This window comes from Triticum aestivum, chromosome 4D, assembly GCF_018294505.1.
Source record: "Triticum aestivum cultivar Chinese Spring chromosome 4D, IWGSC CS RefSeq v2.1, whole genome shotgun sequence".
NCBI lineage: Eukaryota > Viridiplantae > Streptophyta > Magnoliopsida > Poales > Poaceae > Triticum > Triticum aestivum.
Window position 1 is genome coordinate 20841749 of NC_057805.1, and position 61732 is coordinate 20903480.

Below are 61732 nucleotides of genomic sequence, written 5' to 3' on the forward strand. Positions count from 1 at the left end.
AGTAGAGCGCGACTCGGAATCCGGTTTGAACCACTCTCTGAACGGCGTCGGCTCTGCTCACACCGCCGCCCCGAATGTTCATTCAGACCACAGTTCAATGAGATGTGCAGATGGAGGATACCTTTGCTTGGCCGCATGACCCTTCGGGCATGTATACAGCGAGATCCACCTACGACAAACTTAATCTGGGCACGATCAGATCACCTACTGCTGCTGCGATTTGGCATAGCTGAGCACCGCTAAAGTGCAAGATCTTTGCTTGGCTCGCCGTGCAACACCGGCTCTGGACATCTGATAGACGGACGCGACATGGGTTGTAGGACAACACCTCGCCTTGCTACACTTGCTTGCAGGAGGAGGATACAGTTGAGCACATAGTGGTGCAGTGCGTTTACGCTCGCCAGGTGTGGCACACGTGTTTTGACTCCCTACAAATCAATGTCCTTCCTCCCAATGACACAGACACACTTGTGGAGTGGTGGCTTAGGGCTCGCTCTGGTTTCCAAGGGAAGCACAAGCGAGGTTTTGACTTGGTCGTCATCGGCGCGGCTTGGATGCTGTGGAAGCAAAGGAACGCCAAGGTGTTCAACCGGCCGGAGCAAGTTAAAGACTATAGTGAGCTAGCTAGAGCCATCCTTGAGGAAATCCGCGAGTGGTATAATGCAGTGAAGGAAATATGCCCTAGAGGCAATAATAAAGTTATTATTTATTTCCTTATATCATGATAAATGTTTATTATTCATGCTAGAATTGTATTAACCGGAAACGTAATACTTGTGTGAATACATAGACAAACAGAGCGTCACTAGTATGCATCTACTTGACTAGCTCGTTGATCAAAGATGGTTATGTTTCCTAGCCGTAGACATGAGTTGTCATTTCATTAACGGGATCACATCATTAGGAGAATGATGTGATTGACTTGACCCATTCCGTTAGCTTAGAACTCGATCGTTTAGTATGTTGCTATTGCTTTCTTCATGACTTATACATGTTCCTATGACTATGAGATTATGCAACTCCCGTTTACCGGAGGAACACTTTGTGTGCTACCAAACGTCACAACGTAGCTGGGTGATTATAAAGGTGCTCTACAGGTGTCTCCGAAGGTACTTGTTGGGTTGGCGTATTTCAAGATTAGGATTTGTCACTCCGATTGTCGGAGAGGTATCTCTGAGCCCACTCGGTAATGCACATCACCTAAGCCTTGCAATCATTGCAACTAATGATTTAGTTGTGGGATGATGTATTACGGAACGAGTAAAGAGACTCGCCGGTAACGACATTGAACTAGGTATTGAGATACCGACGATCGAATCTCGGGCAAGTAACATACCGATGACAAAGGGAACAACGTATGTTGTTATACGGTCTGACCGATAAAGATATTCGTAGAATATGTGGGAGCCAATATGAGCATCTAGGTTCCGCTATTGGTTATTGACCGGAGACGTGTCTCGGTCATGTCTGCATAGTTCTCGAACCCGTAGGGTCCGCACGCTTAAAGTTTCGATGACGGTTATATTATGAGTTTTGATGTACCGAAGGTTGTTCGGAGTCGCGGATGTGATCACGGACATGACGAGGAGTCTCGAAATGGTCGAGACATGAAGATTGATATATTGGAAGCCTATATTTGGATATCGGAAGTGTTCCGGGTGAAATCGGGATTTTACCGGAGTACCGAGGGGTTACCGGAACCTCCCGGGGGCTCAATGGGCCATAGTGGGCCTTAGTGGAGAAGAGGAGAGGTGGCTAGGGCAGGGCCGCGCGCCCCTCACCCTCTAGTCCGAATAGGACAAGGAGAGGGGGGGGGCCCCCGTTTCCTTCCTCTCTCCCTCCTCTTTCCCCCCTTCTCGAAATCCAACAAGGAAGGGAGGGAGTCCTACTCCCGGTGGGAGTAGGACTCCTCTTGGCGCGCCTCCTCCTGGCCGGCCGCACCTCCCCCCTTGCTCCTTTATATACGGGGGCAGGGGGCACCCTAGAGACACAACAATTGATTTGATCTTTTAGCCGTGTGCGGTGCCCCCTCCATCATAGTCCACCTCGATAATACTGTAGCGGTGCTTAGGCGAAGCCCTGCGTCGGTAGAACATCATCATCGTCACCACACCGTCGTGCTCACGAAACTCTCCCTCAACACTCGGCTGGATCGGAGTTCGAGGGACGTCATCGGGCTGAACGTGTGCTGAACTCGGAGGTGCCGTGCGTTCGGTACTTGATCGGTCAGATCGTGAAGACGTACGACTACATCAACCGCGTTGTGCTAACGCTTCCACTTTCGGTCTACGAGGGTACGTGGACATCACTCTCCCCTCTCGTTGCTATGCATCACCATGATCTTGCGTGTGCGTAGGAATTTTTTTGAAATTACTACGTTCCCCAACAGTGGTATCCGAGCCTGGTTTTATGCGTAGATGTCATATGCACGAGTAGAACACAAGTGAATTGTGGGCGATATAAGTCATACTGCTTACCAGCATGTCATACTTTGGTTCGACGGTATTGTTGGATGAAGCGGCCCGGACCGACATTACGCGTACGCTTACGCAAGACTGGTTCTACCGACGTGCTTTGCATACAGGTGGCTGGCGGGTGTCAGTTTCTCCAACTTTAGTTGAACCGGGTGTGGCTACGCCCGGTCCTTGCGAAGGTTAAAACAACACCAACTTGACAAACTATCATTGTGGTTTCTATGCGTAGGTAAGAACGGTTCTTGCTAAGCCCGTAGCAGCCACGTAAAATTTGCAACAACAAAGTAGAGGATGTCTAACTTGTTTTTGCAGGGCATGTTGTGATGTGATATGGTCAAGACATGATGCTAAATTTTATTGTATGAGATGATCATGTTTTGTAACCGAGTTATCGGCAACTGGCAGGAGCCATATAGTTGTCGCTTTATTGTATGCAATGCAATCGCCCTGTAATGCTTTACTTTATCACTAAGCGGTAGCGATAGTCGTAGAAGCATAAGATTGGCGAGACGACAACGATGCTACGATGGAGACCAAGGTGTCGCGCCGGTGACGATGGTGATCATGACGGTGCTTCGGAGATGGAGATCACAAGCACAAGATGATGATGGCCATATCATATCACTTATATTGATTGTATGTGATGTTTATCTTTTATGCATCTTATCTTGCTTTGATTGACGGTAGCATTATAAGATGATCTCTCACTAAATTTCAAGATAAAAGTGTTCTCCCTGAGTATGCACTGTTGCCAAAGTTCGTCGTGCCCAGACACCACGTGATGATCGGGTGTGATAAGCTCTACATCCATCTACAACGGGTGCAAGCCAGTTTTGCACACGCAGAATACTCAGGTTAAACTTGACGAGTCTAGCATATGCAGATATGGCGAAAGGTCGAGCGTGAATCATATAGTAGATATGATCAACATAATGATGTTCACCATTGAAAGCTACTCCATTTCACGTGATGTTCGGTTATGGTTTAGTTGATTTGGATCACGTGATCACTTAGAGGATTAGAGGGATGTCTATCTAAGTGGGAGTTCTTAAGTAATATGATTAATTGAACTTAAATTTATCATGAACTTAGTACCTGATAGTATCTTGCTTGTCTATGTTGATTGTAGATAGATGGCCCGTGCTGTTGTTCCGTTGAATTTTAATGCGTTCCTTGAGAAAGCAAAGTTGAAAGATGATGGTAGCAATTACACGGACTGGGTCCGTAACTTGAGGATTATCCTCATTGTTGCACAGAAGAATTACGTCCTGGAAGCACCGCTAGGTGCCAAACCTGCTGCAGGAGCAACACCAGATGTTATGAACATCTGGCAGAGCAAAGCTGATGACTACTCGATAGTTCAGTGTGCCATGCTTTACGGCTTAGAACCGGGACTTCAACGACGTTTTGAACGTCATGGAGCATATGAGATGTTCCAGGAGTTGAAGTTAATATTTCAAGCAAATGCCCGGATTGAGAGATATGAAGTCTCCAATAAGTTCTACAGCTGCAAGATGGAGGAGAATAGTTCTGTCAGTGAGCATATACTCAAAATGTCTGGGTATAATAATCACTTGATTCAACTGGGAGTTAATCTTCCGGATGATAGCGTCATTGACAGAATTCTTCAATCACTGCCACCAAGCTACAAGAGCTTCGTGATGAACTATAATATGCAAGGGATGGATAAGACGATTCCCGAGCTCTTCGCAATGCTAAATGCTGCGGAGGTAGAAATCAAGAAGGAGCATCAAGTGTTGATGGTCAATAAGACCACCAGTTTCAAGAAAAAGGGCAAAGGGAAGAAGAAGGGGAACTTCAAGAAGAACAGCAAGCAAGTTGCTGCTCAAGAGAAGAAACCCAAGTCTGGACCTAAGCCTGAGACTGAGTGCTTCTACTGCAATCAGACTGGTCACTGGAAACGGAACTGCCCCAAGTATTTGGCGGATAAGAAGGATGGCAAGGTGAACAAAGGTATATGTGATATACATGTTATTGATGTGTACCTTACCAGAGCTCGCACTAGCACCTGGGTATTTGATACTGGTTCTGTTGCTAATATTTGCAACTCAAAACGGGGACTACAGATTAAGCGAACACTGGCCAAGGACGAGGTGATGATGCGCGTGGGAAACGGTTCCAAAGTCGATGTGATAGCCGTCGGCACGCTACCTCTACATCTACCTTCGGGATTACTATTAGAACTAAATAATTGTTATTTGGTGCCAGCGTTGAGCATGAACATTATATCTGGATCTTGTTTGATGCGACACGGTTATTCATTTAAATCAAAGAATAATGGTTGTTCTATTTATATGAGTAATATCTTTTATGGTCATGCACCCTTGAAGAGTGGTCTACTTTTGATGAATCTCGATAGTAGTGATACACATATTCATAATGTTGAAGCCAAAAGATGCAGAGTTGATAATGATAGTGCAACTTATTTGTGGCACTGCCGTTAAGGTCATATCGGTGTAAAGCGCATGAAGAAACTCCATAATGATGGACTTTTGGAACCACTTGATTATGAATCACTTGGTACTTGCGAACCGTGCCTCATGGGCAAGATGACTAAAACGCCGTTCTCCGGAACTATTTAGCGAGCAACAGATTTTTTGGAAATCATACATGCAGATGTATGTGGTCCGATGAATGTTGAGGCTCGCGGCGGGTATCGTTATTTTCTCACCTTCACAGATGATTTAAGCAGATATGGGTATATCTACTTAATGAAACATAAGTCTGAAACATTTGAAAAGTTCAAAGAGTTTCAGAGTGAAGTTAAAAATCATCGTAACAACAAAATAAAGTTTCTACGATCTGATCGTGGAGGAGAATATTTGAGTTACGAGTTTGGTCTACATTTGAAACAATGCGGAATAGTTTCGCAACTCACACCACCCGGAACACCACAACGTAATGGTGTGTCCGAACGTCGTAATCGTACTTTACTAGATATGGTGCAATCTATGATGTCTCTTACTAATTTACCGCTATCATTTTGGGGTTATGCTTTAGAGACGGCTGCATTCACGTTAAATAGGGCACCATCGAAATCCGTTGAGACGACGCCTTATGAACTGTGGTTTGGCAAGAAACCAAAGTTGTCGTTTCTTAAAGTTTGGGGCTGCGATGCTTATGTGAAAAAGCTTCAACCTGATAAGCTCGAACCCAAATCGGAGAAATGTGTCTTCATAGGATACCCAAAGGAGACTATTGGGTACACCTTCTATCACAGATCCGAAGGCAAGACATTCGTTGCTAAGAATGGATCCTTTCTAGAGAAGGAGTTTCTCTCGAAAGAAGTGAGTGGGAGGAAAGTAGAACTTGATGAGGTAACTGTACCTGCTCCCTTATTGGAAAGTAGTTCATCACAGAAACCGGTTCCTGTGACGCCTACACCAATTAGTGAGGAAGTTAATGATGATGATCATGGAACTTTAGATCAAGTTGTTACTGAACCTCGTAGGTCAACCAGAGTAAGATCCGCACCAGAGTGGTACGGTAATCCTGTTCTGGAGGTTATGTTACTAGACCATGACGAACCTACGAACTATGAAGAAGCGATGGTGAGCCCAGATTCCGCAAAATGGCTTGAGGCCATGAAATCTGAGATGGGATCCATGTATGAGAACAAAGTGTGGACTTTGGTTGACTTGCCCGATGATCGGCAAGCCATTGAGAATAAATGGATCTTCAAGAAGAAGACTGACGCTGACGGTAATGTTACTGTCTATAAAGCTCGACTTGTTGCAAAAGGTTTTCGACAAGTTCAAGGGATTGACTACGATGAGACTTTCTCACCCGTAGCGATGCTTAAGTCTGTCCGAATCATGTTAGCAATTGCCGCATTTTATGATTATGAAATTTGGCAAATGGATGTCAAAACTGCATTCCTGAATGGATTTCTGGAAGAAGAGTTGTATATGATGCAACCAGAAGGTTTTGTCGATCCAAAGGGAGCTAACAAAGTGTGCAAGCTCCAGCGATCCATTTATGGACTGGTGCAAGCCTCTCGGAGTTGGAATAAACGCTTTGATAGTGTGATCAAAGCATTTGGTTTTGTACAGACTTTTGGAGAAGCCTGTATTTACAAGAAAGTGAGTGGGAGCTCTGTAGCATTTCTGATATTATATGTGGATGACATATTGTTGATTGGAAATGATATAGAATTTCTGGATAGCATAAAGGGATACTTGAATAAGAGTTTTTCAATGAAAGACCTCGGTGAAGCTGCTTATATATTGGGCATCAAGATCTATAGAGATAGATCAAGACGCTTAATTGGACTTTCACAAAGCACATACCTTGACAAAGTTTTGAAGAAGTTCAAAATGGATCAAGCAAAGAAAGGGTTCTTGCCTGTGTTACAAGGTGTGAAGTTGAGTAAGACTCAATGCCCGACCACTGCAGAAGATAGAGAGAAATGAAAGATGTTCCCTATGCTTCAGCCATAGGCTCTATCATGTATGCAATGCTGTGTACCAGACCTGATGTGTGCCTTGCTATAAGTCTAGCAGGGAGGTACCAAAGTAATCCAGGAGTGGATCACTGGACAGCGGTCAAGAACATCCTGAAATACCTGAAAAGGACTAAGGATATGTTTCTCGTTTATGGAGGTGACAAAGAGCTAGTCGTAAATGGTTACGTCGATGCAAGCTTTGACACTGATCCGGACGATTCTAAATCGCAAACCGGATACGTGTTTACATTGAACGGTGGAGCTGTCAGTTGGTGCAGTTCTAAACAAAGCGTCGTGGCGGGATCTACGTGTGAAGCGGAGTACATAGCTGCTTCGGAAGCAGCAAATGAAGGAGTCTGGATAAAGGAGTTCATATCCGATCTAGGTGTCATACCTAGTGCATTGGGTCCAATGAAAATCTTTTGTGACAATACTGGTGCGATTGCCTTGGCGAAGGAATCCAGATTTCACAAGAGAACCAAGCACATCAAGAGACGCTTCAATTCCATCCGGGATCTAGTCCAGGTGGGAGACATAGAAATTTGCAAGATACATACGGATCTAAATGTTGCAGACCCATTGACTAAGCCTCTTCCACGAGCAAAACATGATCAGCACCAAGGCTCCATGGGTGTTAGAATCATTACTGTGTAATCTAGATTATTGACTCTAGTGCAAGTGGGAGACTGAAGGAAATATGCCCTAGAGGCAATAATAAAGTTATTATTTATTTCCTTATATCATAATAAAGTAATGTTTATTATTCATGCTAGAATCGTATTAACCGGAAACGTAATACTTGTGTGAATACATAGACAAATAGAGTGTCACTAGTATGCCTCTACTTGACTAGCTCGTTGATCAAAGATGGTTATGTTTCCTAGCCGTAGACATGAGTTGTCATTTGATTAACGGGATCACATCATTAGGAGAACGATGTGATTGACTTGACCCATTCCGATAGCTTAGCACTCGATCGTTTAGTATGTTGCTATTGCTTTCTTCATGACTTATACATGTTCCTATGACTATGAGATTATGCAACTCCCATTTACCGGAGGAACACTTTGTGTGCTACCAAACGTCACAACGTAACTGGGTGATTAGAAAGGTGCTCTACAGGTGTCTCCGAAGGTACTTGTTGGGTTGGCGTATTTCGAGATTAGGATTTGTCACTCCGATTGTCGGAGAGGTATCTCTGGGCCCACTCGGTAATGCACATCACCTAAGCCTTGCAAGCATTGCAACTAATGAGTTAGTTGCGGGATGATGTATTACGGAACGAGTAAAGAGACTTGCCGGTAACGAGATTGAACTAGGTATTGAGATACCGACGATCGAATCTCGGGCAAGTAACATACCGATGACAAAGGGAACAACGTATGTTGTTATGCGGTCTGACCGATAAAGATCTTCGTAGAATATGTGGGAGCCACTATGAGCATCCAGGTTCCGCTATTAGTTATTGACCGGAGACGTGTCTCGGTCATGTCTGTATAGTTCTCGAACCCGTAGGGTCCGCACGCTTAAAGTTTCGATGACGGTTATATTATGAGTTTATGAGTTTTGATGTACCGAAGGTTGTTCGGAGTCCCGTATGTGATCACAAACATGACGAGGAGTCTCGAAATGGTCGAGACATGAAGATTGATATATTGGAAGCCTATATTTGGATATCGGAAGTGTTCCGGGTGAAATCGGGATTTTACCGGAGTACCGAGGGGTTACCGGAACCCCCCGGGGGCTTAATGGGCCATAGTGGGCCTTAGTGGAGAAGAGGAGAGGCGGCTAGGGCAGGGCTGCGCGCCCCTCCCCCTCTAGTCCGAATAGGACAAGGAGAGGGGGGCGGCGCCCCCCTTTCCTTCCTCTCTCCCTCCTCTTTCCCCCTTCTCCTAATCTAACAAGGAAGGGAGGGAGTCCTACTCCCGGTGGGAGTAGGACTCCTCTTGGCGCGCCTCCTCCTGGCTGGCCGCACCTCCCCCCTTGCTCCTTTATATACGGGGGAGGGGGCACCCTAGAGACACAACAATTGATTTGATCTTTTAGCCGTGTGCGGTGCCCCCTCCACCATAGTCCACCTCGATAATACTGTAGCGGTGCTTAGGCGAAGCCCTGCGTCGGTAGAACATCATCATCGTCACCACGCCGCCGTGCTGACGAAACTCTCCCTCAACACTCGGCTGGATCGGAGTTCGAGGGACGTCATCGGGCTGAACATGTGCTGAACTCGGAGGTGCCGTACGTTAGGTACGTACGACTACATCAACCGCGTTGTGCTAACGCTTCTGCTTTCGGTCTACGAGAGGTACGTGGGCAACACTCTCCCCTCTCGTTGTTATGCATCACCATGATCTTGCGTGTGCGTAGGAATTTTTTTGAAATTACTACGTTGCCCAAGTGTGGGTGCGGGTGGATTAGACCGTTTTGTGAGAGATCACACTTGATTTTTTTATAGGTGTGAGTGGATGCTCGGGTGATGGATGTTTGCATCGATCGCATGAATCTAATACGGTACGCTGTCGGCGTACTCTCGAAAAAAGTTCGTTCAGAATCGCCTTCGTAGTTCACCCTCGGCCTCGCCCCAACCGACCCAGAACACCCGCGATCACCGGCGCGCACCGTCCCCGAGTCCGATCGAGCTTCGTCCAAAGGCATCGCATCCTATAGCCGAACCCTAACCCCAGCGGTCGCCATGGGCAGCGGAGAGGGTCCCGTCTCGCCGCGGTCCACCTCCAGGCGGCACCGCCGGTCGCATGGCGACGGCGCGGACGAGGCCTCCTCCCCGAAGCGCCAGAAGCGTTGCCATCACCGCCATCACCACCGCCACTACGGCCACGGCCACGGGGACAGGGGAGACCAGGAGGCGGGCTCGCGGTCACGGATGTCGGGGGCGAAGCCGGGGGAGGGCGAGGTAGAGGATGGTCAGATAGTAGACGATGCCGCCGCCGCCGCCTCCAGGGGACCAGATGCCGACTTCGGCAAGGCGGGGTCGGTGTTCGGCGGTCTGGCACCTGCTCCGGTCTGTTCCGAACCCCCGTCCTTTGCGTTCCCGTTCGGTATAGGTTATTTTCGTTACCCTTTTCCATTGATCCATAATTAGTTGCTGATTTATCGTGTGAATTTTGTTGGAGCTTGGTGTGATTTTTAAAAAAATGTTGTTGGCACACACAACATTATCTGGTACGATGGCAGAGGATTTGCAGATCAACAAAATAAAATCTGGTTTTAACTTGAGAAGGCAAGCGTCTTAGTTTTGTTAGCTGTTAAATGAAACTAAATATTACTACATGGCAATTCCATTAATTTATTCAAAGTTCTAGTGTTTACTCGGTTATTTGAAGCACATTTATTAACCACTGCCACAAAAAGCAGCAGCTGTTGTTTAGTTTCCTCTGTGATGATAGATCAAGGACAACTTACTCTGTTCTGCGCTTTGCTGCACAAAGAAAAAAGAATTAAAGAGTTTCCTATTTATTTATTTTTGAATTTTCACGCCCGGGGGGTGGGGGGAGCGTTTCCGCACCTGAACTATCATTAAAGTGGGCAATTTACTTTTTGTAATAATCAAAAACTGACATGAGCCTTTTCATATTTTCTTAGTTTTCTGATGAAGAAACTATTCTTTGTTACCTATTATATTCTAATAACTGACAAGATTGTTGGCATATTCTTGAGATGTAAGCTGTTTAACCGTAGATTTCACTTGATAAGTACAATAAACTGGGCCAAGCTTACTCACATAGAGCTGCAGGCTTTCCCACATAGCCTTGTGTTTCCTATTTTTCTGGTCATGCTTTTATTGTAGGAAAAGGCTTTTAGTCACCCTTGCTTTTCTACTTTTGGTTAATTGGTGAACTCACTTTGAAACTTACAACTGTAGGGATGTGATGACAAATTTGATGCAAACAAGAAGTGTAGAGAGGCTAACCACAGAAAGAGATCTGAGGAAATCAAGGAACAATCTTGCAAGTAAGGTTTCTCATATATGGTTAACTCATTCTCATGTTTTTATTCTTATTCCATTTTTTAATTAATGTTTTGTGATGGTTTCAGGGAGGAAGATCAAAGTGATTTCGAACACTTTGCAAAGCAAGAAGAAGATGATCTTAAAAAAACTAAGGAGGAAGCAAGAAAGAGGATGGATGCTATTCTGGAGAAGCACCGGCAACGCCAGTTTCAGAAGGAACACCAGGGGCCTGTGCCTTTCCATGATAGTACAGGTAACCTGTTTTTATTAAAAACAGAACCATATTTCTGTGTGACATATTTTTTTGTTATGTAAAAGTTACGTTTAAACATATTTTAGTAACTGAGCTTCGTCATTGGCAGAAGTAACATCACTGGATAGAGATGCTGCTACCACTGAAGTAAAAGATGCCAATTCAGTCACTGTAATTGTTAATGAAAAATCCTACACTCTGGGGATGACTCCTCCTATCCAGCCTAACATTTCAATAAACTTGGGGATATCTGGTGATCAATGGACGGCATGTGTTTCAGGTTTTCAAGAGGGCATTCCCAAGGTAATAATCCTTTTGATACAGTTGATTGTTCACTTACCATTTTCTCAGCTAGGGTTTTTACTTACATCTTTGAAATTTTACAGGGTGATAGATCTTCAGTTATACTTTGCGATGATATTTTTGGAGCATCTCCTATTAGAGTTCAGAAATTGGTATGTTTTCTAGTATTCTTCAACTGAACTATTATTTCCACTGAAATTTCTTACTTCAATGTTTTGCTATCTTCTTTTTGCTCAGAACAGTCTTGGTAATCCATTGGCAATTTTATCTTTTACTCTATTGGTAGGAAGCTCTCGGCAGTATATTATTTTGTGCTCACCTATTGATAGTTGTGTTGTGTAGGGTAATCTAGATGGTATGCATGTCAGGAAAAATTCACTTCACGACAATTGGGATGATGAGCATGGATATTACAGTAAGCTCTATCAATCTTTCCTTTCCCATTTCATATCTACTTCTAAGTTACTCCTTTATAATTCAAACTTTTTTTGTATTTTATACAGAGTACCACTTAGGTGAAGTGCTAGATGGTCATTACAGAATTACAGCAGGCTCTGGGAAGGGAGTTTTCTCAACAGTTGTCCAGGCAAAGGATCTAAAAGCCGGGAAAAATGATCCTGAAGAAGTAGCTATCAAAATTATCTGCAATGAAAAAGAAAGGTAAGCTGAGTTCATTACAACTTCTTCCCTTCTGAGGCCATATATTCAACAGGGAAAATAACATTTGACCCTGTAAATTGCATTTTGATTGTACAGGTACAAATCTGGTAAGAGGGAGGTTTCTGTACTGGAAAAATTGTCAAGTGCAGATCGTGAAGACAAACGACACTGTGTCCGGTTTATTTCTAGTTTCATGTATCGGGATCATCTCTGTTTAGTTCTTGAATCCCTTCATATGAATCTTCGTGAGGTTATAAAGAAATTTGGTCGTGATATAGGGCTGAAGCTTACTGCTGTAAGGACGTACTCCAAACAGCTTTTCATTGCATTGAAGCACCTAAAGGATTGCAGTATCCTCCATTGTGATATTAAACCAGATAATATACTGGTATGTCCGCTCTCCAAGTATCTTAATTATATTTGGTAGAGCTTATTTTAAGCTTTGAGAAAAGCCTAATAAATCATAAAAATAGTTAACCTTTGTGTTAATTGTATGCTGGAATCTACAAGTTTCTCTAACTGCCTCATTTTGTAGGTAAATGGGTCTAGAAACTTGTTGAAACTGTGTGATTTTGGTAGTGCTTTGCCTGCCGGAATAAATGTTATCACACCAGTTCTTGTGAGCCGCTTCTACCGGGCACCTGAGATAAGTGAGTTATTTACTTGACATGTACAATTATTTGATTAGATTTTCTTATATAAGTTCAAAAAATAATTACCTGCATGCCAACATAGTAATTTGTTATCCTCCTGCAGTTCTTGGATTGCCGTACGACCATTCATTGGATATGTGGTCCGTTGGCTGTTGCCTATATGAACTTTACACAGGAAAAATCTTATTTCCTGGTGGGACGAACAATGGCATGCTTTGGCTTCACATGGAATTGAAGGGTCCATTCCCTAAGAAGATGCTTCGAAAGGTGAGATATGATGCTGATTTCTTTTTTCATATGCTGTACTTATCTCTTATGCGTAGTATGGTAGTGTTTGAGTTCGTATTTCCTAGTCTTCTTCTCTCTTAACAGAATTAATGTTTCTAATTATACAGGGAGCCTTCACAACTCAACACTTTGACCAGGACCTTAATTTCCATGCCACTGATGAGAATCTGATGATGAAAAAGGTATGCTGATTATTTGTTTATACCTTGTTGAACTGACGATATACTCTGTTTTAGTGTGTTCTGTTAAAGAAAATTGAATCGGTGTCTTTATTCTGGCAGGCTGTGAATAAACTGTGTATGAACGTTAAACCAAAGGGTGTTGGCGCAAAAATATCAAGCTTCGCAGGCGAGGATCCGAAAATGTTGTCCAGTTTTAAAGATCTCCTGGAGAAAATATTTGTGCTAGATCCGCAAAAGAGGCTTACTGTGTCACAAGCACTTAGCCACCCATTTATTACTGGCAAGTGAAATAAAGACGATCAATACCTCTCAGTTGTAATATTGTTGAAAGCTGTAGCTTCTCTGAACTAAATTTTGGATTTAACCTGTCTAACCAACTGGCGGCTATGTAGCTTTAGGATCATATAGTACATACTGTTTTGAATCAGAATGATCGAATTGATTGATCGATGGTTACAGGCCCCCTTTTATATGTCCCGAAGAGACACGACGATCCCTCGAGGAGGCGTCGGTTCCAGGAGATCGAAGGGAGACGTCGGTTGCGGGACAAACCGCAACGATGGTTTGGGCAAGGGGAGATTTTCCCCTAATTACAAATTATAATTAATTCTAACACTCCCCCTAATCTACACTTGACCATGTAGAACCATCTTCACGATTATCCGGGAAGCTCTATCATGTCAAAAGATTCTCCTTCAAAAGTTCTTCATAAAATCTTTGATGAGATCCTGAAATATATACTCACAAAGAAAGATAGCATAATGTGATGTCATTAAAATGAGGATATCTCAAGAAGAGACTCCCCCTGGCACCTGCAAGTCCCTAAGTCTTCGCATACCAATTCCATGAACACATTTCTGGAATGTAGAATGTGGTAGAGACTTCGTAAATAAATCAGCAAGGTTGTCGCATGATTTGACTTGCAGAATGCTTATTTCCCCGCTTTTCTGAAGATTATGGGGGAAAAACCATTTAGGAGAAATATGCTTGGTGATATTACTCTTGATGTATCCTGTTTGCATCTGCGCAACACAGGCCGCATTATCTTCATAGATAATGGTAGGTGATTTTATCGAACCCATTCCACATGAGTGTTGTATGTGGTTTATCATTCTGCGAAGCCATACATATTCGCATGTTGCTTCAAATAATGAAATTATTTCAGAATGATTGGTAGATGTTGCCACCAGAGTCTATTTTGAAGAATTCCATGATATAGCAGTGCCACCATGTAGGAACACGAAGCCGGTCTGAGATCTGGCATTATGGGGATCAGACAAATAACCGGCATCTGCATATCCAATCATATCAGAGTCCTGATTTTTCTGGAACTGGAAAAATAGGCCAAGATCCTTTGTGCCTTGGAGATATCGAAAGATATTCTTCACTCCAGACCAATGACGTTTGGTGGGAGCTGCGCTATGTCTAGCAACTAGATTCACTGCAAATGCAATATCAGGTCTTGTGCAATTTGCAAGATACATAAGCGCTCCAACAACACTAAGGTATGGAACTTCAGGTCCTAACACCTCTTCTCCATCATCCCTTGGTCTGAACGGATCTTTCTCTATGTCTAGAGATCGAACCACCATGGGAGTTTTAGATGGATAGGATTTGTCCATATTGAATTTCTCCAATATTTTCTGGATATAGGCAGATTGGTGTACCATGATTCCTGAGGGAAGATGCTCAAGTTGAATACCTAAGCAAAATTTGGTTTTACCCAAATCCTTCATCTCAAATTCCATCTTTAGATGATTGCGTGCTTCATCATTGTCTGGTGTGCTGCCGATGATGTTGAGATCGTCAACATACACAGAAATGATGCAAAATCCTGTAGAGGACTTCTTGATGAAAACACTGTTGGGGAACGTAGCAGAAATTCAAAATTTTCTACGCATCACCAAGATCAATCTATGGAGTAATCTAGCAACGAGGGGAAGGGGAGTGCATCTACATACCATTGTAGATCGCGATGCGGAAGCGTTGCAAGAACGCGGATGAGGGAGTCGTACTCGTAGCGATTCAGATCGCGGTTGATTCCGATCTAAGCACCGAAGAACGGTGCCTCCGCATTCAACACACGTGCAGCCCGGTGACGTCTCCCACGCCTTGATCCAGCAAGGAGAGAGGGAGAGGTTGGGGAAGACTCCGTCCAGCAGCAGCACGACGGCATGGTGGTGATGGAGGAGGGTGGCAATCCCGCAGGGCTTCGCCAAGCACCGCGGGAGAGGAGGAAGAGGGAGAGGGGTAGGGCTGCGCCGAAAGAGAGACGTTCTCATGTGTCTTGGGCAGCCCAAACCTCAACTATATATAGGGGGGGAGGGGGCTGCGCCCCCTTTAGGGTTTCCACCCCCAAGAGGAGGCGGCCAGCCCTAGATCCCATCCAAGGCGGGCGGCCAAGGGGAGGAGAGGGGGGCGCCACTAGGATGGGCCTCAAGGCCCGTCTGGACCTAGGGTTTGCCCCCTCCCACTCTCCCATGCGCTTGGGCTTTGGTGGGGGGCGCACCAGCCCACCTGGGGCTGGTCCCCTCCCACACTTAGTCCACGCAGCCTTCTGGGGCTGGTGGCCCCACTTGGTGGACCCCCGGGACCCTCCCGGTGGTCCCGGTACATTACCGATTTCACCCGAAACTTTTCCGGTGACCAAAACAGGACTTCCCATATATAAATCTTTACCTCCGGACCATTCCGGAACTCCTCGTGACGTCCGGGATCTCATCCGGGACTCCGAACAACATTCGGTAACCACGTACATACTTTCCCTATAACCCTAGCGTCATCGAACCTTAAGCGTGTAGACCCTACGGGTTCGGGAACCATGCAGACATGACCGAGACGTTCTCCGATCAATAACCAACAGCGGGATCTGGATACCCATGTTGGCTCCCACATGTTCCACGATGATCTCATCGGATGAACCACGATGTCGGGGATTCAATCAATCCCGTATGCAATTCCCTTTGTCTAACGGTATGTTACTTGCCCGAGATTCGATCGTCGGTATCCCTATACCTTGTTCAATCTCGTTACCGGCAAGTCTCTTTACTCGTTCCGTAACTCACATCATCCCGTGATCAACTCCTTGGTCACATTGTGCACATAATGATGATGTCCTACCGAGTGGGCCCAGAGATACCTCTCCGTTTACACGGAGTGACAAATCCCAGTCTCGATTCGTGCCAACCCAACAGACACTTTCGGAGATACCTGTAGTGCACCTTTATAGCCACCCAGTTACGTTGTGACGTTTGGTACACCCAAAGCATTCCTACGGTATCCGGGAGTTGCACAATCTCATGGTCTAAGGAAATGATACTTGACATTAGAAAAGCTCTGAGCAAACGAACTACACGATCTTGTGCTAGGCTTAGGATTGGGTCTTGTCCATCACATCGTTCTCCTAATGATGTGATCCTGTTATCAACGACATCCAATGTCCATGGTCAGGAAACCGTAACCATCTATTGATCAACGAGCTAGTCAACTAGAGGCTTACTAGGGACATGGTGTTGTCTATGTATCCACACATGTATCTGAGTTTCCTATCAATACAATTCTAGCATGGATAATAAACGATTATCATGAACAAGGAAATATAACAATAACCTATTTATTATTGCCTCTAGGGCATATTTCCAACAAAGGGATACTTCATGAAACAGCAAGTCGTTTGCTGCTCTAGTGAAGAATCCCAAGGTTGAACCCAAACCCGAGACTAAGTGCTCCTGTAATGAGAGGAACGGTCACTGAAGCAGTACTACCCTAGATACTTGGTAGATGAGAAGGCAGACAAGGTCGACTGAAGTATATTGGATATACGTTATATGAATGTGTACTTTACTAGTACTCCTAGCAGCACCAGGGTATTAGATACCGGTTCGGTTGCTAAGTGTTAGTAACTCGAAATAAAAGCTGCGGAATAAACGGAGACTAGCTAAAGGTGAGATGACGATATGTGTTGGAAGTGTTTCCAAGGTTGATGTGATCAAAGCATCGCATGCTCCCTCTACTATCGAGATTTGGTGTTTGCGTTGAGCATGATTGGATTATGTTTATCGCAATACGGTTATTCATTTAAGGAGAATAATGGTTACTCTGTTTATTTGAATAATACCTTCAATGGTCTTGCACCTAAAATGAATCTCGATCGTAATGATACACATGTTCATGCCAAAAGATATAAGATAGTAATGATAGTTCCACATACTTGTGGCACTGCCATTTGAGTCATATTATTATAGAACGCATGAAGAAGCTCCATGTAGATGGACCTTTGGACTCAGTCGTTTTTGAAAGGATTGAGACATGCGAACCATGTCTATTGGTATATATGCATGAAGAAACTCCATGCAGATGGATCGTTTGGACTCACTTGATTTTGAATCACTTGAGACATGCAAATCATACCACATGGGCAAGATGACTGAAAGTCCTCGTTTTCAGTAAGATGGAACAAGAGAGCAACTTATTGGAAGTAATACATTTTGATGTATGCAGTCCAATGAGTGCTGAGGCATGCAGTGGATATCGTTATGTTCTTACTTCACAGATGATTTGAGTAGATGCTGAGTGTATTTACTTGATGAAACAAAAGTCTGAATTATTGAAAGGTTCAAGTAATTTCAGAGTGAAGTTGAAGATCGTCGTGACAAGAGGATAAAATGTCTGTGATATGATCATAGAGATGAGTATCTGAGTTACGAGTTTGGCACACAATTAAGACATTGTGGAAAGTGTTTCACAATTAATACCGCCTGGAACACCATAGTGTGATGGTGTGTCCGAACATCATAACTGCACCCTATTGGATATGGTGCATACCATGATGTCTCTTATCGAATTACCACTATCGTTTATGGGTTAGGCATTAGAGACAACCGCATTCACTTTAAAAGGGGCACCACGCAATTCCGTTGAGACGACACCGTTTAGAGAAACCTAAGTTGTCGTTTCTTAAAAGTTTGGGGCTGCGATGCTTATGTGAAAAAGTTTCAGGCTGATAAGCTCGAACCCAAAGCGGATAAATACATCTTCATAGAAAACCCAAAACAGTTGGGTATACCTCCTATTTCAGATCTGGAAGCAAAAGTAATTGCTTCTAGAAACGAGTCCTTTCTCGAGGAAAAGTTTCTCTCGAAAGAATTGAGTGGGAGGATGGTGGAGACTTGATAAGGTTATTGAACCGTCACTTCAACTAGTGTGTAGCAGGGCACAGGAAGTTGTTCCTGTGGCACCTACACCAATTGAAGTGGAAGCTTATGATAGTGATCATGAAACTTCGGATCAAGTCACTACCAAACCTCGTAGGACGACGAGGATGCGTACTACTTCAGAGTAGGTACGTGATCCTGTCTTGGAAGTCATGTTGTTGGACAACGATGAACCTATGAGCTATGGAGAAGCGATGGTGGGCCCATATTCCGACAAATGGTTAGAAGCCATGAAATCCGAGATAAATGGATCTTTAAGAAGAAGACGGACATGGACGGTAATGTTACCGTCTATGAAGCTCGACTTGTGGCAAAGAGTATTTCCACAAGTTCAAGGAGTTGACTACGATGAGATTTTCTCATCCGTAGCGATGCTTAAGTCCGTCGGAATCATGTTAGCATTAGCTGCATTTATGAAATCTGGCAGATGGATGTCAAAACAAGTTTCCTTACCAGTTTTCGTAAGGAAAGGTTGTATGTGATACAATCAGAAAGGTTTTGTCGATCCTAAGGATGCTAAAAGGTATGCTAGCTCCAGCGATCCTTCCATGGACTAGAGCAAGCATCTCGGAGTCAGAATATACGCTTTGATGGAGTGATCAAAGTTTTTGGGTTTATACAAAGTTTGTTAGAAACTTGTATTTACAATAAAGTGAGTGGGAGCGCTACAACATTTCTGATAAGTATATGTGAATGACATATTGTTGATCCGAAATGATGTAAAATTTCTGGAAAGCATAAAGGGTTGTTTGAAAGGAGTTTTTCAAAGGAAGACCTGGATAAAGCTGCTTACATATTGGGCATCAAGATCTATAGAGATAGATCAAGACGCCTGATGATACTTTCAAAGAACGCACACCTTGACATGATTTTGAAAGAGTTCAAAATAGATCAGCAAAGAAGGAGTTCTTGGCTGTGTTACAAGGTGTGAGTATTGAGTAAGACTCAAGACCTGACCACAGCAGAAGAGAGAGAAAGGACGAAGGTCGTCCCCTATGCTTTAGACGTAGGCTCTACAGTATGCTATGCTGTGTACCGCACATGAAGTGTGCCTTGCCATGAGTTGGTCAAGGGGTACAATAGTGATCCGGGAATGGATCACATGACAGCGGTCGAACTTATCCTTAGTATCTAGTGGACTAAGGAATTTTCTCGATTATGGAGGTGAAAAGGAGTTCGTCGTAAAGGGTTACGTCGATGCGAACTTTGACACTAATCCGGATGACTCTGAGTAGTAAACCGGATTCGTATAGTAGAGCAATTATTTGAAATGGCTCCAAATAGCGCGTGGTAGCATCCACAAGATGACATAGATATTCGTAAAGCACACACGGATCTGAAAGGTTCAGACCCGTTGACTAATAACCTCTCTCACAAGCATAACATGATCAAACCAGAACTCATTGAGTGTTAATCACATAGTGATGTGAACTAGATTGTTGACTCTAGTAAACTCTTTGGATGTTGGTCACATGGTGATGTGACCTGTGAGTGTTAATCACATGGTGATGTGAACTAGATTATTGACTCTAGTGCAAGTGGGAGACTGTTGGAAATATGCCCTAGAGGCAATAATAAATAGGTTATTATTATATTTCCTTGTTCATGATAATCGTTTATTATCCATGCTAGAATTGTATTGATAGGAAACTCAGATACATGTGTGGATACATAGACAACACCATGTCCCTAGTAAGCCTCTAGTTGACTAGCTCGTTGATCAATAGATGGTTACGGTTTCCTGACCATGGACATTGGATGTCGTTGATAACGGGATCACATCATTAGGAGAATGATGTGATGGACAAGACCCAATCCTAAGCCTAGCACAAGATCGTGTAGTTCGTTTGCTCAGAGCTTTTCTAATGTCAAGTATCATTTCCTTAGACCATGAGATTGTGCAACTCCCGGATACCGTAGGAATGCTTTGGGTGTACCAAACGTCACAACGTAACTGGGTGGCTATAAAGGTGCACTACAGGTATCTCCGAAAGTGTCTGTTGGGTTGGCACGAATCGAGACTGGGATTTGTCACTCCGTGTAAACGGAGAGGTATCTCTGGGCCCACTCGGTAGGACATCATCATAATGTGCACAATGTGACCAAGGAGTTGATCACGGGATGATGTGAGTTACGGAACGAGTAAAGAGACTTGCCGGTAACGAGATTGAACAAGGTATAGGGATACCGACGATCGAATCTCGGGCAAGTAACATACCGATAGACAAAGGGAATTGTATACGGGATTGATTGAATCCCCGACATCGTGGTTCATCCGATGAGATCATCGTGGAACATGTGGGAGCCAACATGGGTATCCAGATCCCGCTGTTGGTTATTGACCGGAGAACGTCTCGGTCATGTCTGCATGGTTCCCGAACCCGTAGGGTCTACACGCTTAAGGTTCGATGACGCTAGGGTTATAGGGAAAGTATGTACGTGGTTACCGAATGTTGTTCGGAGTCCCGGATGAGATCCCGGACGTCACGAGGAGTTCCGGAATGGTCCGGAGGTAAAGATTTATATATGGGAAGTCCTGTTTTGGTCACCGGAAAAGTTTCGGGTGATATCGGTAATGTACCGGGACCACCGGGAGGGTCCCGGGGGTCCACCAAGTGGGGCCACCAGCCCCAGAAGGCTGCGTGGGCCAAGTGTGGGAGGGGACCAGCCCCAGGTGGGCTGGTGCGCCCCCCCACCAAGGCCCAAGGCGCATGGGAGAGTGGGAGGGGGCAAACCCTAGGTCCAGATGGGCCTTAGGCCCATCCTAGTGGCGCCCCCCCTCTCCTCCCCTTGGCCGCCCCCCTTGGATGGGATCTAGGGCTGGCCGCCTCCTCTTGGGGTGGAAACCCTAAAGGGGGCGCAGCCCCCTCCCCCCTATATATAGTTGAGGTTTGGGCTGCCCAAGACACATGAGAACGTCTCTCTTTCGGCGCAGCCCTACCCCTCTCCCTCCTCCTCCTCTCCCGCGGTGCTTGGCGAAGCCCTGCGGGATTGCCACGCTCCTCCATCACCACCATGCCGTCGTGCTGCTGCTGGACGGAGTCTTCCCCAACCTCTCCCTCTCTCCTTGCTGGATCAAGGCGTGGGAGACGTCACCGGGCTGCACGTGTGTTGAACGCGGAGGCACCGTTCTTCGGTGCTTAGATCGGAATCAACCGCGATCTGAATCGCTACGAGTACGACTCCCTCATCCGCGTTCTTGCAACGCTTCCGCATCGCGATCTACAAGGGTATGTAGATGCACTCCCCTTCCCCTCGTTGCTAGATTACTCCATAGATTGATCTTGGTGATGCGTAGAAAATTTTGAATTTCTGCTACGTTCCCCAACAGTGGCATCATGAGCTAGGTCTATGCGTAGTTTCTATGCACGAGTAGAACACAAAGTAGTTGTGGGCGTCGATGTTGCCAATTCTTCTTGCCGCTACTAGTCTTATCTTGTTTCGGCGGCATTGTGGGATGAAGCGGCCCGGACCGACCTTACACGTACGCTTACGTGAGACAGGTTCCACCGACTGACATGCACTAGTTGCATAAGGTGGCTAGCGGGTGTCTGTCTCTCCCACTTTAGTCGGAACGGATTCGATGAAAAGGGTCCTTATGAAGGGTAAATAGAAATTGGCATATCACGTTGTGGTTTTACGTAGGTAAGAAACGTTCTTGCTAGAAACCTATACAAGCCACGTAAAAACTTGCAACAACAATTAGAGGACGTCTAACTTGTTTTTGCAGCATGTGCTATGTGATGTGATATGGCCAGAAGATGTGATGAATGATATATGTGATGTATGAGATTGATCATATTCTTGTAATAGGAATCACGACTTGCATGTCGATGAGTATGACAACCGGCAGGAGCCATAGGAGTTGTCTTTATTTTTTGTATGACCTGCGTGTCATTGAATAACGCCATGTAAATTACTTTACTTTATTGCTAAGCGCGTTAGCCATAGAAGTAGAAGTAATCGTTGGCGTGACAACTTCATGAAGACACAATGATGGAGATCATGATGATGGAGATCATGGTGTCATGCCGGTGACAAAGATGATCATGGTGCCCCGAAGATGGAGATCAAAGGAGCAAAATGATATTGGCCATATCATGTCACTATTTGATTGCATGTGATGTTTATCATGTTATGCATCTTATTTGCTTAGAACGACGGTAGCATAATAAGATGATCCCTCACTAAAATTTCAAGAGACGTGTTCCCCCTAACTGTGCACCGTTGCGAAGGTTCGTTGTTTCGAAGCACCACGTGATGATCGGGTGTGATAGATTCTAACGTTCGAATACAACGGGTGTTGACGAGCCTAGCATGTACAGACATGGCCTCGGAACACATGCAAAACACTTAGGTTGACTTGACGAGCCTAGCATGTACAGACATGGCCTCGGAACACAAGAGACCGAAAGGTCGAACATGAGTCGTATAGTAGATACGATCAACATGGAGATGTTCACCGATGATGACTAGTCCGTCTCACGTGATGATCGGACACGGCCTAGTTTGACTCGGATCATGTATCACTTAGATGACTAGAGGGATGTCTATCTGAGTGGGAGTTCAATAATCAGATGAACTTCATTATCATGAACATAGTCAAAAGGTCTTTGCAAATTATGTCATACGCTTTAGTTCTACTGTTTAAGATATGTTCCTAGAGAAAATTTAGTTGAAAGTTGGTAGTAGCAATTATGCGGACTGGGTCCGTAAACTGAGGATTGTCCTCATTGCTGCACAGAAGGCTTATGTCCTTAATGCACCGCTCGGTGTGCTGAACCTCAGCGTCGTCTGTAGATGTTGCGAAACATCTGACATACACGTTTTGATGACTACGTGATAGTTCAGTGCGTAATGCTAACGGTTTAGAATTGTGGCACCAAAGACGTTTTTGAAACGTCGCAGAACATATGAGATGTTCCGAAGACTGAAATTGGGATTTCAGACTAGTGCCCACGTCAAGAGGTATGAGACCTCTGACAAGTTTCTTAAGCCTGCAAACTAAGGGAGAAAAGCTCAATCGTTGAGCATGTGCTCAGATTGTCTGAGTACCACAATCGCTTGAATCGAGTGGGAGTTAATCTCCCAGATGAGATAGTGATGGTTCTCCATAGTCACTGCCACCAAGCTAGTAGAGCTTCGTGATGAACTATAACATATCAGGGATAGTTATGATGATCCTTGAGCTATTCGCGATGTTTGACACCGCGAAAGTAGAAATCAAGAAGGAGCATCAATTGTTGATGGTTAGTAAAACCACTAGTTTCTAGAAGGGCAAGGGCAAAAGGGATACTTCATGAAACAGCAAATCATTTGCTGCTCTAGTGAAGAATCCCAAGGTTGAACCCAAACCCGAGACTAAGTGCTTCTGTAATGAGGGGAACGGTCACTGAAGCAGTACTACCCTAGATACTTGGTAGATGAGAAGGCAGGCAAGGTCGACAGAAGTATATTGGATATACATTATATGAATGTGTACTTTACTAGTACTCCTAGCAGCACCAGGGTATTAGATACCGGTTCGGTTGCTAAGTGTTAGTAACTCGAAATAAAAGCTGCGGAATAAACGGAGACTAGCTAAAGGTGAGATGACGATATGTGTTGGAAGTGTTTCCAAGGTTGATGTGATCAAGCATCGCATGCTCCCTCTACCATCGAGATTTGGTGTTTGCGTTGAGCATGATTGGATTATGTTTATCGCAATACGGTTATTCATTTAAGGAGAATAATGGTTACTCTGTTTATTTGAATAATACCTTCAATGGTCTTGCACCTAAAATGAATCTCGATCGTAGTGATACACATGTTCATGCCAAAAGATATAAGATAGTAATGATAGTACCACATACTTGTGGCACTGCCACTTGAGTCATATTGGTATAGAACGCATGAAGAAGCTCCATGTAGATGGATCTTTGGACTCACTCGTTTTTGAAAAGATTGAGACATGCGAACCATGTCTATTGGTATATATGCATGAAGAAACTCCATGCAGATGGATCGTTTGGACTCACTTGATTTTGAATCACTTGAGACATGCAAATCATACCACATGGGCAAGATGACTGAAAGGCCTCGTTTTCAGTAAGATGGAACAAGAGAGCAACTTATTGGAAGTAATACATTTTGATGTATGCAGTCCAATGAGTGCTGAGGCATGCAGTGGATATCGTTATGTTCTTACTTCACAGATGATTTGAGTAGATGCTGAGTGTATTTACTTGATGAAACACAAGTCTGAATTATTGAAAGGTTCAAGTAATTTCAGAGTGAAGTTGAAGATCGTCGTGACAAGAGGATAAAATGTCTGTGATATGATCATAGAGATGAGTATCTGAGTTACGAGTTTGGCACACAATTAAGACATTGTGGAAAGTGTTTCACAATTAATACCGCCTGGAACACCATAGTGTGATGGTGTGTCCGAACATCATAACTGCACCCTATTGGATATGGTGCATACCATGATGTCTCTTATCGAATTACCACTATCGTTTATGGGTTAGGCATTAGAGACAACCGCATTCACTTTAAAAGGGGCACCACGCAATTCCGTTGAGACGACACCGTTTAGAGAAACCTAAGTTGTCGTTTCTTAAAAGTTTGGGGCTGCGATGCTTATGTGAAAAAGTTTCAGGCTGATAAGCTCGAACCCAAAGCGGATAAATGCATCTTCATAGAATACCCAAAACAGTTGGGTATACCTCCTATTTCAGATCTGGAAGCAAAAGTAATTGCTTCTAGAAACGAGTCCTTTCTCGAGGAAAAGTTTCTCTCGAAAGAATTGAGTGGGAGGATGGTGGAGACTTGATAAGGTTATTGAACCGTCACTTCAACTAGTGTGTAGCAGGGCACAGGAAGTTGTTCCTGTGGCACCTACACCAATTGAAGTGGAAGCTTATGATAGTGATCATGAAACTTCGGATCAAGTCACTACCAAACCTCGTAGGACGACGAGGATGCGTGCTACTTCAGAGTGGTACGTGATCCTGTCTGGATATCATGTTGTTGGACAATACTGAACCTACGAGCTATGGAGAAGCGATGGTGGGCCCATATTCCGACAAATGGTTAGAAGCCATGAAATCCGAGATAAATGGATCTTTGAGAAGAAGACGGACGTGGACGGTAATGTTACCGTCTATGAAGCTCGACTTGTGGCAAAGAGTATTTCCACAAGTTCAAGGAGTTGACTACGATGAGATTTTCTCATCCGTAGCGATGCTTAAATCCGTCGGAATCATGTTAGCATTAGCTGCATTTATGAAATCTGGCAGATGGATGTCAAAACAAGTTTCCTTACCAGTTTTCGTAAGGAAAGGTTGTATGTGATACAATCAGAAAGGTTTTGTCGATCCTAAGGATGCTAAAAGGTATGCTAGCTCCAGCGATCCTTCCATGGACTAGAGCAAGCATCTCGGAGTCAGAATATACGCTTTGATGGAGTGATCAAAGTTTTGGGTTTATACAAAGTTTGTTAGAAACTTGTATTTACAATAAAGTGAGTGGGAGCGCTACAACATTTCTGATAAGTATATGTGAATGACATATTGTTGATCCGAAATGATGTAAAATTTCTGGAAAGCATAAAGGGTTGTTTGAAAGGAGTTTTTCAAAGGAAGACCTGGATAAAGCTGCTTACATATTGGGCATCAAGATCTATAGAGATAGATCAAGACGCCTGATGATACTTTCAAAGAACGCACACCTTGACATGATTTTGAAAGAGTTCAAAATAGATCAGCAAAGAAGGAGTTCTTGGCTGTGTTACAAGGTGTGAGTATTGAGTAAGACTCAAGACCTGACCACAGCAGAAGAGAGAGAAAGGACGAAGGTCGTCCCCTATGCTTCAGACGTAGGCTCTACAGTATGCTATGCTGTGTACCGCACATGAAGTGTGCCTTGCCATGAGTTGGTCAAGGGGTACAATAGTGATCCGGGAATGGATCACATGACAGCGGTCGAACTTATCCTTAGTATCTAGTGGACTAAGGAATTTTCTCGATTATGGAGGTGAAAAGGAGTTCGTCGTAAAGGGTTACGTCGATGCGAACTTTGACACTAATCCGGATGACTCTGAGTAGTAAACCGGATTCGTATAGTAGAGCAGTTATTTGAAATGGCTCCAAGTAGCGCGTGGTAGCATCCACAAGATGACATAGATATTCGTAAAGCACACACGGATCTGAAAGGTTCAGACCCGTTGACTAATAACCTCTCTCACAAGCATAACATGATCAAACCAGAACTCATTGAGTGTTAATCACATAGTGATGTGAACTAGATTGTTGACTCTAGTAAACTCTTTGGATGTTGGTCACATGGTGATGTGACCTGTGAGTGTTAATCACATGGTGATGTGAACTAGATTATTGACTCTAGTGCAAGTGGGAGACTGTTGGAAATATGCCCTAGAGGCAATAATAAATAGGTTATTATTATATTTCCTTGTTCATGATAATCGTTTATTATCCATGCTAGAATTGTATTGATAGGAAACTCAGATACATGTGTGGATACATAGACAACACCATGTCCCTAGTAAGCCTCTAGTTGACTAGCTCGTTGATCAATAGATGGTTACGGTTTCCTGACCATGGACATTGGATGTCGTTGATAACGGGATCACATCATTAGGAGAATGATGTGATGGACAAGACCCAATCCTAAGCCTAGCACAAGATCGTGTAGTTCGTTTGCTCAGAGCTTTTCTAATGTCAAGTATCATTTCCTTAGACCATGAGATTGTGCAACTCCCGGATACCGTAGGAATGCTTTGGGTGTACCAAACGTCACAACGTAACTGGGTGGCTATAAAGGTGCACTACAGGTATCTCCGAAAGTGTCTGTTGGGTTGGCACGAATCGAGACTGGGATTTGTCACTCCGTGTAAACGGAGAGGTATCTCTGGGCCCACTCGGTAGGACATCATCATAATGTGCACAATGTGACCAAGGAGTTGATCACGGGATGATGTGAGTTACGGAACGAGTAAAGAGAGTTGCCGGTAACGAGATTGAACAAGGTATAGGGATACCGACGATCGAATCTCGGGCAAGTAACATACCGTTAGACAAAGGGAATTGTATACGGGATTGATTGAATCCCCGACATCGTGGTTCATCCGATGAGATCATCGTGGAACATGTGGGAGCCAACATGGGTATCCAGATCCCGCTGTTGGTTATTGACCGGAGAACGTCTCGGTCATGTCTGCATGGTTCCCGAACCCGTAGGGTCTACACGCTTAAGGTTCGATGACGCTAGGGTTATAGGGAAAGTATGTACGTGGTTACCGAATGTTTTTCGGAGTCCCGGATGAGATCCCGGACATCACGAGGAGTTCCGGAATGGTCCGGAGGTAAAGATTTATATATGGGAAGTCCTGTTTTGGTCACCGGAAAAGTTTCGGGTGAAATCGGTAATGTACCGGGACCACCGGGAGGGTCCCGGGGATCCACCAAGTGGGGCCACCAGCCCCAGAAGGCTGCGTGGGCCAAGTGTGGGAGGGGACCAGCCCCAGGTGGGCTGGTGCGCCCCCCACCAAGGCCCAAGGCGCATGGGAGAGTGGGAGGGGGCAAACCCTAGGTCCAGATGGGCCTTAGGGCCCATCTAGTGGGGCCCCCCCTCTATTCCCCTTGGTCGCCTCCTCTTGGGGGTGGAAACCCTAAGGGGGGCGCAGCCCCCTCCCCCATATATATATAGTTGAGGTTTGGGCTGCCCAAGACACACGAGAACGTCTCCTTTTGGCGCAGCCCTACCCCTCTCCCTCCTCCTCCTCTCCCGCGGTGCTTGGCGAAGCTCTGCGGGATTGCCACGCTCCTCCATCACTACCACGCCGTCGTGCTGCTGCTGGATGGAGTCTTCCCCAAACTCTCCCTCTCTCCTTGCTGGATCAAGGCGTGGGAGACGTCACCGGGCTGCACGTGTGTTGAACGCGGAGGCACCGTTCTTCGGTGCTTAGATCGGAATCAACCGCGATCTGAATCGCTACGAGTACGACTCCCTCATCCGCGTTCTTGCAACGCTTCCGCATCGCGATCTACAAGGGTATGTAGATGCACTCCCCTTCCCTCGTTGCTAGATTACTCCATAGATTGATCTTGGTGATGCGTAGAAAATTTTGAATTTCTGCTACGTTCCCCAACACCCTTTTGCCCTTGCCTTCTAGAAACTAGTGGTTTTACTAACCATCAACAATTGATGCTCCTTCTTGATTTCTACTTTCGCGGTGTCAAACATCGCGAGTTGCTCAAGGATCATCATAACTGTCCCTGATATGTTATAGTTCATCACGAAGCTCTACTAGCTTGGTGGCAGTGACTATGGAGAACCATCACTATCTCATCTGGGAGATTAACTCCCACTCGATTCAAGTGATTGTAGTACTCAGACAATCTGAGCACATGCTCAACGATTGAGCTTTTCTCCCTTAGTTTGCAGGCTTAAGAAACTTGTCAGAAGTCTCATACCTCTTGACGTGGGCACTAGTCTGAAATCCCAATTTCAGTCTTCGGAACATCTCATATGTTCTGCGACGTTTCAAAAACATGTCTTGTGCCACAATTCTAAACCGTTAGCATTACGCACTGAACTATCACGTAGTCATCAAAACGTGTATGTCAGATGTTTCGTAACATCTACAGACGACGCTGAGGTTCAGCACACCGAGCGGTGCATTAAGGACATAAGCCTTCTGTGCAGCAATGAGGACAATCCTCAGTTTACGGACCCAGTCCGCATAATTGCTACTACCAACTTTCAACTAAATTTTCTCTAGGAACATATCTTAACCAGTAGAACTAAAGCGCAATGACATAATTTGTAAAGACCTTTTGACTATGTTCATGATAATGAAGTTCATCTGATTATTGAACTCCCACTCAGATAGACATCCCTCTAGTCATCTAAGTGAAACATGATCCGAGTTTAACTAGGCCGTGTCTGATCATCGCGTGAGACGGACTAGTCAAGATCGGTGAACATCTCCATGTTGATCGTATCTTCTATACGACTCATGTTCGACCTTTCGGTCTCTTGTGTTCCGAGGCCATGTCTGTACATGCTAGGCTCGTCAAGTCAACCTAAGTGTTTTGCATGTGTTCCGAGGCCATGTCTGTACATGCTAGGCTCGTCAACACCCGTTGTATTCGAACGTTAGAATCTATCACACCCGATCATCACGTGGTGCTTCGAAACAACGAACCTTCGCAACGGTGCACAGTTAGGGGGAACACGTCTCTTGAAATTTTATAAGGGATCATCTTACTTACTACCGTCGTTCTAAGCAAATAAGATGCATAACATGATAAACATCACATGCAATCAAATAGTGACATGATATGGCCAATATCATCTTGCTCCTTTGATCTCCATCTTCGGGGCACCATGATCATCTTTGTCACCGGCATGACACCATGATCTCCATCATTGTGTCTTCATGAAGTTGTCACGCCAACGATTACTTCTACTTCTATGGCTAACGCGCTTAGCAATAAAGTAAAGTAATTTACATGGCGTTATTCAATGACACGCAGGTCATACAAAAAATAAAGACAACTCCTATGGCTCCTGCCGGTTGTCATACTCATCGACATGCAAGTCGTGATTCCTATTACAAGAACATGATCAATCTCATACATCACATATATCATTCATCACATCCTTTTGGCCATATCACATCACATAGCACATGCTGCAAAAACAAGTTAGACGACCTCTAATTGTTGTTGCAAGTTTTTACGTGGCTTGTATAGGTTTCTAGCAAGAACGTTTCTTACCTACGTAAAACCACAACGTGATATGCCAATTTCTATTTACCCTTCATAAGGACCCTTTTCATCGAATCCGTTCCGACTAAAGTGGGAGAGACAGACACCCGCTAGCCACCTTATGCTACTAGTGCATGTCAGTCGGTGGAACCCGTCTCACGTAAGCGTACGTGTAAGGTCGGTCCGGGCCGCTTCATCCCACAATGCCGCCGAAACAAGATAAGACTAGTAGCGGCAAGAAGAATTGGCAACATCTATGCCCACAACTGCTTTGTGTTCTACTCGTGCATAGAACCTATGCATAAACCTGGCTCTGATACCACTGTTGGGGAACGTAGCAGAAATTCAAAATTTTCTACGCATCACCAAGATCAATATATGGAGTAATCTAGCAACAAGGGGAAGGGGAGTGCATCTACATACCATTGTAGATCGCGATGCGGAAGCGTTGCAAGAACGCGGATGAGGGAGTCGTACTCGTAGCGATTCAGATCGCGGTTGATTCCGATCTAAGCACCGAAGAACGGTGCCTCCGCGTTCAACACACGTGCAGCCCGGTGACGTCTCCCACGCCTTGATCCAGCAAGGAGAGAGGGAGAGGTTGGGGAAGACTCCGTCCAGCAGCAGCACAACGGCATGGTGGTGATGGAGGAGCGTGGCAATCCCGCAGGGCTTCGCCAAGCACCGCGGGAGAGGAGGAAGAGGGGGAGGGGTAGGGCTGCGCCGAAAGAGAGACGTTCTCATGTGTCTTGGGCAGCCCAAACCTCAACTATATATAGGGGGGGAGGGGGCTGCGCCCCCTTTAGGGTTTCCACCCCCAAGAGGAGGCGGCCAGCCCTAGATCCCATCCAAGGGGGGGCGGCCAAGGGGAGGAGAGGGGGGGCACTAGGATGGGCCTCAAGGCCCATCTGGACCTAGGGTTTGCCCCCTCCCACTCTCCCATGCGCTTGGGCTTTGGTGGGGGGCGCACCAGCCCACCTGGGGCTGGTCCCCTCCCACACTTCGCCCACGCAGCCTTCTGGGGCTGGTGGCCCCACTTGGTGGACCTCCGGGACCCTCCCGGTGGTCCCGGTACATTACCGATTTCACCCGAAACTTTTCCGGTGACCAAAACAGGACTTCCCATATATAAATCTTTACCTCCGGACCATTCCGGAACTCCTCGTGACGTCCGGGATCTCATCCGGGACTCCGAACAACATTCGGTAACCACGTACATACTTTCCCTATAACCCTAGCGTCATCGAACCTTAAGCGTGTAGACCCTACGGGTTCGGGAACCATGCAGACATGACCGAGACGTTCTCCGATCAATAACCAACAGCGGGATCTGGATACCCATGTTGGCTCCCACATGTTCCACGATGATCTGATCGGATGAACCACGATGTCGGGGATTCAATCAATCCCGTATGCAATTCCCTTTGTCTATCGGTATGTTACTTGCCCGAGATTCGATCGTCGGTATCCCTATACCTTGTTCAATCTCGTTACCGGCAAGTCTCTTTACTCGTTTCGTAACTCACATCATCCCGTGATCAACTCCTTGGTCACATTGTGCACATAATGATGATGTCCTACCGAGTGGGCCCAGAGATACCTCTCCGTTTACACGGAGTGACAAATCCCAGTCTCGATTCGTGCCAACCCAACAGACACTTTCGGAGATACCTGTAGTGCACCTTTATAGCCACCCAGTTACGTTGTGACGTTTGGTACACCCAAAGCATTCCTACGGTATCCGGGAGTTGCACAATCTCATGGTCTAAGGAAATGATACTTGACATTAGAAAAGCTCTGAGCAAACGAACTACACGATCTTGTGCTAGGCTTAGGATTGGGTCTTGTCCATCACATCATTCTCCTAATGATGTGATCCCGTTATCAACGACATCCAATGTCCATGGTCAGGAAACCATAACCATCTATTGATCAACGAGCTAGTCTACTAGAGGCTTACTAGGGACATGGTGTTGTCTATGTATCCACACATGTATCTGAGTTTCCTATCAATACAATTCTAGCATGGATAATAAACGATTATCATGAACAAGGAAATATAATAATAACCTATTTATTATTGCCTCTAGGGCATATTTCCAACAAACACATGGGCAATCAGCACTATTGGAGTAACCTTTCTGAAGAAGGAACTCACTGAGTCGGTTGTACCACATCCGTCCCGACTGCCTTAAGCCATATAATGACTTATTCAGCTTTACACAATACATGTTGCGTTTTGCATTTTTATTCAGGACAGAGATTCCATCAGGAACCTTCATATATATGTCCGAATCTAGTGACCCGTAAAGGTATGCGGTCACGACGTCCATCAACTGCATAGATAGACGATTTTGCACTCCCAAGGATATAAGATATCGGAAAGTGGTTGCACTCATTACTGGAGAATATGTTTCAGTGAAATCAATGCCGGGTTTTTGCGTGAAACCTTGTGCTACGAGCCTTGCTTTATATCTCACCACCTCATTGTTCTCATTCCGTTTCCGGAGAAAAACCCATTTGAATCCCACAGGGAAAACACTGGGAGGTGTAGGTATTGCTTCAGTGAATACCTTTCTTTTGTTAAGCGAGGCAATTTCTGCTTGGATTGCATCCTTCCATTTAGGCCAGTCGGAGCGCTTTTGGCACTCAACGATAGACCTTGGATCATGATCAGTGAGAAGGGTATCTGCAATCTTTTCAGCAAAATATATGTCGACAGTCGTAGTCTTACGGTCAAATGATTCTCCAGAATCAACATAGTTGATGGAAATTTCCTGCACCCCTAGTGACTCTTCGTGATTTCCCAATACGATCGAGTCTGGGTGTTCCGATGTCCCAGTCAGTTTGTGCACACTGGAACTGGGTTGTGGAGGTTGCCCTTCCACTGGGTGTATACTACCCATCAGGTGTTTGTCAACGTTGAGTTGACCTGCATTTACTGACTCCGAGGTTTTTCTCCTCGATTTCCTTTGCTGCTTGCTAGAAGCATGCTCCGGGTCAGAGGCCGTACTACTCCCCCTCTGTTTAGGAATAGGGGTTGAGTGGTTTTTATTGGTACCTCCACTCTTTCTGGCGCGTTTCTGGCCGGATTTAAGGATTTTGTAACACCTTTCAAATCAGTAAATGAATCTGGCAGATTATTTGCAAGATGTTGCAAATTAATGATCTTTCGAACTTGAAGTTCGGTCTCTTGGGTACGTGGATCAGAGGATGAAATGGCATGAGCATTCCAATCAATTTCCGGGCATTCTTTCTGGTACTTGAAATCTCCCCCTAATGCCGGAAAATGTTCCTCATTAAATATGCAATCAGCATGACGGGCTGTGAACAGATCCCCAGTCAGGGGTTCCAGGTACTTGATAATCGACGGCGATTTGTACCCCACATAGATCCCCAACTTCCTGTGTGGGCCCATAGATGTCCGCTGTGGTGGTGAGATCGGGATGTATGCAGCACATCCGAACTTACGCAGATGGGAAATGCTTGGAGGATTTCCACGTACCAATTCCAGAGGGGAAGAACTGTGATATGCAGTTGGCCTCAATTGTATCAAGTCAGCAGCGTGTAAAACAGCGTGACCCCAACAAGAGGTTGGCAAGTTGCAATTCGTCAACAAAGGTCTTGCAATGAGTTTGATCCTCTTAATCAATGCTTCAGCCAAACCATTTTGTGTATGGACATATGGAACAGAGTGCTGAACTTCAATCCCCAAAGCCATGCAATAATCATTGAAAGCACGTGAGGAGAATTCTGCAGCATTGTCCATTCGAATTGATTTAATTCGACTTTCAGGATAATGGGCTTGCAACTTAATGACTTGCCTCATTATCTTGGCAAATGCATGGTTTCGTGTGGATAGAAGACACACATGTGACCATCGTGTAGATGCGTCAATCAGAACCATGAAATACCGGAAAGGTCCAGATAATGGCTGAATGGGACCACAAATGTCTCCTTGAATACGTTCAAGGAACTGAAGTGGTTCAGCTTGTATTTTGAGGTGTGAGGGCCTCAAAATTAGCTTTCCCGTGGCACAAGATGTGCACACAAAATCAGAAGATTGAGGAAATTTTGACTCAAGCAAATTATGACCAATGGAATTGCTAGTAATTTTTCTCATCATCCCTATTCCAGGATGGCCTAGGCGATCATGCCAGGTTTGGAATGCGTTAACATTCTGAAAAATTACTTTGTATGCAACATGTTCCACGGGTTTGATGTACGTATAGTACAAACCAGACGATAGAGAAGGAATTTTCTCATGTACCTTTTTGCCATATCCGTCATCTTTAGTAAGAGTAGATACTCCTCTTTGTTGTCTTCATGGGTTTCAATATGAAAACCATTTTTACGGATATCTCGATAACTGATCAGGGTACGTGCAGAATCGGGATATAGTAAATATCCCGATTGTCACATATGTACCACTTGGGAGGGTGAATATGACACGTCCAGTACCAACAATCACAGTATCGCGTCCAGCGATAGTTAGAATATCTCCATTCGTCTTTTTCAGAGTTTGGAAATATTTCATCTCCCTCAGTATGGAGTTTGTGGCACCACTGTCCACAAGGCATAATTCCTCTTCCATCGGATTGTCCCTGTAGAAAACGGCGGCGAGTACTTCCTCTCTTCTCCTTTCTCTGTTGCCTTTCGCTCTCGCTGGCTGTTCTACGTGCGTGATAACGTGTTTTGAATCAGAATGATTGAATTGATTGATCGATGGTTACAGGCCCCCTTTTATATGTCCCGAAGAGACACGACGATCCCTCGAGGAGGCGTCGGTTCCAGGAGATCGAAGGGAGACGTCGGTTGCGGGACAAACCGCAACGACGGTTTGGGCAAGGGGAGATTTTCCCCTAATTACAAATTGTAATTAATTCTAACACATACATAGACGAAGCATGAAATGGATGGCCACCTTGTCTTGAGCCTCTTGTGTAATACTAGCATCCACACATTGCTGTCTTTGGTAACTGTTGTATTAGCCTCACAGACCAGGATTTTTTTCCTGCGTTTGACAAGTTGAATTAATCAGTGTTTGATAAGTGAGCAAACTTGTGGGCAAATTGAAAGTTCATATTTAGAGATGCATCTAGTTTGTCATCTATGTTCAGTTATGATTAATTTGCTTGAAATTGCACTTGATGAGAAAGCGTTTATTTCTTTGATTAGGCCTACCTGTATATGTCTGAATCTTTTGACTTGCTCAGGATGGAGCTAGATCCGCTTCCCGAGGACTAAGTCGAGCTGGTCACTTTTTTTTCTGAAAATATAGGCCTTATTTCAAAGGAAAGAAATGATTTGGCGCGTTTTGGGAAAGTTTTTTTTTTTTGCAAGAATAGCAGATAGTCTAGGCAATGGGCCTAAACACACAGTAATAATCACTAGTTGCGCTGTTTCTGGGCTGACGCTAGCGCCAGCGAAGGCGATACGGCCCACGCCCGTGCCCCGGAGCGCGCACGCCGGGGGTTTTGGCGGGAAATCCACGCGTCACTAATCGCTGCGGGCCCGCTGTGTCAGTGACCCGTATCACAGTGGAGGCCAAACCCTTCTTCCCCCTTCCCGTCTTCTCCCCCACATCCACCCCACCCCATTTTCCCCTTTGCCTCGCTCAACCGCGAACAGCATCGACTCGGCGGCGGCGGCGGGCGAAGCAGGCGGAGGAAGCGCCGAGAGAGCACGCAATGCCGCCTAAATCGGACAGCGTCGAAGGTATGCCCCCCGGTCGATCCAACCCTATCCACTCCCGATTTGAGCTCCCCCCGCTCGATTCCGCCCCCAATTCCACCAACCCTATGCCGTCATGGTCCTGACCACCTTGTCTCGGTTTCCTGTGCAGGAATCGTCCTCAACTTCGTCAACCAGGTAACGACCCCCCTCCGTCAAAACCCTCAACCCCAGATTGCCTGCCTCCGCTTAGGGGATCAACCTTGTGCTTGCCGCGGCGCTTGCACGACAAGCGTTGGTGTTTTGTCCCGTGTGGGAATGTTTGTGAACTTTAGCAGGGATGCGTGGTTCTGTACCAAACGATGCTAGCTAGGTTCTGCCTAAGTGCCTGCTATACATGTTCAATGTCAGGAGCGTGTATTGCGGCATATGAAGGAGATGATGATTAGTCGCACGGAGGTTCGTCGTGACAGCATGCTGTTTGATTTTTTATGCTGGCTGTCATCCGTAGTTGCTTTGTCAGAGGCGACTTGAACAATTCTGAGTTATGTTAGAAACCGCAGTTGTCAGTCCAGATAATCGGTCTATGCGCATTTCATTGCTTTGTTTATCATCGTGTTGACAGAACTCCAAATGACTGAAGCTGTATCATTCTTCAGTTCACACCTGTCTTTGGAATCTGGTGGTGGTTCCTAAGATTGAATAGTTCTCAAACTCAAGAAAGTGTTTCTTTTCAGCATGTCTTGCATTCTGGTCTGCGGATGTTTCAATGTAGTCAACACAATTCATTAACTTCTCTTTTGAATTTTCTCCCCTCTGCTTAACTATACTCTCCATAGAAGTATCTGTCTGTGATTTTGTATGACAAGTATCCTCTAAGGCTGATTGCGACTGACCGACTGGAAGTCAAGTGCTTACAAATGGATACACTAGTATTTCCAGATAAATTTTGCACTCTTCAGTATAGGTCGTTTTTCTATAAGCAGTATAGGTTATTTTATTTCGGTATCTTAATGGTGTTGCAATTATATGCACCTGAAGCATTACTGCATTACTGCATGAGTTATCATTATCATCTTTAGTTTCACACCGATGTTTTCCTTTCAGACACCGTTCTTACATCTGTTTGGTTAGAACCAATCATCCATGCAAAGTGAGAACATTATTTGTAAAAGAAGTTGTATATCATGCGTGAACTTTATGCAAAATATCAAGAGATGAATTAAGTGGTCGGTTAGATGACTTCAGATTATTCCGTCTCCACTCTATGTTTGCTACTGTAGCTCCAATCTTTACCATACTAGGCAATAATGATGAGTGGACTATCGCTATGATTCTGCAGCAAAATAGGCCATTGAATTCTCAGAATGTGGCTGATGCACTACAGAAGTTTAGTCTTAAGAAGACTGCAGTGCAAAAAGGACTGGATGCATTGGCTGACAGCGGTCAAATATCCTTCAAGGAGTATGGCAAGCAGAAAATCTACCTTGCTCGGCAAGACCAGTTTGACATTCCAAATGGGGAGGAACTTGAGGAGATGAAGAAAGCAAATAGCAAACTACAGGAAGAACTCGCAGAGCAAAAGAAAATTACTAGTGAGGTCGAATCTGGTAAGCTCTGTTTGGTGCCATGGTCTTTGTGGTCTTTCTCAATGCAGTAAGCAACTATTAGTGGTAGCTAAGTACAAATCCTATCGCAGAGATAAAAGGTCTACAGTCAAACTTGACACTGGATGAGATTAGGTCAAAGGAGGCCAGATTACAAAGTGAGGTATGTGTGCATGTTAATATGCTTCTTAGTGCACATGAGTGTGTTTGTTCAACCTAGTTTTAACGGCAGAGCTCATGTTTACGCAGGTCCAGGAAATGGAAGAAAAATTAAAGAAATTGCAGAGTGGTGTGATCTTGGTGAAACCTGAAGACAAGAAGATAATTGAAGAGACCTTCTCTGAGAAAACTAACCAGTGGAGAAAGCGAAAGAGGATGTTCAAGGAGCTATGGGATAATATCACCGAGAATAGCCCCAAAGACCAGAAGGAATTTAAGGTTCTTGTTGCCCCTTCTTGTTTTACCTGACACTTGATTAATGCATATATGATATATGTTTCTTTTCATTTGCGCACTTGAATGGCAGGCTGTAACTGGTAGTAGTTGTTTAGTTCATTTGCTGTCGCTGCTTCTTGTCAGTCAGCTTTCTAGTATTGCTTTCACCCTACCAGCCATCGTATCGATGAATAATATTTGTGTGTGCAGGAAGAACTTGGTCTTGAGTATGATGAAGATGTGGATGTGAACTTCCAACCATACAGTGAAATGCTGGCGAGTCTCAACAAAAGGAGAAAAGTTTCTCGCTGAGGATGTAGGGGCATGGGAGTATCTCAGATCAGATGTAGTATATTACATCAGTTTTATCAGCCAAACAGCTCTATGGTTTTACTAGTTTCTTAGGCAGGCCGTGTGTTGTAGTTTGTCCAGACAGATGATGTTCGTCCGCTGATGATAATATATCTGCTCCGAGGACTCTAGCTGGTAGGTTCAGTAGTAGTTTATCTGAGGTTTGCAGCATGTTTTGAACCAGTCATGTAATATAACTTTATCACCATCTTAAATTATATCGAGGCGTCTTATCACTGACAACATAAGCTTGTGGTGTTTGCTCTCTGTTCTTCGGTGAAAAATCGGAATCATATTAATATTTACTTTCCCAATTCTCTATTTACATGGCATACACAAAATTTAATAACGAATGATCTGCAATATATAGCTGCAAGAGTTCAACTGCTATCAATCAATACAACTAAATCAAGAAACCATCTCTGCTGTGGCCATATGGCTGCAGCTAGACTGCTAGAGTCTTCTGTTCGTCCTGACTGAAGCCGGCCTGCTCCTGGGCGTATCCTGCTCTTCTCCGCGTTCCTCCGGCAGATCCTCTGCGTCTGAGCTGTAGTTCCGAACATGTCCGATCCTTCCGAATTTCTTTGCATCGGCCAGATCCTCGCCGCCGTGGAGCATCTCGTCGTCGGCATGCGCCCTTCCTGGGTTCCTCCTGTGCCTGTCGTCGGTGCTGCCGGACCCTGCTCGCGAGAGCTCTATGGCAGCCTTGGCGGCCGCCGCCGCCGTGGCAGCCGATTCGAAGGCGGCCTGCGCCGCCTCTTCCACGTCTTTGAATGTCAGCTTCGAGTCGGCCTTGTCTCCCTCCGGCTCCTCGGCCCGCGGCGTCGCGTGCCGTCGGTCGTCGTCGTCGTCGTGCCTCTTCTTCCTGTGGCCATGGCCATGGTGGGAGCGGCCGGCCGAATCCTCGTGGCCGTAGGAGGCGGCGTCGCTGTGAAGGCGCACGGGGATGTCCTTGTCGGCGCCGATCTCGAGGAGCACCATCTGGCGGCTCTCGAGGCTGGGCAGGGCCGTGGAGAGCCGCTGCACGAGCTTGGCGTTGACGCCGCAGCCGGCGCGGAGCTCGGCGGCGGCGGACGCGAAGCCCCGGCCGAACTTGGCGGCGAGGAGGGCGCGGGCCTCCTGCAGCTCGGGCAGATCCCCGCAGCGCGCCGCCGCGTAGCAGAGCCCCGCCGCCGCCTCCCGCAGCTCCTCGGGGCAGTCGCGGTGCGCGTCGAGCAGCGCGGAGCGGTCGGCGAGGAGCGCGCAGTAGGCGTCGAGCAGGAGGAGGACGTCGAGCGTGTCCCGCTCCCGGATCACCTGCTCGGCGCGGAGGAGGGCCCGGTCCGGGTGGCCCTGCCGCAGCAGCTGCTCCACGTCCCCCCGCGCCTGCGCGCACCGCACCTCCCGGTGGGCGCGCACCACGGCGATCCGCTTCGTGGCCAGCCCCAGGAGGGACTTGAGGCGCGCCGTCTGCTTGGTGGTTCGGCCCAGCAGCACGTCCAGCGTCCTCCCCATCGGTCGGCGAGCGAAGCCCAGGTGGCTGAGTGCTGACGGTTTGGGGGGGAGGGTGCGTGGTGAGTGGTGATGAGGCGGTTTTGCGTCGGTGTTTTATACCCCCGTCCCGTACGCGCGCGGGGTGGTGTGGAGGTGTGAGTCGGAAGGAGAAAGACAATTAATTCGGACGCGGGAAGGATCCGACGGCCAGGAAGGAGGTTGCTTGTGGAGATGGAGATGGTTTGCTTTGTGGCGAAGGCGTTGTCGCGGCGAGGCCGACGTGCATTCAAACGCTCTCAGTGAGTAGACGCGTGCGTGCCCACGACCACGAGCGAGCTGACACCGTTTCCGTTCGTTCGGCTGGGTCGGAAAGACCAACGACGCGGGCCGATCGGCCGCGATGCGATAAGATGCCTGAGGGTCGGGTTTCGACCGGGCGACCGGAGAAGGGCCTGGGCCGGCAGCCGCCACGTCCGTCGGTACGTACGATTCTCAGGGCGTGGCGTGCGTGGCGCGTTCTTCTTCTCCTCTTTTGACGGGCAACCGTGACTTCGTGGGTTGGGGGGTTTTGCGGGGAAAACGACGGCGAGGCGGCTGCGGGTGGAGACTTGAGCCGGTTCGAGGGGATATCCAGACGTTTCGGCGCTCTTGTGAGAGGATGGATTTTGCAGATCATTTGCTGCTGCTGTGCTTTCGTTTCGTACGGTCCACAGGACTGTCGACCGCGACGGCTGCTCCTAGTGTCTTGATCCGTGCTGTTATGCCTGAGCGAAGAACGTTTCGCCTAGATGTCATCTTTGTCTTGTGTCTATGGCTTTACTTCGATGGCCGTTTCTCCCAACACCACCCGAAATGTCATACTATATATTTTAGGAAAGTGGTTGCAGATTGTCCTCTCATTTCATACGTTCATGGCTTTAATATCGTTATTATCACCAGGGGCTAAAGCTTGGTAAAAGCTTCTGGTTCAGTCTCTAGGATTGACATCACATGGTGAGCATCGTGTGAGAAGACAACTCCCTCTTTTCACGATGTCATTTTCACAGTTGAAAAACCGAACCACCGTCGTTAATGCAGGAACCATCGATTGATTGATCAGTGACCCCTGCTTCTGCTTTGCAGCGGCATTGGTCCAGCATGCAGGAACTGCATACTACGTACGATCCTAGGAAGCTTCGGTGCATGGAGAAAACGGCCAACTAGGCGTGAAACACTTGTCCCTTTTTGAACTTGTGAGACACTTTTCTCTTCTTCAACTTGTGAGGCACTTTTCTTTCCTTGGCAACGCACGAGTCATGCATCCCTCCTCCGCCCGTCCGCTGTGGATTAGTCTCGCTCGCACAACATCACAGGTGCACGCGGTCGTCCGGCGCTGGAATCTCCAAATCAGCACTCGACCGGGCGCGTGCGTGTGCTCGCGCTTTACTTGCAAAGTGGCAGCAAGCCGGCAGGTAGGAGTGTAGGACTACTCCGGTGCGCCTGATGGCTGTTGCTGGTAATAAGAGAGGTGTTGTACCATTCGGGGCGTTGATCCGGTCCAGACCCAAGTGGCCGAAAACCTTCGGTCACAAGTCAAACTTCTCCAACGGAAACGGTCACAAGTCATGACAAGTCTTTCTCAGGTTTGCCTAAATTTACGCCATCTAGATAAGCTACTCGTAACACAAGCAATTAGGCATACACAAGTGTTTTCAAGAAGAAGAAAAATTAGGTATGTACTCTCTCCATCTAAATATAAGTCCTTTTAGAGATTTCACTACTACAGACTATATATACGGAGCAAAATGAATGAGCCTATATCTAAATGTAGTCTTTATAGTGGAAACGAGTAGTATATATTAGAATCAAGAAAGTTCACCAGCTAGCTGTTCAAACCTTTGACATATGAAAGTCAGAGGTGCAACGTTGCCATCTTTGAATACTTGATTTGTTTTTGCTGTTAATTGATCGTTCTTTATTTTTTGGTGACTTGCAATCTTGCATGAGCAAGTGCACTTGCAGTTAGTGGTCGCAGTACGTAATTAGATAGTACTCCCTCTGTAAACTAATATAAGATCGTTTAGATCACTACTTTAGTTATTTATAAAAGATCTTATATCGAATAATCGTTTCTGAGCTCGAGCTCAGCTGCTCCTGAAATCATTCCCGTTCGCCCGCATGAGGATATGTGCTCGTACTTGTATTTTGTGGTCGTATATGCTGCCACGCATCGATCTAAAAATGCTGCAGCTCTGTCTCGCATTCATTGCGACGGGAGCCAGCACGGTACGCGCGGACCAGGTGGTTCTCGCACGGCTCGGGCATTTTTCTGTTCCACCCTGAGCCGTGCCCGTGACCCGGTCTCCCTCACGGCCACCTGCCCCGGCCCTCCATAATTGCATCCCCCACCCATGCTCCCCCTCGCAACCAACACGGCCCAATCTAGCATCGTACTCAGCCGCTGCAACTGCACGAGAGCCATGCCCGTGTCAGCTTCCTCCTCTGATGGCGTACCCTTGCTGCGACGCGGAGCTAGTCACCGCCATAGCTGGAGGGTCAGAAACCTAGATCCAGGTTCTACAAGTGCATCCTATACGACGTGAGCATCATCCCTTGTGTACTTTTGCGTGTTTTATTTATATCCTGCTTTTCGTTGACCCTGATCCGTTTACTCCGAATCAGATCGGTCGTGTTGTGGCGTTCGCAGGCATCAATGAAGCATATCAGCAGGCTACCCAGTCTTAACCTGCAAAAATACTAAGTTCCTGCTAATAGCATTGGACATGCAGTTCGATCTGGCAGACAAATGTTAATTTCTTTTGTTCTCTGTTATTCGCCTGCCTTAACATAGGATTTATCTGAATATAAGTTAACTGAGCGGCTACGCCATCTAGCTAACTGAACCATGCTGAATACAACTACCTGCTGCTACCATTTTCAACTGTAGAACCACATTTGCGCACCACAAACTGATTCCTCGAACAGATCAGTTATCTCCAGATGCGCACAAAAATAAACTTACGATCTGCTGATGGAAGGAGTTCACCTTACCTCTTCGTCCAGCCTCCGGGTTAACCATCCTAGTCGGGAGGCCAAGGTCCAGGATCCGCACTGACGTCCTGTACCATGGCACAGCATCACGCCGTGACGGAGACGACAAGCACCCACGCGGGACGACGCCCCACCACACGGAAAAGGCCCACCGTACGCTACTGTAGCCCCATGTATTGCGCCTGTATCTTCCTTTTCTGTGGGCAAAGACTGCTGCGACAGCTGGACTTTCTCGCATCCCAATAATGTAGAGAATGACCAGGATTTAGGATGCAGCTGAGCCTGGGCAGCAAAACGCCCCTCCCTATATCGAATATTAGTTACCGAGGAGTACTAAATAATAAACAGAAAAGTAGGCATGTGTGTCAGGGACAGCTAAAGATTTAGGGCAGGGCCATATCGGTCGAAGAATTGGTCACATGAGTGGAATACAAAAACATACTGCAAAAAACTAGAAAAGGCACAACTATATTAGACTCAAAGTAAACAAGTAGGACGGGTTTTGTTTAGTCAAGTACATTTCATAAACTGTGGGAATAAAATATCTTGGACCAAGTCTTTCGTGTACATAACTTGTCTTCTCCAAGAGATTATAATGTATTAAAACTAATTCTTGAACACAGCAAAGTTGTAATTCTGTACGCAGGCCTTTGTCGGTGCTTCATGGTGTACAAATGTTAAGAATGTCACATAGACAAAAAAATGATGTGGCAAAGCAATTAAGAAAAAGAATTGGTCACATGAGAAGAGCATAAACAAACCGCCAAAAACTAGAAAAGGCACAATTATTAGACTCAAAGTAAACAAGTAGGACGGGTTTCTTTAGTCAAGTACACTCTTTCATAAATTGTGGGCAGAAAATATCTTGGATCAAGTCTTTCCTGTACACAACTTGTCTTTTCCAATAGATTGTACAATAATACCTAATTCTCAAACACAACAAAGTTATGTACTTATACTCTTTTCAGCGCTTCACGGGGTGCCGGTGCTAAGAATGTCACATAGGCAAAAGACTAATTTGGTAAAGCAATTAAGGAGGAGAGATAGCTCCCCGTAAAAAAAAAGGAGAGATAGCACTTCGATGACGTCAGAATCGATGTCAAGCGCACAGACCTATGCAAAATGTCTACCAAACAATCCATAAATGAGTTTAGTTACTAAACAATTAATGAAGGGAGCTTAGCTATAACACCAAGCACATATGCATTGGAGAGACGATATTCTTTTAGAACAAGGAGACATTAGTTGTTAAGCCTTTTAATACACTTAGCCCCACACATAAGCACCGGTGCATTGAAAAAGGCCTTACCAGATACTCCCTCCATCCAAATATATATAGGGCCTAATACAGTTTTTGAGATTACATTTGACCACGGCTTGTATTCCACCTCTCTTCTCTTTCCTCTCCTTTCTCTACTAACAAGGCACAAATCCGATGTGGCATCTCTTATAGAAAACAAGGAAGAGGAGAAAAAACAAAAACCGGGTAAAAACAACTGAAATGAAATGGAAAAGAAAGGAATTGAAGCTTCCATAAGCTTCTCAAAACCGGTCTTGGGAGCTTCTGTAATTGGGAGGAGCTTCCAACGCGTACGATATGTTGGATGGGCCGGTCTGCTAACTAATCTATCGAGGGATGTGTGTGCCATGTACGAATTACAATGTATTTAAGCGCCAAATAGGATTCACCTGGCATGACAAGCGTTGATGAAAAGGCGAGATGCGTTAAATGAGCCGGACAGGTGAGCAACACTCAGACGCGGAGGAGGAGCTCTCGGATCTGCAGCCCCCTAGAATCTACACGTCCATTATTGTCTCAGGAAGGATGTAATTAATGCAGATTAATTTTGCTTTGTGTCAATACAAAGTATATACTCGCTTGTATTCATAGCAAGAACAACTTTTTAATTCGTGAACATTTTTTAACATTTTTAGTAAACAATTTTCAAATTCTAGAACGTATTTCAATTCATGGCAATTTTTTCAATTTTTGAATATTTTTCAAATTTGTGATGGGCCGGCATAGGGGTGTGGGCTCTTTTTTACACCTATTTCTTTTCTTAGGCAGTTTTTACCTAGTCCTTTTTTATACCCAGGTCCGTTTCACCTAAATGTTCATGGATTCAAAAATAGTGCATGAATTTTTTTAAAAATAAAAAAATTCATAAATTATAGATAATTCAAAAAAATCGTGGATTAAAAAATATCATCAATTAAAAACATGTTCATAATTAAAAAAAACTTGAATTCAAAGATTGTTCATGAAATTGAAATGGTCGAGAATCCAAAAACAATCTTCATTAATTCAAAATTTGTGCATGAATTTTAAAAAATGCTCAAGGATTCAAATAACGTTCACTAATTCAAAAAATGGTATTAAAAAATTGTTTGTGAATTCAAAAAATGTTCATGACTTCATAAAGAATTATGGGTTTGAAAAAAATGGTCATGAATTTGGATTTTTTCTAAACAGGCACAAATTTAAAAGTTGACAATTTTTTTAAGTTGTGAACATTATTTGAAGAAATGAATAATTTTTAAAATTCTGAGCATCTTTGGGGGAACAAGTAATTTTTAGGAAATTGTGATTACTTATAATTTTCAACATTTTTTTAAATACACAGTCAAAATTTGAAACCCTGAACATGTTTTGTATTTTCTAGAAAATTATGAATTTCTGAAGAAAAGAAGAAAAAACTGAAAAAAAATAACATTCCAAAAAGAAAGAAGGAAAAACCAGCAAAGAAACATTCGTAAAGCCAACAACATTTATTTAGGGGTGTAGTTGGTTCACGCTCGCTGCGATAGGCTGGGCCAATAGAGTGTTGTAAACCGGTGATCGCTAATGTATGATTTGCATTAGCTCAGTGGCTACAAGTCCTCCTAATCGGCGCCTTAAGCACCCAAAGGATTCACTGGCGCTCATGCGCCCCCTAGCATGTCGTCGCCCATTAGGTAGCGACCGTGCTGCTTTTTCGCTCGCATTTGGGTATTAATTGCTCCATCGCTAGGTCGCTGGGTTGAATGCTAGTGTTTTCTTCCCTTGTAGGCCCCCACTGCCGCAGCTAGTACCGTAAAACCCGACATGTAAAAAGACCCCTCGAATCGAGGCGGTACTAGCACGAGACCGCAGCGGTACTACGGCTGGGGGCTACCAGCGGTACTACCGCTTGTAGCACCCAAGCGGTACTACCGCTCCGTCTCGCGGTACTACCGCTGGGACCAGAGAGGGCACACTGAGAAGGGGAACGAGCCCATCATAGAAGCGGAAAGGCTCGGAGGGGGGGGGGCAAAGGAAGTGTACGTGATGATTCCGCCCTAGCCTTTCCAAAGCGGACCCCCTCTTGATAGTACGGTGATCCCTATGAAACTAGTCCATCAAACTAATTCGAAAGGACTACACCGTCTTCGCTTCAAGCTCCGAGGGGAGGGAATCGTCTCGTGCCAAAAGGATGAATCTCTGAAAACACTCAATGCACACGATTAGTCCGCAAAAGCATTGTCATCAATCACCAAAACATCTTAGGGATAAATATGCCCTTACAATCTCCCCTTTTTTGGTGGATTGATGACAATACGGGATTTGCACAAACGGGAAAAGACAAAGGACATAAGCAAACCCCAAATCTCTAAAATATAGATGGGCTCCCCCTAGATGTGCGCCGTCAAGATAAGTGCTTTGGACTGCACGACACACATATGAGGATCAACACTCCCCCTGTATTTTAGAGACCAACAACCTAAGCGAGATACAAGAGAGCAGGATATATAACATAATAAGCATGCAACTCATGAGATACCAAATGACTAGAGACATAGATACAGATATGATAAGGATAAGGTAGCATATGTCTCACACCATATGACTGGAACTAAGGTCTCACTGAACACAAAACCAAACAAAGCACAAGGTAGCAAACACAACGAAAGCACAAAGACAAAGACACACTCGCAACACAACGACGCAAATCCCTAAACTCTCTCCCCCTTTGGCATCGAGACACCAAAAGGGGCCAAGAGCTAACCTACGGCTCCAGGTGAGAGCATGCTGAGGATCTCGACCATCAGGACTCTGCGTGATCACCTGCACCGCCGTCCTCGGTCGGAAACTGCTCGGCATCTGAATCGGTTCTCGGACAGTGCTGCTGGATCCACTCCTCCTCCTCAGTGATCTGACCCTCAGAGCCGCTGGTGACTGTCGCACCCAACTGACGCATAAGCTCCTTGTGACGTCCCCTTGCCTTCTTCTCAGCCACATGAGTCATGTACTGACCGTGAGACTCCATGCAGAACAGCTTCTTCATCTTGTGTTTGAGCTTCTTTGCCCAAGAGGGCTCTGCCGCAGAAGGCTCTGTCCCAGAAGGCACATAATCCTCATCGTCATCATCGGCATCAGCCTCGCCCTCGGTCTCCATGGCAGCAGCAGAAGATGGAACTCCAGATCTAGGAATGCCCCAATTATCCTTCTTCCTCAGATGCTTGATCTCATGAGAAATCAACTCTCCAGTTTCCAGCTGCTCCTTAGGATAGGTACGTCTCGAGGCCTTCTCAATGAGCAACATAATGAACGGACCATAAATCGGGCACTTGCGCTCAGAAATAGCAGCAAGAAGTTCAGACCACATAACATGAGAGATGTCCAGGGACTCGCCAGTGTTTGCTTCCTTCTCACGCTGGCAGAAGAGAAGCATGTCCACGAGATAAGAGTGTACCATGTCCAGATTCCCGATACGAGGGAAGAGAGTCTCGCGGAAGATACGGTGAAGGATGTCCAGATAGGAAGACAACTCATAGGTTTCCTTCCTGGTCTCAGGGTTGACCTTCCGAGTACAGTAGGGCCAGAGGGCTTGCTTGTGAGTGGAGGTAACATTGTGGTGAGGACGAAATCCGACTGGAGTCTCGAGCCCTTGATCTTCCACCTCAAGCAACCCCATGAAAGCCTGCCACTTGACAGCTAGCAACTTCCCATTAGTCATCCAAGTCAGAGTCCTGTATTCATCAGTTCCTAGGTGGACAGTGGCAAAGAACTGAGCCAGCAAATCTGCATCAAAGTCCTTGTTGAACTGCATGATCCTGAGAATGTTCAACTGAGAGCACATCTGAAGGGCATCACCAAAGTACTCATGGTCCTTCTCCATAGCATCTGTGTTGATGGAATGAACATTGACAAAGAGGTTCTTCTTAGCCTTGATCACGTCAAAGTAGGTGGCATACTGAAACCGGTTCCAGAACGGGCGATTGACAAGGTTGGATTCTTGGTCTTCCTCATATGGGTTGCGGCGACGCCTGTCCCAGAATTCCTTGCTAGTCATCTCAGTCACCTTCTTGCCACTTGGCTTTGGCCTGTTGGCAGTCTTCTTCTTGAGAGGAGGATTAGCACTTGAGGAAGCACCCACTGGCGGCGGTGGAGCACTGGAAGAACCACCTGCAGCCTCAGATGAGCGGTACCGCTTTGACGTTGAACGCCCGGGGTTGACACGGCGGACTTGCTGCTCAGAATGTTCATCACCTGGAACCAAACACATGGACACACGAAACAACCAGAAGGAACGATCAAAACCAAATAAACACAACAAATATGGATCAACATGTGGTAGGAAACGATGGAACTGGGCATCCGGCGGTAGTACCGTGCCTGCACAGCAGCAGTACCGCACCAGCGGTAGTACCGTGCCTCCACAGTGGCAGTACCGCTCCAGCGGTAGTACCGCGCCAGATGGGCGGTAGTACCGCCCGAGACGGGGCACGGAGGATCCCTACTGCCGTGGTCAGATCCGGCACTACCGGGGATGCCAAATTCAAAAATAAACCTACCAAACATCAATCCAAAGAGTCTAGTTGCCTTCTCCAACCTACTCAAGCCTAGATTTGGCCAAAAATCTAGAGATGCAACCACTATTGCCCCTAAAACGCGAGATCTGAAAACTAGACAAGAAGAGAAGAGGAACGGGGGCAATACCGGCATCCATGGCAAGAGGACGAGGTGGGGATCGACTCCACCGAAGGAAATGGAGAGGAACGGTCCGGAGACGGAGGGCCGCCGGAGCCCTCCCGCGGCGAGATGGCGCTGGAGAGAGAGGAAGAGGAACGAAGGGACGAAGCAAATGGGTATGGGGGGAGGAAACCACCCCTGCCCACGACTTAACCCCCTGGCCCCGCCCCTCAGGCCACATAAGCGGTAGTACCGCTCCCGTATAGCGGCAGTACCGCGCCTTCACAACGGTAGTACCGCCCAGCGCAAATCAAAACAAGACTCAACACCTATGGCACAAAAGAAAAGAAGGGAAACGACAGCAAGAAGAGAAAACCAACACAAAGCAACAAGAGCACCAGCAAGAGAACAAGAACCACACACCTCTACACGAGAGGGCGGTGGCCGAGGCCACCTATGTTTGAGTCAATTGGTATGGCACCGCGAAGAATTATCCTTGAGCCCATGACCAAAACTCGTCTTTGAAGCACAAGTACCATTAAAAATGGCTAATGTGAAAGAGTGAGATTAGTTTATGCATTATGGGGGGGGAGAGAGTTCATTGAGAGAACAACACTCCCCCTAAGTCCATGCCTACACCTAGACAAGAATGCATGATGAATGTGAGGGGTGTGCAAAGATTCAAACCACATTTCTCGAATCAATGATATTTAGCTCATGCCTTAACTCGCGAAATCTTGCTTCATCCAATGGCTTCGTGAAAATATCTGCAAGGTTATCATGAGTGTTGACATAGTTGATCTCGATCTCCCCTCGCCTAATATGATCCCGGATGAAGTGATACCGAATCTCAATATGCTTCGTCTTGAAGTGTTGCACCGGGTTGAGAGAAATCTTGATGGCACTTTCATTGTCACACCAAAGAGGCACTTTGTCACAAATGACACCGTAATCCTTTAAAGTTTGCCTCATCCATAAGAGTTGTGCACAACAACTCCCGGCCGCCACATACTCCGCTTCGGTGGACGAGAGAGACACACAACTTTGCTTTTTAGAAGACCAACTTACCAAAGAGCAACCAAGAAATTGGCACCCTCCGGAAGTGGACTTCCTATCCACTTTGTCTCCCGCCCAATCAGAGTCCGAATAACCTACAAGCTTGAAGTTTGCTCCTCTTGGGTACCATAAGCCAAAGTTTGGGGTATGAGCCAAATATCGAAAGATTCGCTTGACCGCCACAAAGTGGCTTTCCTTAGGTGCGGCTTGAAACCGTGCACAAATTCCCACACTCAACATGATATCCGGTCTAGATGCACAAAGGTAAAGCAAGGATCCAATCATGGAGCGATATACCTTTTGATCCACCGCTTTACCATTGGGATCAATGTCAAGTTGGCACTTGGTGGGCATTGGAGTGGAAGCCGGCTTGACATCACTTAGTTTGAATCTCTTTAGCATGTTTTGAGTGTATTTGGCTTGGTTGATGAAGGTTCCTTCTCTTCTTTGTTTGATTTCGAATCCGAGAAAGAACTTCAACTCTCCCATCATAGACATCTTGAACTTTGAGGTCATGAGAGCGGCAAATTCTTCATTGAAGGCTTTGTTAGGGGAACCAAAAATAATATCATCAACATATAGTTGGCACACAAACAACTCCCCTTTGACCTTCTTAGTAAAAAGAGTGGGGTCGATTTTCCCGATTTCGAATCCACGATCTTGTAACAACTCCGTAAGATGCTCATACCACGCACGTGGGGCTTGTTTAAGGCCATAGAGCGCCTTGTGGAGTTGATACACATGATCGGGGAAATAGGGATCTTCGAACCCGGGGGGTTGTTTGACATACACCAACTCATTTATGGGACCATTAAGAAAGGCACTCTTCACATCCATTTGTTGCAACGTGAAATTATGATGAGAAGCATAAGAAATCAACAAACGAATAGATTCAAGGCGAGCGACGGGGGCAAAGGTTTCACCGTAATCGATACCCTCGACTTGGGAGTAGCCTTGTGCCACCAAACGAGCCTTGTTGCGAACAATGATCCCATGAGCATCTTGCTTGTTCTTGAATATCCACTTGGTTCCAATGACATTATGGTTCCCGGTTGGCCTTGGCACTAATTTCCACACTTGGTTATGTTCGAAGTTGTTGAGTTCTTCATGCATGGCATTGAGCCAATCCGGGTCCTCGAGCGCTTCAAAAACCTTTTGGGGTTCGACACAAGAAACAAACGCATGATGTTCATAATAGTTTGCTAATTGTCTACGAGTGCTTACCCCCTTTCTTAGGCTTCCAACCACATTCTCCATGAGATGACCTTTGGTGGTGAGCTTGGAAGCGATCTTAGCGGCACGACGCTCCAATTCCTCCTCGGAAGTGAAACGAGGAGGGGTTACTTGATCATCTTGAGCGTCATCTTGAACTTGTTCTTGATCTTGAACTTGCTCGAGGGGGAGAACTTGACCTTGGGCATCATTTGGTGGATCACCACCATCTTGAGGTTGATCTTGCCCTTGATCTTGTTCATGAGGTTGAGGGCCTTCACTTTGTTCTTCGGAAGCGTGTGGGTCTTGGGTTGCTGATGGCTCCACTTGAGTGGAGCATTGTCCTTCTCCTTCGGCCACAAGGGGTTCCTCAATGGGTAGGATATAACCAACACCCATTCTTCTTATGGCTTGGGGAGGAATTTCATCACCTACATCACAAGTACCACTTTGCTCCACTTGGGAGCCGTTATTCTCATCAAACTCCACGTTACACGTCTCCTCAATAAGTCGACTTATTGAGAACACGGTAAGCATGGGAGTTTGTAGCATAACCAACAAAGCTCTAGTCTCAAATTTAGACAAACGAACACCTTTCTTGAGAATGAAACACTTACACCCGAACACCCGAAAGTACTTGAGGTTGGGCTTGTTACCGGTGAGTATCTCATATGGAGTCTTGTTCAAGCCTTTGCGGAGATAGAGCCGATTTGAAGCATGACACGCGGTGTTGATGGCTGCGGCCCAAAAGTTGTATGGAGACTTGAACTCCGCCATCATGGTCCTTGCCGCATCCATCAACGTCCGGTTCTTCCTCTCCGCAACACCATTTTGTTGAGGGGTGTAAGGTGCGGAATATTGATGCTTGATCCCCTCATCACTAAGAAACTCATCCAAGGTGTAGTTCTTGAACTCGGTGCCGTTGTCACTTCTTATTGTCAAGATCTTTGCATTGTGTTGACGTTGGGCTTCATTTGCAAAGTCAATGACGGTTTGTTGGGTCTCACTCTTCCTCTTGAAGAAATACACCCAAGTGTATCTTGAATAGTCATCCACAATTACCAAGCAATACTTTCTACCCCCAAGACTATCAAAGGATGGAGGCCCAAAGAGATCCAAATGAAGGAGCTCCAAAGGCCTCTTCGAGTAAATGAGAGTCGTGGGAGGGTGAGCCTTCTCATGAAGCTTTCCTTCGATACAAGCACTGCGAGCACGATCTTTAGCAAAACTAACGTTCGTTAGTCCACGGACATGGTCCCCCTTGAGAAGACTTTGCAAAGATCTCATATTGACATGGGCTAAACGGTGATGCCAAAGCCATCCCACGTCAACTTTAGCCATTAGGCATGTCGCGGTCTTAGTGGGTCGCTCTGAAAAGTTAATCACATAGAGACCGTTCTCGACATGCCCAACAAAGGCTACTTTAAGAGTCTTGCTCCACAAGAGGGCCACGGTATCAATATCAAAGAAAGTGGCAAAGCCCATGGTAGCAAGTTGACGAACAGAAAGTAAATTGTATGCAAGGGACTCAACTAGCATGACCTTCTCGATCGTGAGATCATGAGAAATGACAACTTTGCCGAGTCCCAATACCTTAGAAGACGAGGCATCACCCCACTCGACATTGGTGGGCATAGATGGAATCTTGTGCACGTCCACCACCAAGTCCTTGCTTCCGGTCATATGATTTGTAGCTCCACTATCGAGCAACCATGATCCCCCACCGGAAGCAAACACCTACAAGAGATCAATGCTTGGTTTTAGGTACCCATTTTGTAATGGGTCCTTTGATGTTAGTAACAAGGGTCTTAGGAACCCAAATGGACCATTCAATATACTCATGAGGAGAACCAACAAATTTGGCATAAACATGCCCATCACTTGCACGGCATAACACATAAGAAGGATTAAAGTCGCCGGCTTTGTTGGATGGGGTGGTATTGCCCTTCTTGACACCGTCACCCTTCGCATTGTTCTTCTTCTCCTTGGAAGCACCCTCTCCCTCCTTCACAAAAGTTTGCTTGAGAGGAGGAGGTCGTTTGGTCTTGTCATTCTTCTTCTTGTTCTTGGGCTTGGGTGCGAACCCAATCCCCTCCTTGGCCACAACTTCCTTTTGGTTTCTCAAAAGGTCGTTGAGGTTCTTCTCACCTTGTATGCATGACACAAGGCCTTTCTCAAGTTGCTCCTTCAACTTAGCATTCTCCTCAACAAGATGCACATGCTCACAACAAGGGTTAGTAGCATTTGCATTATCAATTAACACCATATGAGGAAAGGTGGCTTTCTCCTTAGTTAGCTTTACTTGGAGTTGATCATGAGACTCCTTGAGGCTAGCATGAACGCCCTTCAAGACTTTGTGAGCCTTGTCGAGAATGTCAAACTCCTCTTTAAGTCTAGCAAGATCAACCCCAAGTTTTGCCTTCTCGGAGTTTAGCACACGAGACACAACAAGAGCATGATCAAGATCTTTCTTTAACTTAGCATGATCATCGTTGTATGACTCCTCAAGAGCCAAACGAAGACCACGCTCTTCGTCAAGAGCATTGGAAAGATCCGAAATCTCATCGGCATAGTCACGACTATGCCCCTCCATCTTAGAGATGGTATCTTCGTGAGCCTCGATCATGTCATTGGCTTCACCAAGTTGTTCCAAGAGAGCAACGAAGTGCTTCTTGGATTTACCCTTGAGTTTACCCATAAAGGTCTCAAACTCATTTTCCTCCACATTTGTCCCCTCATGTTCATCAATGCTATCCGTCGAAGAAGGATGATTAATGATGGTAGTTTTGATGTTGGAGGTTACCTTATTGGTGGCTTTAGCCATGAGGCACTTGGCGGTGATGTTCTCATTGGGTGAGTCGAAGAGAGACATCCGTGGAGTCTTCGCAATGGCAACGGAGGCCATGGCAACCGACTCACCATCTTCATCATCGTCATCATCCTCGTTGTACTCTTCTTGTACCACCAATGCCTTGGGAGGAGTCTTCTTGGTGAAGTTGCTCTTGTTGGGGAACGACTTGGCCTTGTCCTTTCTAATGAGCTTGCCACCATTGTCTTCCCTCTTCTCGTAAGGGCACTCCGCAACAAAGTGGCTCACATTGCCACAATTGAAGCAAGTCCTCACTCGTTGCTTGCCCTTTGCGCCACTTGAATTGCTCTTGTTGAAGTTTGGCCTTGTGTTCTTCTTGCTCCAAAATTGCCTTGAAGCAAGAGCCATGTGTTCATGATAGGCATACTTCGTATCTTCGAGGTTGCCCTCCTCTTCTTCCTCTTCATCCTCTTCCTCCATACTAACCTTGGCCTTTAGAGCAAGGTTGGGCTTCTTTACTCTTTGAGAGCGAAGAACCGCATTGTCGGCGGTCTTGTCCAAGATGCTCATAGCAACAAACTCATCCAACACTTCACTTGATGACAAGGTGTGGAAGTCCGGCCTTTGACGAATTACGGAGGACATGGCTTTGTGGTAGGGCATCATTGCCTTGAGGAATTTGCGCTTGATCCAATTGTCATCCGTGTCCTTACTTCCATGATCTCGGAGAGAGACCGCGAGTTTGGTTACTCTCCGAAAAAGCTCACGAGGTTCTTCATCTTCTTTCATTGCAAACTCGTCGGCTTCATCTTGCACCACTTCATAGTTGGAGCGTTGAATGCTTGCGCTTCCCCGATAGAGGGAAACAACTTGGAGCCAAGCATCTTTGGCCACGGTGTAAGGCCGGAGATGAGGAAGATCTTCGGGTGGGATTGCTTCTTGGATGATGAAGAGAGCATTCTCATTGAATTGATGATCCACAACTTCTCTAGGAGTGAAGTTACTTCGGTCATGCGGATAGAAACCTTCTTCAATGATTCTCCAAAGGTTAGTGTTCACATGATTTAAATGACGCTTAAAACGATAGACCCAAGAATCAAAATCTACATTCTTCTCAATCTTAGGAGCCGGGCCGGCATGATTTAAATGAGTGGAAGGGAGCGGTCCACCATAGACAGGTGGAGGTTCCACATGGGCAAAGATGCCGGTGCCCTTTTTACCACTAGAAGAAGGAGCTTTCTCGCTAGTAGCTTCCCCTTTGTCGGAGGTAGCATCCGTCACCTTGTTGGCGGGATCACCCACTTTCAACGGTGCGGTGGAAAGCTTAAGCCCTTCTAAGTATTTATTAAACATGCTTTCGACCTCGGTAGTCATGGAGGTTTTCAATGTGTCCAACGCCACATTTAATTCCTCACGAGAGACCGCGGTTCCCCCATCTCCCGTAGACGAGACCGGATTCACACCGGAGTGCTCCTCCACACCGTCTACGACGTCAACCATACTCTTCGGACGGTAAAGTCCTTAAAAAGAGACGAGGCTCTGATACCAATTGAAAGGATCGATATAGTTGACTAGAGGGGGGGGGTGAATAGGCAACTAACAATTTTTAGCTTTTCTTTACCAAATTAAACTTTGCATCAAAATAGGTTGTCTAGATATGCAACTAAGTGAGCAACCTATATGATGCAATGACAACAAGCACGCAAGCAAATAAGAGATATAACACGAGTAAACTTGCGAAAGTGAAGGGACGAGATAACCAAGAGTGGAGCCGGTGAAGACGAGGATGTGTTACCGAAGTTCCTTCCTTTTGAGGGGAAGTACGTCTCCGTTGGAGCGGTGTGGAGGCACAATGCTCCCCAAGAAGCCACTAGGGCCACCGTATTCTCCTCACGCCCTCACACAATGCGAGATGCCGTGATTCCACTATTGGTGCCCTTGAAGGCGGCGACCGGACCTTTACAAACAAGGTTGGGGCAATCTCCACAACTTAATTGGAGGCTTCCCACGACACCACAAAGCTTCACCACAATGGACTATGGCTCCGCGGTGACCTCAACCGTCTAGGGTGCTCAAACACCCAAGAGTAACAAGATCCGCTAGGGATAAGTGGGGGGAATCAAATTTCTCTTGGTGGAAGTGTAGATCGGGGCCTTCTCAACCAATCCCGAGCAAATCAACAAGTTTGATTGGCTAGGGAGAGAGATCGGGCGAAAATGGAGCTTGGAGCAACAATGGAGCTTTTGGGGGAAGAGGTGAGTCAACTTTGGGGAAGAAGACCTCCTTATATAGTGGGGGGAACAATCCAACCGTTACCCCCCACACCAGCCCCGCAGAGAGCGGTACTACCGCTTGGCCAGCAGTACTACCGCTCCCCCTTGCGGTACTGCCGCTGGGCCCAGAGTGGTACTACCGCGGTGGTCAGGGCGGTACTACCGCATACTAGCGGTACTACGGCCCCCACTGCCGCGGCTAGTACCGTAAAACCTGACACGAAAAAAGACCCCTCGAATCGAGGCGGTACTAGCACGACCGCAGCGGTACTACGGCTGGGGGCTACCAGCGGTACTACCGCTCTAGAGCGGTACTACCGCTTGTAGCACCCAAGCGGTACTACCGCTCCGTCCCGCGGTACTACCGCTGGGACCAGAGAGGGCACACTGAGAAGGGGAACGAGCCCATCATAGAAGCGGAAAGGCTCAGAGGGGGGGCAAAGGAAGTGTACGTGATGATTCCGCCCTAGCCTTTCCAAAGCGGACCCCCTCTTGATAGTACGGTGATCCCTATGAAACTAGTCCACCAAACTAATTCGAAAGGACTACACCGTCTTCGCTTCAAGCTCCGAGGGGAGGGAATCGTCTCGTGCCAAAAGGATGAATCTCTGAAAACACTCAATGCACACGATTAGTCCGCAAAAGCATTGTCATCAATCACCAAAACATCTTAGGGATAAATATGCCCTTACATTTGTGGATTTTGAAACAATTCAGATTTTTTTATAGAAGTTCATGAATTTTAGCAAATTCAGACATTTGAGAAAAGTACACGAACATGCAAAAAATATCTTTTGGATACTACTTGAATTTAGAGATGCTAGAAACACATGGAGTTACATCTGGGCCGAGAACATTTTCAGCCTTCAAGAGCTTATAAAGTCATGATTGGCACTAAAATTACACCTCCCCTTTTTAATTGGACTTGGAGTAGCTCATGTCACCCAAAGCATAAAGTTTTCTTTTGGATGCTACTTCATGATAGGGTGAATTCCAGGAACCTACTCGGGAGGAAGCACTTTTATTTTGATTCTCACCATTGTGCCACAACTGACTGGCAGATTGACGAAACACTACACCTCCTATTCTGGAGTTCCCCCTTTGTATAGAGATGTTGGGAATTGTTTGCCCTACTAGGAGGACCAACCTTTCAGTCCTTGAAGCTTTTCCAAGATTTGAAAACCAAACTGGTTGTTCCGTTTTACATGGAAATAATAATTTTTGCGGCCTGGGCAATCTGGATAACAAGGAATAATAACATGTTTAAGCAGATTGCACCAACTTTCCGGAGATGGAGGGAGACTTACTTTCTGGAACTGAACCTTCTTCGGCATAGGATCAAGAGGAGATATGCTAATGGTTTCATCACTTGGCCGGATAGTCAGCTATAATTTTCTTTTCTTTAGTTTTCTAGTCTGTTTCTTTTATTTTTTGTTCTTTTCCTTTTTTTGTATTCTCTCCCTTTTTCTTTCGCTTACCTCAAGCCAACCCCTAGTTTTTATGCTTTAATTAGAACTACTGATGGCCTTTCCTTTCTTTATTTATAAAAGTTGCAGTGGGGCTTTGGTCCCTATTGTTTAAAGTAAAAAAACATGCAAAAAGTTTGTAAGCTCGTAAAAGTTTATAGAAATTCAAAAAAATTGTGAATTCAAAAGAAAAATGGCGGATACAAACAGAGTTCACGAATTCAGAAAAAGTTATTGAATTCAATAAAGGGTTGTGAATTCAAAAAAATTGACATGTTTCAAAAATGTTCATCAGTTTGAATAAAAGTTTACAAAATTTGGAATCAGTTCAGGCTTAGAAAAAGTTCATAAACTTATAAAATATTCACAATTTTGAAATTTTTGAAAATATAGAATAAAATCAGAAGATTTAAAAATGTTGACACATTTCAAAAAGTTCACGAATTTGAGAAGAGTTTATCAAACAAAAAAATCATGGATTTTCTTTAAAAAATGACAAGAATGAAAAAAAAGAGGAAAAACAAAAGAAGAAGAAGAAGAGGATACAAGGGAAAACGAAAATAAAAAGGAAAAAGCCCGAAAAGAATACAAAAAACGGATCAAAACTGGACTAGGAAGTATGTAGAAGCTTCTGAAAACGTAATACACGTGTGGCACGCATGATATATTTTATTTTTTGATAAACGCCTGTAATTTCATTCATACTCATAACAATTACAGATACATTGATTTGGATCTAAGATCCAAGAAAATAAAACTCCTATGACTAAGAATTACAACGAAAACTCTTGAAAACACCTTCTTCACGGTATCAATCTCTGCTCGAAGAAATACTCCAAAGACTTGGGTAAAGAGGCTGCAATTGGACTGGAGCAAAGATGTTGTCACTCTTTCACCTGCACGAACATTACCAATAATGTTTTTGAAAGTGCCTTGAGTTGCCCATCCAAAAAGATGGGAAGCCTTAATCAATGAAATTACTTGGGCTGGGGATGATCCCCTAGATGTGCACGACGTCGAATCACTATGTCTTCATCATGATGTCGATGAAAGATTTCACCTCCACAAAAAATCAGACCAGCAAAAAAAAAGCTTGACACAACTTAAACTCATCAGATTCGAATAATCGGATCCGCGAGGACAAAAAACTCTCTAACCTCATGGCACCGGCAGAAGAATGAGAGGAAATTTATTCTCACAAAACTATGATGATCACTAGACGTTGACGAAGAACATAGAGATCTTGAAGATCTATGGCCCCCACCTCTGAGCGCCAAGATGGCAGCCAGAGGCGAGGTGACCTCAGTTTTTCAGATTGCGGCGGCGACGGCGGCAGGAGAAAACCCTGGTATAGGAGCAGGTCGGTGTCGACCATGCATGATACATATGCAACGCGAACAGGAAGAAAAAAATGATTAAACGCCCATGTAGTTTTTTTTCTATGTTCAGATCCGCAGAGAATGCATGAGCTGGTTGATTCGAACCAGCGACCTCCCTCATCGATACACGCTGGTGTCACCACCGCGCCATCCAGTGGGATCTATCAACTGACAACCTTTTGTTTATTTTATTGTTCTTTCTTTTTTCCTTTCCCCTTTTTTGTTCACTATTTTTTTCTACCTCATTCAACGAATTGTTTGGAAATATAAGAACTTTTTCAAATAGCATGAACTTTTTAAAACTTGATAAACTTTTTTTGAAAATCGGTGAACTTTTTTCCATATTCGATGAACTTTTTCTCAACTCATGATCTTTTTGTTATTATTTTTGTGCTTTTTCCCAATTCATGAATTGTTTTTGAATTTGTGATGTTTTCCCACATCTAACTTTTCTAAGTCAAATGATCAAACAACGACAGGGAGACCCGACGATGAGCGAAGGAATCGGACCGGAGCGAGCAAGCGTGTTGGGCTGGCCCAACAGCGTGGCTCCGTGGGCGCCAGCAGCGGTAAAGTGGCCCCGAAAGTTCGGCCTTTAACGAGCACAAGCGTGGGTTCCGCAAAGAGTGGGTCAGCCCATTTGTCGCGTGTTGCAATGCGGCAATGCACATCACAGAAAAAAAGAAAGAAACAGTAGGCTATGTACGATAAACACGATTACGATAGCCATAGGCATAGGCGTGGTCATCAAATTCAGCCCCTCGAATACCCACAACGCATCTAGTCACGTCCGCGTAGATCGTGTCCATACATCTCATATCCGATACCCTATAACAATACTAAACCATGCAATGTGAATAAAACTACGTAGATCGTGAAACTGACATTGAATTGAACATAGAAATGCACATTCGATTTACGAAAAGATCATCTACAGATCTAGAAAAGATCGCCAAAGTTCACATAATGCATATAACGACGGACAAGTTTAAACTATATTACTAAAAACTTGAAATTAAAGGTGGAGACAGTGGATCTTCTCCGGTCGACGGCGCAGCTGTAGGCATCCACGGCTGGTGGTGGATCGTCCGAGTCGTCGAAGAAGGCGTCGTGGTCGTGGCTGCCGCCGAACGAGGAGTCTGAGAGGACGATGAGCCCTTTGAGTCGCCGGACGGCCCGTCCTGCTACCGCTTGAGCTTTGCCACTCGAGCCGCTGACTCTGCCGCCTCGTGCTCCGACTGCTCAATGGCTAGCTATCGAGTGTCCGTCTCCGCCGTAGCAAGCGACCAACGGTGGACCCAAGCGAGGAGTCGCTCGTCCTCGTCGGGCTCCGCTGGCAGCCCGCGGCGGCGACACACGAATTGCTCCGCCACGTCCCACTCCCTAGCCCGCTGCCTGCTACGGGTGGTGCACGCATCCGTGCCGGTGGGGCGGGCACTAGCACCTACCGCTGCCCTTGCGGAGCAACGGTCGGCGGGGCGGGCACTAGCACCCACCGCTGCCCTTGCGGAGCAACGGTCGGCGGGGGCAGGGGACGATGTGGGATGGCGCAGAGTGCGCAACCCTCACAGAGTTGCGCGCGGGCCGGGAGGGGCCACCTCCGGCGTCCGCGCTGCGCCGAAGGGGCAGATGCGAGGTGGTAAATCCTGAACTCCCCCTGTCCACCTTGGACCTCGAAAGGGCAATGCGGAGGGCTAGCTCCTCGTCCACATCGAGGTCGGAGTCTGAGCGGCTGCCGGCGCTCGACATGGTCGCCGGAGTTGTCGGAGTTGATCGGAATCAGAGTAGGAGGAGAAAAAGAGACGGAGTGAGAGCAGAGTGAACCGAGCCAGGGTTTTCAAATTTAGGGTTTTTGTGGGGACGGAGTGGGGGCAAGGATGGGCTGGGTTGACGTGGCGGACGCGCCTGGCTGCTCCATATCTGCTCTACGTCCGTGCTGGATATGAGGGGCGCCGGATAGCCCGGGCGTTTAAGGCCGGCTTGAGGCGTCCGAGTTGATCCTTTTTTTAACCGGTTAGTGACCGAGTCGTCTTTCCCGGCGTTTGAGATGGGTTTGGGGTGCCCGGCTGTAGATGCTCTTATGCAACAGTAAGAGTTGTTAGTTGTATTACTCATTCTTGTATTTTTTTCACTTTTATTTTCTACACATGAAACTTCCATCAATTCCCAGTTATATTTACAAACTGTTTTTCGTCTCTCTATGTTTTTTCTTTATATAACTTGAAGTGTAATTTTCAGTTCAGAATTTTTTTTAAAAAAAATCTAAAAATATCACTATGTATTCTAAAAATGTTCGTCATTTGTTAAATAAATGTTCAACGAATATTTGCAAAAATATTCGATGTGTATTTGAGAAATGGACTTCATGTACCAAAAAGGGTTAGTTGTGTATAATACAAAAATTAAAATATATTTTATAAAAATGTTCATCGAACATTTTAAAAGGTTCAAGATTATTGAAAAATGTTTGAAATTATTCATAAATCCTTGTCTTGTATTTAAAAAAATTAATCTTTCATTTTTATAGAATCAATTTATATTTTAGAAAGTCTCATCATGTTTTACGAAAAAATAAACACTAATAAATAACACATCATGTATTAAATATAACTATTTGACATCTGCTGCAAAATATTATAATATAATGATAAATCTACTATAGTACTACTATGACAATTTTGTTCCCATGTATGAAAAGTTAGTTAGTCATGTATTTAGAATATATAATCATTGAGTAAATGTGCACTGATATTTTTGAATACCCTATTAATATTTTAAAAAATAGACTATAGACATTTTTTTCA

At 45.6% G+C, this 61732-nt stretch overlaps 3 protein-coding genes across 6 annotated transcripts; 2 read left to right on the top strand and 1 right to left on the bottom strand.

Annotated features, from left to right (window-relative positions):
- Positions 1-9447: 9447 nt before the first annotated feature.
- On the top strand, positions 9448-13618 carry LOC123099475 (serine/threonine-protein kinase prp4). 3 transcript variants are annotated; one of them, XM_044521624.1, is made up of 12 exons: positions 9448-9958; positions 10820-10908; positions 10993-11159; positions 11272-11462; positions 11546-11614; positions 11805-11877; positions 11966-12122; positions 12219-12510; positions 12658-12772; positions 12879-13042; positions 13171-13245; positions 13345-13618. In XM_044521624.1, the coding sequence occupies exons 1-12, from the start codon at positions 9632-9634 to the stop codon at positions 13531-13533; spliced, it is 1908 nt and encodes a 635-aa protein (XP_044377559.1). In that variant the 5' UTR covers positions 9448-9631; the 3' UTR covers positions 13534-13618. The 3 variants fall into 3 exon arrangements, with proteins under 3 accessions (XP_044377559.1, XP_044377558.1, XP_044377560.1); XM_044521623.1 differs by having other exon boundaries at positions 9451-9958; positions 11269-11462; XM_044521625.1 differs by having other exon boundaries at positions 9714-9995; positions 11269-11462.
- Positions 13619-35791: 22173 nt separating this feature from the next.
- Positions 35792-38538, top strand: LOC123095855 (homologous-pairing protein 2 homolog). Of its 2 annotated transcripts, XM_044517425.1 has the most exons (6): positions 35792-35950; positions 36078-36103; positions 37248-37515; positions 37605-37675; positions 37762-37950; positions 38158-38538. In XM_044517425.1, the coding sequence occupies exons 1-6, from the start codon at positions 35923-35925 to the stop codon at positions 38257-38259; spliced, it is 684 nt and encodes a 227-aa protein (XP_044373360.1). In that variant the 5' UTR covers positions 35792-35922; the 3' UTR covers positions 38260-38538. The 2 variants fall into 2 exon arrangements, with proteins under 2 accessions (XP_044373360.1, XP_044373361.1); XM_044517426.1 differs by lacking the exons at positions 35792-35950; positions 36078-36103 and adding an exon at positions 36144-36364.
- A 32-nt stretch (positions 38539-38570) lies between these two features.
- Positions 38571-39872, bottom strand: LOC123095854 (uncharacterized). Its single transcript, XM_044517424.1, has one exon. The coding sequence runs from the start codon at positions 39790-39792 to the stop codon at positions 38752-38754; it is 1041 nt and encodes a 346-aa protein (XP_044373359.1). The 5' UTR covers positions 39793-39872; the 3' UTR covers positions 38571-38751.
- Between the last annotated feature and the right edge of the window lie 21860 nt (positions 39873-61732).

What these genes read in the sequence shown, in the direction of transcription:
- LOC123099475 (XM_044521623.1), top strand. Translation starts at nt 9,632, where the DNA reads ATGGGCAGCGGAGAGGGTCCCGTCTCGCCGCGGTCCACCTCCAGGCGG. An exon ending in CTATTAGAGTTCAGAAATTG is followed by an intron (nt 11,615 to 11,804) that starts GTATGTTTTCTA and finishes TGTGTTGTGTAG; the next exon opens with GGTAATCTAGATGGTATGCA. An exon ending in TTAAACCAGATAATATACTG is followed by an intron (nt 12,511 to 12,657) that starts GTATGTCCGCTC and finishes CTCATTTTGTAG; the next exon opens with GTAAATGGGTCTAGAAACTT.
- LOC123095855 (XM_044517425.1), top strand. Translation starts at nt 35,923, where the DNA reads ATGCCGCCTAAATCGGACAGCGTCGAAG. An exon ending in TACTAGTGAGGTCGAATCTG is followed by an intron (nt 37,516 to 37,604) that starts GTAAGCTCTGTT and finishes ATCCTATCGCAG; the next exon opens with AGATAAAAGGTCTACAGTCA. An exon ending in AGGCCAGATTACAAAGTGAG is followed by an intron (nt 37,676 to 37,761) that starts GTATGTGTGCAT and finishes ATGTTTACGCAG; the next exon opens with GTCCAGGAAATGGAAGAAAA.
- LOC123095854 (XM_044517424.1), bottom strand. Translation starts at nt 39,792, where the DNA reads ATGGGGAGGACGCTGGACGTGCTGCTGGGCCGAACCACCAAGCAGACG.